The sequence below is a fragment of the Lonchura striata genome, chromosome 4, assembly GCF_050655825.1.
Source record: "Lonchura striata isolate lonStrDom1 chromosome 4, ASM5065582v1, whole genome shotgun sequence".
Taxonomy (NCBI): Eukaryota; Metazoa; Chordata; class Aves; order Passeriformes; family Estrildidae; genus Lonchura; species Lonchura striata.
In genome coordinates this window covers 59,962,250-60,034,338 of record NC_140706.1, presented here as the reverse complement: position 1 = coordinate 60,034,338, position 72,089 = coordinate 59,962,250, and the positions used below count along the sequence as shown (strand labels likewise).

Below are 72,089 nucleotides of genomic sequence, written 5' to 3'. Positions count from 1 at the left end.
GACATAGTCACTGACTTTTTTCCCCTGGACTTTTCAATATGTCCCATTCAGGAATCAGGACCAAAGACAATGTTATTTTAGCTCTTTTTGGAATATATTTACTCACTCCCAATGTGTTCTGTTCTTCTTAAAGTGACACGTGTTTACTCAGAAAGGAATATACCAATCACTAAAATGGTATATTTTCTGCTTTTATGTAAAGTGGTTTTTGGCAGCCTGAAAGAAAATTTTGAGACTAAAATCTGATCTCACAGTCTAAGTAATAGGTCCTGGCTTTAATGATTTACAAGCATAATTACATACCTACTCCCTTTGCTTCTAAGTTTTTAAACTAAGGGTCATCATGAGGGCAAGCTGTATCTTGCTGAAACATAGACAAGTGTGACTGAATTGTTAAATTTTTACCTTTTTTTTTTTGAATCCTCTTGATTTATTAAGGGAGAAGATAGCAGAATGAATGAAAGTGTAGATCAGAGCCAAGATTTTCATCTCTAGTATGGATCAGATCTGGATAGCAAGATGAATGTTTTGTGGTTGAATGACCGTCAGGGAGTAGCAAAAGAATTAAGTAGCTCAGTGTAATACACATGTAAGTAATTGGTTTAATGATTGGAAGCTTTAAGTGTTTTGACCACTAACATGGAGAGGTGCAAAAGCCTGTTTGAGAACATAGGATGTGGATAAAGAGGATGAGGGGTTACAACACATTATATATATTTATCTGTCAGTCATCATCATCAAGCATTCAGATTCTGTTGACACAGTAGTATTAAAGTTGTTTCAGCTTCAGTAATATAAGTTTGTTTTATATTTCAAGGGATTTAGCTAAAAATGGATAATGAAAACAGCTAAAAATTGATAATGAAAACATAATACGTATTTCAATTTACCATTTTAGTTTGATTACTACAGGTCAAACAGCTTTGTATTTTATTGTCTTGAACATGTAGAGTATATTATGGTGGGATACTTAATGGTTAAGGCAAACTAATATTTTTCAAATTGAAGGCTATCACAAAAAATTTTTATAATGTAAGTAGCATCAATAACTCTTGAATAGGCACAGATGTCACTTGCTTCATTTACCAGGATACTCAAGTTAAATAACAATTTGGCTGACTTTGAAGAAACTATTTCGTAAGTCTAAAGAACAAGTGTACAGTTTTCCTGGAGAAACTATAGATCTGATTTCAACATGTAAACAATATATTCTTCTTCTACCATTTATTTTACTAGCAGATTTTTCACTTGCTGTCTAACTGGAATCCCAATTTAAATACAGAATAATAAAAATATCAACCTCTGGTTTAATGGTGACACTAACTGTGAGCTGCTAAGTCTATTTTTTAGCCCATTAAGCCTTTATATAATTCAAATAGGCTTTATGCTAAATACTTTGGAAAGAATGAGAAAGTTTACAGGTTTTAATTCTCTTTGCACATCTACTTGAGCATTTTGTTTAGTCACAAAATAGAGTGCATTTGGTTGGTCCAAGTACCAGGCACATGAGTGCCAACTGGCCAATTTGTTTAGGACTGTGGGTCTTTCATCTACATACCTCATTTCTGACCACTCTTTTTTCCCGTTATCCAGTCCTCAGTGAGCTGCTGCACACACATTAATTGCACTGAGCAGACAAGTAGTCTTTTCTGTTTCTACCATAAATGCCACTCAATGAACCAGCCACTAGGTCATGCTCAAGTGCAATGGAATCTTGTTTTTCCCTCCCAAATATCTAGCATCACCTCTACCCTGACATCAGCTTCTTTGAGGCCAATGAAGTTCTTTCACAAATACTCCTATTGTGGTTGGTATAAAGAAACTGTATGTAAATGAAAATATATTAAAACTATAAACATTTACAGGAGCAGGAGGTAGAGGTAATTGTTGAATTTATCTCTTTTATCCCCCTAAAACTTCCCTCATACTTTTAAAATTGCTTATTTTATCACTATGGAATTAAACAATACTGTAAAAGCCCTCCTAAGATTCAGCCTTTCTGAAACCACCTAAGGGCTTGTATCACCAATACTTTCTCCTTCATGAGGACAGCAGAAATTGAAATATAAAATTCTTTGTCTTTCTTCATATACTTTCATAATTTTTTATCTTCAAACTTTGTTTAATTAAATATTTTTTTTAAGGAGTGTATTTAAGAGAAAAATTAAATAATAGTGTTGTCTGTGAAAACAGGTTAAAATGTTCATCTTCACACTTCTAGTGTCAATACAGATTTTAATTGGGAAAAAATAATCAAGAAAATAAGTTACTTAGTAACTTAATTCTGTGAAACAAATAGCAGAAGCTTCTGGGAGATCTTCATGCAGAAGAAATTGTGGATTTTTTGGGTACACTTTTTCAGTCACTACTATGAAAAGAGTCTTTTAGATGGATAAGATCATCAGACATAAAGCCATTAACTTCATGTGTGTTTTTTTAGCTTTTTCTACAGTCATTATGAAAATTAGAGAAGACTAATTTGCTTTTACATAAGATTCTTTTTGATAGAAGACTGTTAAATTAGCATAACGATGCCTTAGCATTTTAAACTTGTTTGAAGTATGTTGCACATCTGAAATGACTGAGAATCATTGGCTTGTACAGACATTACCTAACCCTGAAAAGTCTGTGTTTGTGGAATTTGATGAATATATGATGAATATACATTGAGTGCAGCACTCTTTCCACTGGCTTAATCAGTCCTATGGCATTACCTCACCTTGATGGTTCTTCCTCTAGCTGCTTCCCTTTGAGAAATCTTGCCCTCAGGCAATAGATCAATTGTGACAGCACCAATCTCTTCCAGTGACTGCTGTCTCGCTCTGTGGCTTGTACCACTCATTTTTGTGGCCTGTTTACACTGTGTGACTTGGGATGCAGTCTTGGGCCCAGTGAAAAGCTGCAAAGCCATTTAAACTGATGTTCTTTGTTTAAGGCATGGTACAGAACTCTAAATAAGTTTGTGAAAGAGGGAGCCAAGTAACAAGGACTATGGCAAATCAGGATTGGAAGCTAGGATTGGAATTTAGGTCTGCTGTATCATTACTTTAGGTGTTTTTTACTGTATCATCCTTTTTTTCTGAGTTCTGGCTGATCTTTATCAAACTGTTATTGACATGCTCCTGGGCCAATACATTGCAGCGTATCTGGAATTGAACCAAAGTACTTTAGAAAGCAAGGTGAGAAAACTGTTAGGTAAAATGAGGAGTTAGTCATATTTTTTTACTTAGGTTGTGGAAAATTAAGCTTCTTGTGGGTATTTATCTTCCAAAAATTCTGTGAAGGCCCTTCTGGTTGCTAGGAATTACTATGGAATGAATATTTGTCTGACTCACTATTTGGTTGAGGAATGGCTTCTCAGAGTTGCTACTCAAAGGGACATTTTACTGATCTGTATAGGAGGCTGCAGGGAAGTACTTTAAGAACATTTGAGACTCATGATTAAGGATGCTAGACACAGGACTACTGGGAAGGTGATGCTGAGGAAGAGATCAAAGTGCTTAAAAGCCAGCAGCTTCTGAGAAGGAGGATTAAACTGAGACTTGCAATAAAACTTTTCTCTGCCTGAGAGTTTTAAAAAGAGATCTGCTATGACATTAATTTAGTCAATACTTATTAGCTGTGAATTATAACCAAAAATTTATGAAATAACTCTAAAGTGAAAAACTGTGGCTAGAGACTGTTTCTTGAAAGAAGGTACAGAATAACTTCAAAACTCTTAAACCTAGCAAATATTCCATAAGCATTCTTTCTATTCTCAATTACACTGATTTAATTCTGCTTAAGCTGGGGTCAGGTCGAATCAAAATTTTGCCTGAAATTTAATCATAGTGTTATCTAGGATCTCAAACTGGGGTAGGATAAATCATAGTGTGTAAGTGACCATCTCTCTGAATCTAGTAGAAATATAGCTTTGCTTGTACATTTAGACCAATGTAGTTATTAGAGTTTGATGAGATGAATGCCATTCATGCTGCAATAACACATGTGTAATGGCTGTCAAAGGCTTGTTACCACTTATTGGATTACAGTAGACCAGACCGCACACCTTAGAGGCAGGATTTTTTGTGTTTTTTTGTATGCTTGGTACTAAATGCATGTATGGTATTTAGTAAATACTGTCTGAGTCTGATATCTCAGTAAACTGCTACTGTGTTACTAAAGCTTTTGGATTTTAGTGCAGTCAAATTTGGATTGGAAAAAACATATGCTTTTTTTGCTCTTTCTACAGCATTTCCTAGGGAAAATTGCTGTGAACACATCAAACTCAGTATTTAGTTAGTAATGCTATTATTTTAGGTGTCTTGCTTAATGTGCTTTTTCACATTCTAGCAGCATCAAGGTTAATTATGTTAATTTTTGCATTCAGTGCTGTCAAGCAACATGCAGTAGGTTGTCTAGAAATAACAAATGTGTAGAGGTAAATCTTCTCACCACCTTACAAGTAAAACAGGGTCCTCTAAATGCTTTGGCAATGAACATGAAAGAAAAAAATAGCTGATCCTGAAAATACCATTACCATTATTTATTTTGAAATTGACACTGCACAGTTTTCAGGCTAACACCCAGATTTAGCTGTGTATCTGAGATAATCCAACACATACACAAATCAGCCTAAAATGTCTTTTCCTTCATCTCTGTTATATCCATTTAATTTTTTGAAAAGGTGAAGAAAACATAGATTGAGAAAAAGAAATCAACTAAGGAATTTTGTTTATTATGATTGGACAGCTGCAGTTGGTCCACTAAGGATCACTTTATGTTTTATTTTGATTAAGGAGATACCAGTCTGCCAACCATAATTTGTACAATGCTGCTATTGCAGACGAAAACAGATGACCTTTTGCAGCTGACAGTGATACTAATTAAGGTGTCATTGCTGGGCAAAATTTTCCATTTGTGACATAATCAGTAATGGGATTTTTGTTTTTATTTCTGCATATTGGTATGTTGCCAATTTAATTAATTAGTCTTTGCTGAGATTTGTAGTATCCCCCATTAACACGTGTGAAGTTTAATTCTAGTCACATATTCAGTTAATCACATATTTAGTAAATGTTGATGAATAATTTTTACAGGCATTCAAACTTAACTATTTTGTTTAATCAGGGTTAAAATTTAATTTTTCACCACCTGACTTAATTGGAGAATGAATATTTGTCCAAACAACATTTGTTTCTCTTTTGATAGAAAAATAAGGGTTCTCTTTTTTTTTTTTTTTTTTTTTTTTTTCCAGATTTCCATCTTTATATTCTTGGATCTGTAGTCTTTGCCCATGTGGCTATGTACCTTTCCTAGCCTTTGCACTGTCATTTCTTCCTGTAGGAAGTCATAGACATCATACTAGTCTTCAGTTTGTTTCTCATTTTATGCCTGTTTTTTCATCTCAGAAGAGAGATACAGAACAAAATTATGCAGTCCTGCCAAAATCATGGCTACTGAATACAGTGTTTGCCCTTTTGACTGTGGTTCTACTACTGAGTTTGAGTATGAAAGAGAAAAGCAGAATGCCATTCTATAGCCATCATGTAGATTATGTCATGTCTCTGGATTATGCAAATTTTTCTCATACTGGGGAATACTTTCACGAGAATGCCCATATATCTATTGAATTAAAGAAAAAAGCAAGCAATACTCTACTGGGTTTCAAATAAGAAAGTAATATACTGGGCTTGATTTATAATGGCCATATCTGCTGTTCCAGCACCTCTTACCCTTTGCTGACTTTCTCCAAATAACAGGAGCATGTGAGATAGAAATGTTTAAATGCCCATTTTTTCTTTATTAAACAAATCTGAGCAGAAAAAAGAGCAGCACCTAGCCTCTCATGAAGGAGAAACAGGTAGCAACTTGAAGGATTCTGGTTCTGGAGTTTGCCTGGATGGAGTTCAGGTTTATTAATTTTTGGGCCATGCTCCAAAAAGCCATTTAAATGTACATTGAGCATATGAAAAGTAATTGTTTTGGGGGGGAAAAGAGACAGTAGGATATAATAGGCACAGTGTGAGACACTCTAATGGGCTTTACTAATTGTCAGCTCTAAGGAAATATTCTGTTGCTATAAAACAATTGTTGATAAAAAAGTCCCTAAAAGATTTACAGAACAGAGGTGTAGCATTGATGCAATTTCATATCCAGGCCAATTGAGAGATGAAGAAAAAATAATCTCAGAAATCAAGTTTCTGGATTGCTGCACTACCCTAAATTATTTCTCTAGGAAAGTATACTTTAAAATATTTAATATTTTTTAAGGCATCAATAAAGCCCAATCATTTGACTTTTACACCCCTACTGAATTTAATGGAAGTTTTGCCCTTTTTTCATTGGATTTAGAATTTACTCTTTCATCAATAATGATTTCTTTTTAAGTAAATTTTGATATACTTGTCAGTTTGTTTAGTTTTTAAGTTCCTGAGTTTAGCAAAATTCAAACTAAGAACTGTGAGGTTTGTATTACTGAACACTTAGAAAAGTAATAAAATTTCAAATTATTATATAAAAGAATAATAGCATGAGCTTCTGCTTCTATGTGTAGGATGCTAATTTTTTTCAAACTGCTAGACATATTCTTTACCTGAGATATTTCCAATCAAATATAAAATAGGGATGCATGTATTGGTGAATGAAACAGGAAAGAAATACATAACTTGCAAATCCCATAATACTTTTATTTCTAGAATGTCACACATCAGGCACTGGACTACATGGATTACAACAGTGGATTTCAACCAAAGGGATCAAAATTCAGAATTAAATCTACTACTAACTCCTGTTTTAATATTTCCTGTTGAAATTCCTGAGGTTCTCTCTTCAGCATTAGCCAAGGCCATTTAGTGAGGCACCAATTTAGGGGTGTGAGTAGCTCCACTGTGCCTCTAAAGTCAAGCCTATGTTTGCTTCCTGAAGAGAGCATGCTTCTAAGGCAATGCTGATGTACTTACATTTGGACAGTTTAGATGTAGTCTGATTTTGAGGTATTTGTACTATTAAACAGCCCTTTTCAATACAACCGTTTAAAGCATACAGTTTTTTCACATGGCTTGCCCTTATATTCCAATTTTAGGGATAATGAAATGGAGACACTGTCACTGTTGTCTCTGCAGAACTCTAGTGTAATGTCATTTTGCAAAGAAAAATACTGTCATGAGGAAATCTATTTTTATTTGTCTTGTGCTTACAATTCTTCAGGTTCTGGGACAACGCATCTCGCATCTCACTTGTACTTATTTTGTGAGATTATTTGCTGTGATGAAAAAACCCAGAGCTGACACAGCAATTTCAAATCAGTAACATGACAGAAGTTTTACAACAAATATGTGGGTCTAGGTTGCCAAAAAAAAGCACACAACCAAGAGAGAGCATGCAGTAGTGAGATTTTCAGCAGAGAGGGAAAGGCAGCTGTGGCTGGAAGCCTGCCAGGATGCTCTCTTCAAAGTACTGCATCTGTCCTTGCACAGACTGCTGTCCCTGGTTGCAGCAATTGCAGGGAGCATGACAGACACAGTAATCTATTTTAACTTTATGGTCACATTTGTGAAACCCATCAGTTTTCAGAAGTGGATGTGATTAAATAGACCAGGCCCTGCTTTTCTTTAGATGTTTGTGCAGTTCATTTCAAATAATTTCAGTAGGGCTGAGAGGCAAGATCTGTGACATAACACGAAAAATATTCTCACATTGCAGTCTTCCTTGCTTTTTTTTTAGGAACATGCTGATTTTCTCCAATCTTCTACTTAAAGTCTACTTGTGTAATTGAATTTTTGTATTTATTGAGTTTTGATGAAAGTATTTTGCAGTCTTCAGCTCTGTATCAAACTACTAGGAAAAAAAGGACATGTCTGGATCTATGCCTCATCAATCTAAAACAATTATTTCATCACTGAATACAATCTTTAGCACTCAATCTGCAGTACTGACTGCTTTGGACAAGAACTCTGATTTTTTTTCCACATAATTTTGAAGGAGGATCTGGTCAAAAACAGTATTTTAAAGGAAGGCATGCTAGCTGTGATTGAAAAGGCAATGGAAGTGAAATAACATGTCAATAAGGCACTGTTTACCAGAAATAATGTGTCATACACTGTTTTTGTGCGAGGAAAAAAAATCAAAAGATTGACCACCATAATTTTCATAAGTTTAATTGGAAACAAAGGGTTAAATTATCCATTACGAAGAGAATGACTGGATTTTTGGCTTTCAAGCAACACTTTGGTGATCTCTTCCTTTTCCTCTCTAATTATACCAGTATTAAATTCTTACTCTGTACTGTCTGGATGCTGTCCCAGATCATGTAGTAGAAAAGCCATGGTGTATCATGACAGGTTATTTCTTCATTGTGATGGCATTGTGATTGTCCAAACAGATTCCTTTCATTCAGATAAAGTAGTACTGACTGCCACAGAGCATTCACAATAGCAGTTTTCAAAACTAAGTTTGATCCAATGAAACAATGCAAAGAGAGTAAAAAAGGGCTTAAAGATACCTAGAGGGACTGAAATTCAGGTATTCAATTTGAGCGCTGTACAGTTCCCCTTTTAGGACCATATCTCAGCCAGCAAAACACTGATAACAACAGTGGTTGGTGGTCATCAGAAAAAACCCAAAAGCCTTTTAATGGACCCCTACCAACAACCCAGAGCAATGTACATACTGAAAATACCTACACTTCTAAAACCTCAAATATGAGGAAAACCCAGGAATGAAAAGAGTGTTCCAGCTAGTTCCTGATTGCCGTTAGATCTATTATCACTCATTATTGCCCACCCAGTCTTCGCTGTGCACTTGACAATTTCTTTTTAGTATTCATAGAACCACATGCAAGAGTCAAAGCCACAGATCACTAGGATATTTATTAGGAAATTAGACTCTTGAATAAGAAACATGATTTAAACAATATTCTAGCAATATATTATCTTGACCTCTGCATATACGTTTGCCAATTTTATGATGGAGCAACATTAAATTGAGTGGGTGGTGTAAGCTAGGAAGGACTATACACGCCAGAGGGAACAGATCCCATTAATGTTGCATTCCAGATATTTCTAATTTAAGGGTTTTTACAGGACAATAGTTTTGAAATAGTACACACAGTACTTGTTTACAGGAGTTATTGGACTTCACTGAAACATATGTTCAACTTTCCCTCTTTTTAAATATTTTTGTTTCTTCATCCCAGATTCTGTAAAGAGGCCTTAGATTGTGAAGTGAGTTATGCATAGGGCATGTTGGAAGAGCCACATAGGGTGTGTGGGAAGTCCTCCATCTGAGGCCTTTCAAAGGAGGCTCTTCCACAGGAGAGGTGTGGTGGGCTGTGGGAAACAGAGGATGGTGAAAGGGAGCTGGCAGACATATATTCACATGGAATATATTAAGCACATTCCAGTCGCTCCTCTGGGTTTCCCCAATAGCTTGAACCTCTGCATCTGACTCACTTGGTTTTATGACCTCTTATTGCTCCTCCTTTTGTGCTTTTGATATTCCTTCTCCTTCATCATGTCTTTGTCTCCCCACACAATTTGTTTATTTAATGTGCTTCATCTTTCTACTAGCTGAAAGCAATTTGCTTTCCATGCACTCTTCATACACCCTTCTCCTTTCCCCTTGCTCTCTGCTGTTCCCTCTACAGAATCTCAGCATGTTGGTGTGGTAATGGGTAACTGTGCAGCGCTTTAATATTAAATGCCTTACCACATGTGCCAGCTGGTTCTTGGCTTATCTTAGTGTGATTGTAAGTGTTATAAACTGTAATGGGCTTCCCTTTGACATTCTGAGTTGAAGATATTCCCAGATTCCTTCCCTGCATTTCTGTTGCTGTGATTTTCTCAGAGTTCTGAATAAATGGGTAATCCTGCTCCACATTGGAACTGTGAGATGCATTTCAGAACACCATGCATAATTATGTTCGTCATTCCACAACATTTGGCATGCTGCTGCTGGTGGCCTACTTGTTGACAAGTAACAGATTCTGTGACAGACCACACAATATACCATAAAATACTGAGTATCAACACTGGGCAATCTATCAAACAGGCTTAATAATACAAAGAGATTATTATTTGAGGAATACTAAGTGTTCTTAGGAGCCTACGCAGAGATGAAAGTGGTTTTGCAAACTCCACTAGACTAGCAAGGACTACTGCTTTAATAGAGAGGGTAAAAGAACTTCACTGTTAATATCTTGTCAAGGTAAGTAGGCAAAACCATAAATGAGGGGAGGAAGGATAAAAATGGTTGGTGTAGCAATGAACACATCAAGCAGGAAAACTCAGAAGAGAACTTACACTTTGATTTATGCTTTGTAGCCACTGTTGTGTGTTTGCTAAAGAAGACAGGGCCCAGGGAGGGAAATGTTTGGACTATATTCACTGTAGAAACAGTGTGGGAACTAAGCACTTCTTTTGTTAAACCTTTATTAAAGCAGGATAGAAATTAGTTGCAGTCTTTTAGCTAAGCTTCCATAAAACTAATGGTCTTAAAAGAAGCCCTTAAAAAGATACCATTTTTCAGTCATCTAGCTGACTTGAGAGCCAGCAAGACATTCATTTTGATCAAAACTTTATTTTCAAAGATTGTGTATTTTATAATAATTATGTGCTAAGAACAGCTTCTTACACTATGAACATTCACATGGCTCTTCTGAATAGAACATTTTACAAACTTGGCCATGGTGCTATATTTAGAGTTATGTCTAAATTATGCAACGGGTCCTCTACTGCCATTTTTAGACTGCTGTCTGTTCTCACACTTGTTTTAAGGTAAGCTTATAATATTCACAGGGCAGTCGATAACCTTTTTGTTAGATAGCATATGATTTTTGCCTTTGCAGGCAGTAAGTATTCAACAGAAATTTTTGACCTGATAGTTCAAGAAAAAATCCACAACACATCAAACCACAAGATATGGTGGAAGGCATGTGAATCTTAAGTTTGTGGATAAGGAGCTGAATAATTCATTTTTCAGTAGTCTCTGTGGTGGGAAGAGAAGTGTTAAGTATGGAAGAGGATTACCATTAAAAAACTGTGTCTGTCATTTAGTCTGAACTACAAATGTCCAAAATTATTTCATGCTGGACCATGCTCTGGCTCACTTCTAAATGGGCAGAAATGTACAAACTGATGGGGTACTAGCCCAAACTCTGGTCTTAGCAGCAGAATGGAAATAACCAACAGCTGAATTTCATCATTCACTGCCTTGTCATATTTTCCAAAGATTATTGAACAAGACTTCCAGCTCTGAAGAAGCAGGTTGGTCTGGCAGTTACATTCTTCAGTTTTGGTGAAAGCAACAGTCTTTTTTCAGGGAAAACTAGAGGAAAAAAGACAACTGCTTATGGCAGTTGGAAAAGAAGGAAAGAATGTCAAAGGTGAATGACTGAGGAAGAGAGAGAAGGAAAGAACTGAAAATGGGCAAGAAACAATACCAGAGGTTTTAGTTTATTCCAAATTTAAGATTTATTTAGAGGTGATCAAGAAAGAGATTATACCAGAGGGAATCTGAATTTTTCAATGTCTTTTTTCCAAATTGGGTGAAAATGATGAAGCACCAGTTTTCAGTTCTGTGCTGTACTACAATGGATTAGAGTTCTCAGTGAGAAGGCCTTTTCCAAATTTCAGTGTTTAGAAAAACACTATGTAATAAATTACTTGAAAAGTCAGCTCCTTAATTTAAAATATCACTTTCTTAATATGAAAAATTGAGAAAAGTGACACATTCTCATGGCATTTCTGCTATGGTTTTCAATTAATTTAAAGTAATATCTCCTAAGGGAGAAAACAGGGTCTGACTCATTTATGTGCACTTGCATGTTAGCCAAAATGTTGAGGTGTTACAAATTTTTCAAAGAATATTATTTATTTGATATTTTTAGAATATGTTTTATGCCAGCACGAATCTACGTTAATAAATCTTGGTCAGCTGGCATGCAAAAAAGTTCTGTGCTAACAATTACATTCACTCAGTATTATTAATGTGTGCTAGCTTTGAATAACAGAACTCCAGGATTTTTTGAATCAAATTCCAAAAGTATTTATTAGGATGCTGGCACTGTGAGGCAGGTGTGTGCTTGCTCTGACACATACATTTTAGAAGTCTGAAATCTGACTATTAAAATATTGCAACTTGACCATCTGGCTTTTAGTGTTTGTCTTAGGTTCTCATCTCATTTACAAATTAGCACTGGATGCCCGTTATGGTGGTGTAATGGTGTTTACCTTTTTCTTATCTGCTGTGAAAAGTGGAGCTGGATTTGTCCTTGCCATTTCCCTGGGCAGTCATCTGTTAAAAGAGAAAACAGAGTTCACCCATGAGAGGGAACATAATAAAAACCTATAACAAGGACAAATTTTGAGGCTGATGTTGCTGAAATATAATTCTTTTAACCACACATTTACACTGAAGCTTTGTAAAAATTAATCATCTAATTCAGGTTTCTTCCTATAATTAAATCTCGAGCTATGGAATTACTTTGTTTCTTATAAGGTTAAATTTTAGAACTTTTACTTCAGCAGCCAGTTAAGGGATTTACTTGCAAATATCCAGGATCTCAAAGATCTATACTTATATAAATAATTTCATAGGCAGAAAAGTATTATTTTAAAAACAGTTATCAAGTCAGCCCTACTAATAAAGGTTTAATCTTTTTAGCTTGATTCTTGAAGGTTTGCATTGACTTCTTTAAATGGCACAAATTAAACCAATACATGTCTAGCAACAAAAAGTACAATAGTGCCTAAGTCACAATAGGAGATGTAAATTATTTGTTTGCAAATCATGTAATACAAAGCCATCATTCTGGCTTTCTCAAAGTCATTGTCTCCTGAGGTTACTGGAGGTACATTAATAAAGATTAACAAGTATATATGAGAGAAGAAACTGTTAGGGCCAAATTCAATTTCCAGAAAAAGCACTCATGAGAAACAAGTTGGCAATTGATTGGTGTTTCATGTCAGTATTTCCCCATTGTTTCTTTCTATTTTCATTATTGGAAACCTACAGTAAAGATTTTTTTCTTTGGTAGGCATAGGATTTACTACTGCTGGTAAACAGGTTCAGTAACCCATAATTAAAATTATCTAAAAACGTTATTAGAAGTTTCAAGTATTTTAATAGTAAATAACATAAACAGGAGCTTTCAGTATGTATTTTTGAATTAGTACAGGAAAATGGTGCGGACCAAACCAGTTCTGAGTAGATCTCTGACATGAAGTTTGAGTCATTTTCTCAATGAAAACATGAGTATAACTTTGGTGTACTTTCCACAAAAGACAGCTTTCATGCTACTAGACCATAGTTTGTTTGAGTTTTTTTTTCTGTGTCCTAATAAGCTGGAGGCTTTTCCCAACATATAATAATTTTTTTTGGAAAGGACTGATTTGGTGTTCTAGTAGTTAGGGTGTTCTTCTGGTAGTTAGGGTGTTCTTCTGGGAAGTCTAAGTTATCAAGAATCACAGAATATGCTGAGTTGGAAGGGACCCACAAGAACCATCTGGTCCAACTCCCAGCCCTGAACAGAACACCCCAGGAGTCACACCCTGTGCCTGGGATCATTGTCCAAACACTTCTCAAAGTCTGTCAAGCTGGTGCTGTGACCACTTTCCTGGGGAGCCTGTTCCAGTGCCCAAACACTATTTTCTACTATCCAGCCTCAACCTCTCCAGCACAACTCCAGACCATTCTTTCAGGTCCTGTCAGTGGTCACCACAGAGAAGAGATGAGTGCCTGCCCTTGCTCTTCCCCTCATGAGGAAGTTGTATGTTCTCGCTTCAGATTAAATCAGTGGTTTGAATCTGTGTGTCCTGTATCCTGTCTTAGTGCAAATTTGAGGTTTTTGACCTTAGATTTGGCTGCAAAATTCTGCCTGGCCAGGATTGAACTTCCTGGTGAAAGCTCAGTATGTTTCCATGAGAAATTGTTGTTTAAGTGCATGGCATTCTCAATTAGAAAACCAAAATTTATGTGAGGAGAGGAGAAAGGAGAGGAGGCAAAAAGAAGTCTTCACTGATTCTATGTAATGTTAATCTTTCTGTGTGATTCTTTTGGGCATTTGCCTTAGTGAGGCATGCTGAGTTCTTCCCCATGGCAACTCCCTAGTCCTCTTAGAAGATTGCACCCCACCTTGTGTGCTGCTTCCAGGTGTGATGAGTCACAGAACACAACTTGGCCTGACTACACACCTAGGAGTGGAGAAAACTTTTAAATTTGTAGATCTCTAATTTTGCTTAAAAATATGGACCTCTCTGGCATGATTAAATGATTCCCATAAAATACTAGTGATGATAGTAGGGAACAAGGTAGCAGTTTAGTCTTTCAGGGCAACCTGGATTTATACCTTGAAATAGCTACCAACACTTGGCAGTAACATTTGACATTTTAGTTAAATTGCTCCTGACTCTCATCTTAGTGCCAAAAAATCTAGAGTGCTTTTCCAAATGGAGAGGAAATTTGCAGACTATATTCTTAAGGCTTTTTTCTCTTTTAAGATTGTAGGACAGGATCTTTTCACTTGTGGCCTCTTGATTACAAGCAATTGGACTTTGGCCATTTTGCTTTTTTTCTTCCTAGGATTGCCAGTGTTTTGCACACTGGCCTGGGTTGTTGCTGGAGGTTTGCACAGTAGGTTGTTTTTCTGCCTGATCCCTGTACACCAGGGTGGCCAAACTTTTTTGACGTGTTGGCTGCGCAGTGATTTACAGATTAAGGCTCTGGCCAGCAGCAGTGCCAGCAAGGCTGCTATTCTCTCTTGCTGACACATCGTGCTGCTTTCAGCCACAAACTCTTTGCTTACCCTTTTGGACTTGTTACACTCCTGATCCCACATTTCCCTTTGGTGCAGAACACTCCATTTGGCACAAAACATTTATTCTGTCTGTCGGGCTTTGCTCCTATCTCTGTCTCAAGTAGCCCATGAAAATGAGAGAGCAAACAGAAGCAGCTGTCTGTGGCCTACCTGTCTCAGAAAGGGGGCACAGAAGGGATCACATCTGCTGCAGCATGAAGTACAAACCTGGGCCAGATGTTAAGAATTGTTCTAAAAATGTTTGCCTTGCAGCATTGTTGTTTGCAAGTCTCTACAGAGATCTTGAAATATGCACCACACTAAGAAGGCTGGCATAGGATTTCTCAGACAAGTGTGAGTTCATGGATCCTCATCAGAGCTGAGTTCTGAGTCCTGAGTAACTGTGTCATTTAAAATGCAATATGGTAAGTTAAAGGTCATTCAGTAATGCATCCATAAAACTTCATCAGAACTGATAACTGCACCTAAAGGAAGAGAATCCATGGCCATAACTGCAAGTTCCCTGAAATCACCCTCACAGTGTGCAGCAGCAGCCAAAAAAAGCCACTGAGTTGCTGGCCTTATCAGAAACTATTGAGAACAGGACAGAGCCCTTGTGCTGAGTACTGTATGTACTTCTGACTTCTGTTTCAAAAGCAGATAGTGGAGGTGAAAAAGGTTCAATGGAGGGCGACGAAAAAGGTTCAATGGAGGGCGACTTAAAAGGTAATGAAGATGAAACACTCTGCCTCATGAAGAGCAACTGAAGTACTATGAAACAGAGATAGCTGGGAAGAATTATGATCAAAGTTTGCAAATACATGAAGGTGGTAGGTAAAATGAATGCAAAATGTTAATTAGCTCCTAATGTTGTACTTCTGCAATTGGAAGTCAATTGTTGAACCTAATAGGAGATCCATTTTAAATGGGTAATTCCTTTCTACGGGGCAGATAGCTAATTATTGTGTGCACTTTGTCAGAAGGCTGTGGAGACATTATAAATGGGTTCAAAAGGATTTAAAAGAATTGAACATCGAGACCATAAACAGACACTAAACAAAATAGACAGAGGCACTCTTTCATATCCCTAATCTGGAAATTTTGATTGTTGGAGAACGGGGATGACTCTGGATAAAGATCAGGCTTGTGTATTCTCCCCAGTCAGCATCTCCTGTTGCTATTTTTCAGGATCCCAGGCTAAGATGGACCACAGCTCTGACCCAGTACAACATTCACCACATTTTTTTTTAACATAATGGTAGTAGCCAATGATGGGAAACTTGCAGCAATGCATTACAAGTTGTAGGCACTAATTTTGGTTAAATTGTATATTTCCTAAATTGATTTAATGAATAAGCTAATTTGCTAACCAGAATGCTCCTTATATATCAAATAGCTGTCAATTATTGATATTATATTTATATTTGCTATAGAACACTAGGGATTTGCAGCCAAGAGGTCATTCCCATTGCCACTTTTAACTCCTGTTTTTGTTATGGATTGCTATGTTACTCTTAAGTACAGAGAAAAATGCTCACAGAATAACAGAATAGTTTTGGCTGTTCTTGTCATTCCAAAGTTGCAAAGGGAAAAAAAGTTTACTTATTTGAACTGCTAACCTTTTGCTCTGTAATTCTTGCATCAGAGTGTTTAATGAGTATTCTGCCTTCAGACATGTCAGAAATATCACTGAGATAGTCTCTTTGCAGATGATTGATATTTCCACTTCCAACTGAGATCAGAAAGTGTGGAGAAGTGTGATTTTTTGCTTGTTGGTTTCAGCTGACCAAAAACTCTTTGAAAGTTGGAAACAAAACCTGGTTTTCACTCAGCTTTGAGGTGAAAGAGTAATTGGCATTACACATATTTTGAAGCCCCAGTCCAGGTAATGCTAGGGTTTTAGCATTTTTCTTTTATCCAAACAAACTTGATAGTCTCCAGTAATGAAGAGCTTCAATAGCATTACATGATATACTAAGCAGCAGATCTGATGGTTTTGGTATGGTTTGTGGAATTTCTGTAAGAGAGCAATTTGAAAGATATTTTTACAGTTCAGCCAATAATTGCAGGCATGGAATCTTTATCTTTGATTGATAAAGTCCAGGTTACTTCACCTGTAAGCTTTCCATAGAGAACTTATGAACTAAATATCACAGTGAGAGTTTTGGGATGATGGAGCATGGAAATTATATTATTCAATCATCATTGCCTGATATCTTCTGAATATTGTTCTAAAACCTATGCACTGTGGTGTGAATATCTTTTCAAAAAGAATGTGCTGTGGAATTAATGCAATAGAATACTGCCACTGATCATCCTGCACATTCCTCACAGCACTGCTTTTCTAATAGTTCTGCTATTATTCTCTGACAATGATGTGCAAATGCCTGACAACTTCATTGCTAGAAAGCTTTTTTTTTTATTAATTTGAGCTCCATCATCCTATCTTCTAATTTATTGAGGTATTTATTCAGGAGAGGCAAAAGGGACAAGATGAACAGTAGGCAGTGAAGAGCCATTTCAGTCTAGTTGCTGGCACTGCATATTTTAAAAATTACTACAGGATCACTCCACTGTATACAAGAAATAAGTTTCTAATTTAATGCCCTCTGTATCTAAATTTTCAGTTTGAGGTTTCTGCTAGAGAAGAAGTTCCCAACAAGAAGCAAGTCAGCTTTTCTACTGTACTAATTTAAAAAAAGAGTTGAGGCTTTTGTGGGAAGCAATAATTTGAAAGTATTCAAAGAATAGTAGTTATTTAGTAGCATTAAAATAATGAAAAGCTGTATGATTCTTTTATTTCCTTCTAAAAGAAGCTTTTTCCCTTTTCCCCCCAATTATAAAAAATTGCGATTTCCTTCTTCGTTTGTTTTGCATAGGACAAGCTAGTGTTTAAAATATTTTCATTTAATTTTTATGCTAAGATCATTTTCAAAGAATGTTGGTGAGTTTAATCTCTCAGCTGGACTGTGTTCCACAGGTTTTCTCCCCTTTTCCTAGTATCCCAGCAGAGTGCTGATCTTCCTGGAGGTTATCCGCTGAAAGAGATTAAGGTAGTCTGCAGGGGTGGGAGATATTTCATCAGGATTTATTACTGTTCAAAGCCACCATAAGGTCTCCATTGAAGTCTTTAGTGTTAAAACGCATGAAAATTGCTGATACCATGGCAAGTTAAAAATATTGTAGGTGTTTTCCACACAAGAGAGACCACAAAGAACCAGCAGCTGAAAACTCGGCTAACTCACCTTTAGTCTTATGCCATGTTGAAGCTAGGTTATAATTTGTGTTGTGCAAGACAGAGATAAACTTTGGGTCTATGTACCTTCTGCTGCTGTTAGTGAGTGAGCTGGTTTCATTTTTCTCCATGTCTAAATAAAAGATAGCAAAGGGCTTAAGAAAATGTCCCAGTTATAAAATTTTGAGCTATGAAAGCTTAAAACAAAATACCAAAGAATTAGAAAGCACAGGGATGGGGTTTCTTAGCAAACATGCCACATAGAGCTGTTACATCAATCTCATCACTAAATATCTTTACTTTGCCTTTAGGGGTGTGGTCTATCTCCTTATGTTTTGTCCTGAACCTAGTAACCAGATGTAAAAGGTGTTGAAGCTTTTGTTAAACTACGCAGTAAAATACTCTGGAAAGGCCACAGTAGTGCTGAATTCCTTTAGATGTGAGCACCTTAGTTCCTCTCACTTCCAAAGGGAACAGTCCAAGGTAACTATATAAAATATACTTAGGAAGTTGCAGATAAGATACAAGACACCCAATGGATTTAAAGAAACAGGCCATTTCTCTTTTTGCCTTTTTTTAAAAAAAGATTCTGTAATGCCAGGCTGCACGTTCCTATGTGAGTATGGAGTAGTTTACTTTAAAGGGATTACAATGATAATTCCTACAGTTAAGAAATAACTACACACACGCAAATAACACGCAGAAATAACACATGCTACACACCCCCTTAATGCAGGTTTGTGGATGTTTTTTAGCTAATGAGCTAATATTGATTCCACACCTCTCACAGGAAAGGAAAAAGATTCACAGCATCAGGAGCCACTGCCAAGCCATGTATCACAATAGGTATCACTCTCTCTGCATCTCTACATACATTTGTCTCTACATCTTGGTTTTGTTTTTCCTGGTTAACTCAAATAATGCTTGTGACAGTGGGACTTCCCTCTGTCTCAAAGAGTGCTTCTTTTTAGATTTCAGGGTCCATTCTGTTGTTGCTGTGCAAAATACCAGTAAGATTCTTGCTTCAGGAATATACAGATAGCAAGATACTACCCCTGACTGCCACTGGGGAATGGTAGCATGTTATACCAGAGAGTCATCAGCAGTCATTTGGAAGGCTGACTGCTGATTCTAATTCAGAGGGGTTTGTCACCTCCTAGGCTGAATCTTCACCAGTCTGCCCTGCCAATTTGAAGAAACTGGCTGTTTTCCATGTGTCAGTTGGGAACCAAAGGGAATGCTGGCATGTATTTATTTGATTCAAACCAGTGAGACAGCACAAACATCCAATATGCATTCCATCTTTTTGATAGTAGGACCTTCTACTCCATTTTTCTGGGATTTTTGCTGATCTTTAATTTCAGAGAAAGTATTTTCCATATAAATTATGAGTGTTATTTATAGTGCTATAGTAAATATAGGGCCATTTCCTTATGTCTCACCTTTTAGGAGCAGAGAATTGGATCTTTTTCAGTTCTGTCTGTTGTTGGCAGATTCAAAAGTATGAACTCATTGAAACCAATTTTAGGAACAGGTGCAGAAACCTGCTACTTTCAAGACATTTTCAATTATGTTCTAATCAAGGATGTAGAAACTGAGGAAATCAGGTTGTAGGCTGTAATAAAGCAATAAGTCCAAAATATTTATATTACTTTTTAAAAGAGATTAGGTTCCACCTATCTTGCCATCTTACCCATAAAAAACCCAAGTAGTGTTAATATCAATCTTATAAAGTGAAGAGTATTCTTTCAAATATAAAAAAAACTAACACTGCCTTGTACACTAAATATGATTGTGAATGCTGTAATATTCCACACTAAATTTGAGCCAAACGATCTGTATATGTAGATGTATATGGTGACAGTGACACCAAACACATGCATAGTTATGTTTTCCAGTAGTTTCATGAATGCCACAAAGATAATATAAATTTGCTTAGGGGAGAGATACTCTTAATTTTGTTTTGTCTTTTAGAGAATGAACTATTACAAGAAACCATTGATCTGATGTTTAATTTATAGTTCTTGAAATATCCTGCTTGGCATCAGTTTTTTGTTGAAGAAATAGAAATTTATCAACAGATGCCCTAACTTTTTCTTTGTATTTATTCTCCTATGTCTGCTTGGTATAAACACATTCCAGAAGTGATGCCTAGGCATCACAGTTTGGTTGAACAATGGGATGCAATCCCTTTTACTTTAAGGAATCTTCAGCATTCCACTGAAGATTTTGTTCCTTTAACATGGAGAAGAAAATATTTTTTTATTAATGTTTACTATTTTTCTGCTGGAAATGCTTCTTTCAAAGTCAAATAAAGTCACATGTAAGCTAATGGATTCCTAAATTGGATTATTCTATCTGGTTGAAGTTTTGTCTTTATGACTCATGTTCTTTAAACTCATATGCTCTTGTCAAGACTAGAATAATTTGTGATTGCTTATATTTTTATAAACTATTTTATAAATGTACCCAGAGATTTAGAGCAGAATATTTTTTGAAAGTTCTTAAAGAGACCATGGGACATTTTCCAAGGATTGTTTCCATGTACCTTGCTTATTTGCATCAAAAAGATGATGGAATGAAGTGAACAAACTTTGAGACTATAAAATATACAAATTGAGGAAATTTTAATTTCACTGCAACAAAATTCCTGTAAATTTAGCAGAGCCAAGATCTCATTCTACTGTGCTTCCTGGAGGGCTGGGAAAACCATTTACTTTAGGACATTGGCAGAATAAACTTCTCCTAAATTCAGAGTCTTAAAAGCTTAGGGTTTCAAAGTTTCATTCTGGATCCTGCTTTTTCACAAGTTCAGAGGAGTATCTGAAGTTCTAATTTAAGGCCATGTCTGCTTATAATTTTTGCATTTATGGTAGTAACTGTAACACCATAAAGGACACTTTAAGGTCTTAGGAAAGAGGAATGGTAATAATTGCTGTCTTGTCTTTCATGGTAGTTAATGACAATGTAAAAGTTTCATCACTGATTGTAACACTGATGTATATTATGCTGAATCACTTAAAGTGAGGTTTGTTTCATAGTTTGAGGAGATTTTTGGCCAATAAAATTTTGTTAAAACATGCTTCAAAATTTAATATAAATGTGGATGTATGTAGAATTATACTTTAGATCTGAATGCTGTCTGGTGCAGTCCCCTGTTGTGAACAAGGGCAGCTTCTGTGTTGTGTCAGCTTGCTCCATGCCTTGCCTAGTAAAACTTGGAGTACTTCCAAGGATGGACATTTCACAGCCTCTCTAAGCAACTTGTTCCCTGCATAGTTGTCTTATTTTAATGTTTTTTTGACTTGTATTTTTCAACTTGTATTGTGATTAGGATTTCATTTTTTTAAATTTTACTCAACATTTCTGCAAATACCCTGACTGGCTGTTAGATAGGTGAACAGGAGAAACCCTAAGACTTGGCTTCACAAATTCAACTCTCAGCCTCTTCTGTTGTGTCATGTGCTCCAGACCAGTTTAGTGGTCTTCCTCCTGTCTCACCCAGTTTGTCAGTCTCGCTTTTACTGGGAGCCATGGCAATGTGATACCTCTATAAACTGTGCAATAAAAGAAAATTACCTTCTGCATTAATAACCTTTAAATTTGGGGGTTTAGTATTTAAATTGTTATACAAAGGAGAAGTTGTAAAATTTACTCTATAATTTAATTTTTGTATTCTCATTTAAGAAATAACTGAACTGAAGTGAATAACCATAAAAAGGTTGCTAATCCAGATGATGGCAGATCTGAATTAAGTCAGAAGCTCTGCTGCTAATTTTTTCATTCGATGACAAGTAAAGTTATTTATTTCCTTTTTGATCCCTAAAAAATCATCTCAGTGTCCTAATACTTATATTTAAGGAAATTCAAAAGCATTTATGTAAAATCTAGGGTTTCTATCTCTGTTATTTTCTAGGTTTCTTTTGGCAATTTGATTTCTCTTAGTACAAATTAAAAGAGGCTAGCTTTTACTTTCTTTCATAGCATTCAGATTTTTTTTTAAGTATACCTTCTCTGCTTTTTTAATTTGGAAAAAATTTCTCTTGATTTACCTTCCTGTGTACATTATTCAAGATGTGCTGCCCCCCCAAGCACTTTTACAGCAAACCACAAAACTCGGAGAAATTGAAGTTACTGCTCACCTGTAAAGCTTACCCAACCATTTTTCTACTTAAGACCTTCACTGCAGTCTCAAAGACATGAGATGCCATGCTAAAGAAGACCCCAGTACTCCTTGTTGGCTTTGGAAGGTTCATTTCAATAGAGGTTGGCTGTATTAAAGAGCCATTTACACTTTGTTGTCAAGGAGAACTTGCCAGGGGACCTAAAGGGTCATTAGCCTCCACTTAGCACCATGCAGTGTAGCAGATGCTTCATGACATGTAACAAGGAAAGGCTTTAAATGGAGTGTCAAGAAATCCCAGCCTCATCACTTAATTTTTTACTAATCTGTTCCTGTCTAGCAATTTTAGCCATTTTATTGATAGTTGAGCTTTTACTTATACATGCCAGTGGTGACAGTAGGAGGAAATTAAAGAAGTATTGCTGGGGACATTGCATATTTTACTTCTGCTTTTAGTAATTCATCCTACTACATGTAGTGAGTTGGCCCTTAGACAAGAAGTAAACCCAGAAATGTAAATTCCTTGAGCTTTTAAAATTCCATTTGACTCCTTAATTGTCAGTACAGACAGTTCAACCATTTATTTTTTTTTAATGCACATGGATTTCAAGGGTCAGCATAACTGTCAGCTTCCTTTGTGCACTATAGTTACTAATGTGTTGTGATCCACAAGTGGCAGATATGACCTGTTTTGCACATTTCAAGACCCTTCCTCAAAGACAACATCATGGAATAGAAGAATAGAAGAATGCAGAGAGTAGTACTTGGGGTACTTGCTACAGAACATGTTCCTTTGCAGGAATCTTTTGGCATTCCTTGTGTTTCAAATACATATAGTATGTGATCTGAGGAGATATTAAAAGCAGCACAGATTGCCTGAGGACATGGTAGGTAAAGTTCTAAACCCACCAAAAACCAACAGAAAGCAGCCCTAAAAATGAGGCTCTCGGGGCAGACAGAATGTGACCACCTCAGGGTTTACTTGATAAACAGGAAAATTTGTATGATAGTTTGTTTGAATTTAGCCACTCTTTTAACCATCATGGTGGCCCTACAACGTCATTTTCCTTCCTCTCTCTTATTTAGCTAACTGTCTTCAGTGCTCCATAAATCAGCTCAGTTAATCTAGGAGGTGAAGCTTTCCAAGTAAGAGCAGCCACACCCTGAAGGCATGACATGTGAGACAGAATGCCTTCTATTTTCAGAATTCTTCCTTTCATCCAAAGAAAATCCCTCAAAAAGTCATGCCTAGCCATCAGGACTGCCTGGATAAATGAGAATTTTTTATGTCATTTTGACACTAGGAAATACTGATCTCCATTCTGTGGTTATGAAGTGTCCGGTGATACTTGGTGTTCAGGATGAACAAATTGATTTCACTAGCAGCCTTTAGCTATGGAAAGCCTTTATCCAAAGGTGGACATCTCTGCCTATTTCTTATTTGCTCAATTTGAATGAGGTAGGTTTAATAGTATTTATTTATCTTTAGCCTGGAAACCTCTCACTGAGAAAAAGGTTTCTGAAAGGTTTCTCACAGAGGTTTCTGAATGGAAACCTCTCATAGAGAAAAAGGAACAATATAGTTAACCAAGGTTAAAATTCCCACTCAGGGATCACTTCTCTCAGAACCATTGGGGTTTTACTGAACAAGATTTGCAAGATTATGAATACATCTGTCTTGCTCTTTCTGCAGGGAAATATTTGCACAGGTATTGAGTAGTGAATATGTAGAAAGCCCAATGAAACCCATTTGTATTGGGTCAACTGCAAGCGTAGATACCAGAGAGTTTGTACAGATGCAGACCAATTCTACAGATAAGGCTTCCCTTCTCTTCTTGCTGTCTGTAAATCTCTGCCAAATCATCAGAGTCCACTTCGCCTAGGCAAAACTTCCACCTGGAAAAAAAATGTCATGGCTGGGAAAACTAAAATGTACAATATCTCAGAGTTCTTCTACTCAAGGTTCCCAGTAATTTTTTAGTGTGGATCAGAACAAAATATAGAAGTAGTACTACACAGTACTTCTTTACATATTTGCAGTCACATCAGGTGAGTTTCATGTGATTCACAATCACAGTGGGACCCTGCAATTTGCAGCTTTGCAGACAGAATGCTGCTGTTTTTACAGCATTTAGCTGTGGTTTGGTAGATAGAAATGATCCAGGGGTAGAACTGCATTACTAAGCAGAATTGTGACTTGTGAAATAGAAATCTGTGAGTTAATAGTGCTCATGAGCCAAGTTTTGGGATCTATCATGGTTTTATTTTTCAAAGTTCTTTTTTGAGAACGTGGGGACACTTGATGATTTCAAAATGAATTGTCTAAAATGACACTTGCAAAGTGTACTACTTGTTTAAGAGATGCATTGTATTCTCTTTCATTTTGATGTATATACATTTATATATCTTGAAATAGGAAACATATGAACATATAAAGTACCTTTGGACCTCTCCAAGGGAGGTTTCCTAATGTATGCTTTTAAAATAATGTATTTTTTCAAAATCAGGTAATTTTAAGGCAATTACACATTTCTCATAGAAAAGACCAGTAAAGTTACATCACTACCTTTCATCACTACCTATTTATCTTTGTCTCAGTGAAATTGCTTTGTTTTAAAAATAGGCAAAGAAGAAAAAAAGAACAACATGTTACCTGTTATTGGAATATACAGATACTCATAACCTCACTGGAAGATCCATTGTGTAATATTTTAGGAATGGGAAGTGAAATAGACATTCCATAGGGAAAATTGGAACTTTTAGGACATATTTGCAAGTCTTCCCACATAAATATGCCTTGATACCATCCTCACCCTGTTTTTTTTTATTCCAGTTCTGGAATTAAATTCTGTCCTGGGTTAAACAAGTATTTTTACTGCTTAATTCACTGGTGTCAAGACTCAGCTGTTATCACTTGTACCAAGACTCTTTTCCTCTGGAGTTGTTCTCTAATGGAAACAAGTGTTAACAATGATGTAGGACAGATCCAGTGATTCATGACAAGGTTCTGATGGAGGACAGTAACTTTTTGCAAATACAGTTATTTCATAATGAAAAGAAAAACTATATGTGAAAAAAATAGAGGAGCCATTCTTGTTATAGGAATATGTAACACAATTAGAAGGAAGAAATTGTGTTTGGTAGAGAAACAGCAATAAAGAGAAGAAAAATCCATAAGTCAAAAGGTAGTGGGATCTGCACAGGCTATGGAGCCATATCTAAAAACTGCCAGCAATAAAGTGCTTGAGAATAATACTGCAGCTGTTACCTGGGAAATGGTAAGAAATATGAGAAATGCAGAGATGGAAATGAAGCAGCTCAGAGCACAGCCAAGAACCATACTCGCAGTATCTGCCCAAACAAGGGAAATGTACAACACTAATCCATTAAAAGCTCCCATAATGATAATAATCCAAATTAGAGCAATGCTTTCTGACCTTTGGCATAAGCCCTGGAGCCCAGTAGATCTCACAATATGAAAACGAGCTTGAGCTGCAAACTGAGCATTCATGCTGTGAAGATGTGATTTTTCTGAACCATCTCCATTTCAGCTATTGGAGTAACATGCAGGAAGCAGACAATAGATCCCCTTAGAATAACATTTACCACTGAAGAAAAAGCAAAGACTAAGTAGATGTATTCTCAATTTTCCACCTCTAAAGCCTCCATAATAGAAGAAAAATGGGAAAAGCATGGCTGGTTCTCCATCCAGATGATAGAAAGTCTGCAGGCATGCCATCAGATGGCATATGTTTTCTTATTACCTTGGGTTTTAGCTTTAGTTTTGGTTTGATGATATTTTTATTTGTTTGGGTTTTTTTTTTTTCTGGAATGCACAAATAATTTTAAAACTGTTTTAAAGAAGAAGGGGGAGTACAGTTTGAGTTATTTAGTTTTTTCTTTTCTCTTTGCAAGAATGCCTATGGAATTCGGCATCTTAACTTAGCCTTTCCTGATGCGATCACAAACACAGTTAAGTTTTTATTAAAATGTTTTGAATCTTTCAAACATTATATTGATAACTGAAATGGAGCAAAGAGACAGTAGCATCTGGTTTTAATGAACATGGTCTGCTTATACTTGAAAGCAAAACCATGCAGGAAAAGACTGGAAATTCTTGTTCAGAGAATCAAAGTGCAATAGTGTTTTTCAATACCTGACATCTGTATGCATAGAATGACCTGGGTGACTTCACTCAACCAATTGTTCATATTTTTTAGATTAAAATGCCATATTTAGATCTGAAATATAGTCAGTGCTTTTTTTTCCCCCAGCCTATTGTGTACTTCTATCTTTCTATTTTTTTGTGTACTTACTAAAGCTCATTGCTTTGAGCTCTATCATACATTTTCAACTGATGACCTTCTTCAATACAGTACACATCAAACTATTTTTATTTAGAAGTGTGGGTTCCTGTTACTACATTGTAGAGTAAACAAACAAGGCAACCCTTTGTGGGGATATTTTTCTCCTATATGTGTTAACATGTGGAATAACAGAATTGCCTGGAACAACCTCCTAAACTGCAGGCCCATATAAAAGCCAGCCTTGTCAGGGGAAATGGTCAGGGCAGTGTCAAAAGAGATTCTGCAAGAGGCCTCCCTGCCTCTCTGCCTCCAACTCAAGTTTGTTAGCAGCGCTTCAGGCCAGGCTTTTCATGGACATACTGCAAACCATTAGGGCTTGAACTAGGGCTTGAACTTTTTTATCAGAGCAGTAGTAATAGAATGTACTAATTCAGCTTCCTGCATCTTTTCCTGGAACTCAGCTTACTTATGTGAGGTGGGTGAACATGTTTGGGAATGCAGCCTAGATATCTGTTCACATTTTGTAGTACAAGCTCTTCCCAGTCAAGATAGTGATGATTTAAAATAAATAATAATTTTTATAACCCAACCACCTCTATTGCTATCTTCACAGCTAAATCTTCTCTTGGATTCTGAGAAAAAAATCACTGAGGTTTGTAGCAGAACAATATAAGGCTGTGAATAACTACAGGAAAGATCTAGTGGACACTTTTCATACCACAGAGAAATTTAATGCATGGTAAATGCATTTAACTGTGACGAATACACCAGGTCCTTGAAATATAAATTCCATTTATTCTACTAATGTCATTCCACTTATTTTAGCATAGTATTGTTGTTATACTGGAATTTGAATTGAGAGTAAAAGTTTGGAAAATAATAAATGCTTTTGACTATAAGCACTTACCCATTGTCTGTATTTTGAAGTTTTTCACATAAAAGGCAGAGGATAAGTGCCCCAATTAGTTAGCAATACCCAAATTCCTACTGTTTTCAGCTCTTAAAGCTTTAGTAAAAGTGGCTTTCAGTTACCACTAATGGCTTCTTTGAATCCTTTTGTTTTAGTCCCAAAGCTGAGAAATCAATGAAGTTGGCCAGTTTGATTAAATAGTTTTCTAAAGTCAAACTATTGTAAAGTTAGCCTTTAAAAACAAATATGCTGCATCGCCTTTGACCATTTACAGTTTTTCTTTGGCTCCACCAAACATGTGGATGTCTAATCAAGGGATTATCAAGTAGACTAGAGAAATATAACAAAGTTCTGTGCTCTAGTAAATATTTGTATAGCACAAGCCTGGAGAAAATCCATGTTATATTTTACTGTTGATAATTTAATAACTCTGTGGCATGCCTGAAATTGTACAGTAAATGTCAAGATGTGTCAAATGAGGTATCCTGTAAGATTTAATAACCTCATACTTAAGATGATGTGCGTGCATGGGTAGGTAAGACTGTCAGTGGAAAATGTGTTTTGCAAGTAATATTTAGGGCACTTATTTGGATTTTGCCAGGAAATAAAGTGAGTAATGGCCTTCCAGCTGATAGTTAAAAACAATGACAATGTAAGTGACATACAGGATAACTCATGCAGAAATAGTCCAGTCTATCAAATGATCATGAGGGCAACCAACAGATTTCATAGAACAGTCAAAAGATCTGTGATTTCCTTCTGCAACAGAAAATAGCCCATACAGTAAACAATTGATAAAATGAAGTGAATGTGTGTTGCTTGTGTTTAAGGGATAGCATACAGCATGCTGTCTGCCACAGTAGTTTGTTTGCACTGAAATGAAGCAATAATGATTGAGGCACAGAGCATTTCCTGGGGATTAATGACCGTCTGAGAGGAGTTGATGGCCCAAGGAACATCCTGGCCATTAACCCCAGCCAGTCATTAATCCAAAGGAAATGCCCTACCCCAAGATCTTTATTACTCTTAGAAAATGAAAATTAAGAAAAACAAGCCAGTAAGGACCTAGGTATTTGTTCTGAAGGGTGAAGTTTCAAATCATTTAGTGCATGCAGAATTTGATCAAATGAATACCTCACCAGTTATTTAGCTGGAGTACTTGGTTCTTTCTAAAGCATCTTGGTATCATGTAGGCCTACAGAGGCAAACTACAGAAACATTACCTTTTTTTCACCTTTATTAATATTTCTCTCAGTATGGAAGGCAACTTATGTTTAAATGTAACGCGATTTAAGTAAGGTGATTGTGTACTTTAAGTAAGTATCTTTAAATAGTCTGTGAGTTTCTTAAATAAGTATATTTAAATTGTGTTCAGAATCTACAGTAAGTGCTGGCAGAACACCAACCAGACGTAGGCACTGATCTTGTTATATTTAAGCCCTTATTTTCTTAGTTTTGGAGGCAATGGACCATCTATACCTTTATAAGCAAAAGTAGTTGTAAATGTGACATTATACAAAAATATATTATTCAAAAAATGTATGTATTGGATTGCTTGAAGTAAATTGTAAGTTAACTTCTTGGATGTTTGTTGTTTCCTCTGTTTTTGTTTCCTGAGCTGGAGATCACTCCAGAAAATTAAAAAAAAAAAAAAAAAAAAAAAAAAAAAAGATATGTCTGTCCTTCAAATAGAAATTTATCTTAACAGTCTACCTCTAGCCACATCTAATAGGAGGAGAAGCTGGAATAGAAGTTTTAGTGATGCAACTTATTTTCATGTCATACACTAACCTGTACAGGCCAGAGATTTGTATACAGTTTTCAGGGAGTTTTGGGTATATGCTATAGCACAACTGAATAATGAAAGATTTTTTTTCTTGATTTCTTAAAAGGCAGATGGATGTTGTCCATACAGTTCAAAAAACAAATTGTTAATTTACAAATAAAAATCTCTATGTAGAAGAATCCTAAGAGTTTGATGAAATATGAGGAAAACAAATTGATGAAGATAAAGGTCCACAAAGAATTGGAGGCAAGATGTCTTTTTTTCTAAATTCCCTTGTAACTACAATACAATTTAAATTTGTTGTAAAGATATGTTGTGCTTTCTGTATGCCATTAATTTTATGTCAAAGTAATATGAATTATGCATTATTTTCAAAAGTGAATGTAAAACTATACTTAGCAGTAGCTGTGGGAGGGTGTCCTGGGGGACTACAGTGACTGGCTTACTGCCAGTCAAGCAGAAAACTGAAATCCTATTCTTGCATTTTCATCCATATAAGTATGTATATGTGGAACAGAAATCTAATAAAGAGCTCTTCATTCTAGCAGGCGAAGTTAGGAGTCAGCACAATTGATAGCTTAGCTACAAAAATTTTTACTTCAACTAAAATGTTATTTTGAGGAGAAAAGGTGAGTAATCTTTGGAGCAGTGCAAGAACAGGACAGTCACTCAACATCTTTGAATTACACTTTATTTCTCACTTCCATCCACTTATTTCTAGAAGATATGCTCTATTTTGAACCAGATTTATTTATTTAACCTCTGGAGAGTCCTTGACCAATGCTATTCATGAGATCAGACAGGATGATTGCAATGATTTTTGTGCCCTATGAACCTGCTCCTAGGTTGTTGTGCAATACTGAGAAAATTGCTTTTTCGTGATTCTTTAGTATCTCCATGTCAAAAAAAAAAAAACCCATATAATAATTATATTCTATTTTGAATTCTTCAAAGGGAACCAGGCATATAATTTAGGAATATTTTGATTAAATTACTTCTATTGTATATTTCATTGATACAAAGATTTAGTCTTTAGTCAAACAGTGCCAAGAAAATGTTAACTCATAAACTTCAATGATTATAGTGCTGAAGCTATGGAGAAAGGTTTTCTCATAAATACATTCTTCAGGTTAGTAGAATTTGCAGTGACTTTACTGGGATCAGGAATAAATGTTTAAATAAATATACTGTTGTACCTGAATATATTTGTCATCTCCTCTTAACATGGAAGAGAACATTCAAATCACTGTAAAGATACTAGGACTTGGTTGAAAACTAATGGAATTTTCCCTGTTTGGTGTAGAGGGTCTTTCAGTTAAACTCACTGGAATTTGGATCAAGATCCTGTTTTGGAATCTTTAGTCTTGTATGCATTTTAGAGGCATTTCCGAATTAGTAGAGATTAAACCAGAGTTCTTGGTTTTCCCTGCTTTATACTGACTACAAAAGAATTTACTTCTGTTTGGGTACTTGACATCCCCATTATTTCCTTCAGAACAAGAGCTGTTGTAGATGTAGAAAGCTACATAAATCAGGATTGTAATAAATATAGTTCAAATCAGCATGTTGTATAGTGAGTAGGAAAATAGTATAATCTTTCTAGCAAACGTAATTAAAAAATGAAAACTGCTTACTTATTAATTTGAAGAGGAAATAACTAGCTTCAATTTAAGTTCTTGCTCCTCTCTTCCTGAGGATGCTATTTATTAGAAAACACCTTCAAGTAGTGCTAAAACTGGGGAATGTGTAGTAAATGCTAGCTTGGCACTTGGAAATCTAAACAGGATATTCTATGTTTTTGAAAACAGGCAGATACAAAGGTACAAGCAATGTCATTCCACATCAAGAGCTGGAGTTCTCTATTCCAACCTGCCATTCTCATGGGCTTGTGGCACAGTAGGCTTTGAAAACTAATTTTATTTATAGAAAGAGAAAGGTCTTGGAAAGCACCAGAGCCACTGAGCATTTAGTTATTCAGTGGAGAGAGGTGAAGCCAAAGGTGTAAGTTGAATTCCTGCCATGAGATGTTTGAGAGGTGAGCACATGATTCTGTTAGAGCAGCAGAAGTCCCTCTCACAGCATAACTTCAAGAATAACAGAAGTTTCCGTAGGTTTCTTTGCTGTTTGGTTTGTTGTGGTTTTCTTAGTTTCGTTGGGGGTTCTTTTGTTATTGTTTTTTTTAAAATCCTCCAGTGGCCATGACAACCTCCAAAATAATTAAGCTGTCTATTACTAGTGCTCACACACTGGGCTTGCAAAGTACATAGTCCTTCTTCCATTATAGAGAACTCAAGCTTTTCCTCTACTATGATTAGTAGAGGCCATAATTTTCTCCGAGGGATAAAGGGACTTTAATACTTCCCTTGAGTCTTGACCACTACAAATTAATTCCTTGGAGCAAGTATGGACAGTGTTGTCAGACATAGGGTTGAAGCCTTCCCTCTAGCAGCAAGAAACCTAGGAGCTTACCAGTGCTAGAATCATTGTGGACTGACTAATTTTTTCACTTTCAAATTATTAATACTTTTCTTGAAGCATGAGACAAAAGTCCAGTTCCACACCTTTTCCTGTTTTGTTCTAGGCATAGAACAGAAACCTTCAAACCTTGATTTTCCCAAAACAGCTTCAGCACAATGATTGTAGCTGCTCTTCGTACATACACATCCATTTCTTTTCCAGCCTACAGTGATGACTTGCTCTACAAAGGATTTTAATCTTTTTAGGCAGGGTATAGTGGATTCTGCAAGTGCTAGACTAGAAATAAAAAGTAGTTGTAATCTAACCCTCACCATATCTTAAAAAAACATAAGCTGTCATTACTATTGCATTGTTTTTTGAAGCTGATCTCAAATGTCTACAAACTGGCCAGAGATCCTCAGGATCTGATGGTTAGGCAGGAATTAAGGTCTGATGAGCTGCTCTGCTCTGTGGTAACTGATGTGTTTAGAGGCAGGCATGAAGGCAGTATTGACGGCGCTCAGGACTCTTAAAAATGAAAACTGAGGTGCTTTTAGAGTTTGATTATATTTGGGAGAGCTGAATATATATGAATATATATTAACTGGGGAGCTGATTAGCCTTTTCATTATTATCTAAATTCTACTGAATTTGAAGTTATATTTCTGCACCTGACTGGGACTCTTCACTGAATAAAGATCAAATTCACACCTTGCAAAGTTACCATATGCAAAAATCCACTACTTTTGGTTTTCATTTTAACATCAAAGCACTGTAAAGAGCATCTTCACAGAGTTCACTGATGTTCTTTAACAGGGTGGTCTGTAAATAGTCTAAAGGTTTGCTTGCTGTATTAGAGTACACAGCTTGCATCACAAGCATGCAGTATATTTCTTTTCTTAATCAGGAATCCCAACATATTTTGAGAAAAGAAGGGAAATTTAAATTATCAGGTGCTAATTTTTGTCTCAGAATGAGAATCAGTTAGGCTGAGTTGTTCCTCACTGTACAGAACATACTGACCATCTTAAAGGTCATTTCCAACTTAAATGATTCTAGATTCTATGACCTGAAACAGTTTGCACTTTGTCTTCAAGGTAATTGAAGCGATTCTAAACCCATATTGCTGTTTTCAAAATATGTCTCATTTTTCAGTCATGCAGACAAGTGAATTGTAAACTAGAACAAAAAGTAACCAAACCAATGTGAAAACCTCATTTTCTGCATACAAGAAGGAAACTTGAAGCACAACCTTTGGAATACGTGTCTTCACTGTATGTGTAAGGGAAAGCTGGGTCTGTCTGGGGACCAGCAACTCCCACTCTGAGCTTTTGGCACCCTGAGAAAAAGAAGCGTTGGGTTAATTTTAGGTTAATGAGATAAAGATGCAAAAGACAGATAGATGCTCTTAAAATACATTCAAACTATTTATCAGGGCATAAAATAGTTGCACAATTCTGTTACGTTTCTCTCTCAAGTAAACTCTCTCTCTTATCATCAAATAAAACTTTTACAGGGACCAAGCTTGTAGCCATAAATGTGCTCCTGTGTTAAACGTAGCTACCCTTTAGAACAATCTCAAGATACTTCTGTATCTTGAGCTGTAAACCCTCATTTTTAATTTGTAATAGATGTTAGGAACAAGAGAGTATCTCTTTCTATATATATTAATTCATGTAACTTAATTCTGTGAGATGGCACACATTTACTCATGGGTTAAGTTTATAATTGCATTTCAAAGCAGTTCTCTTGAAACATTCTAAAACAGATTATGTTCTTAAAAACTCTGTTCTTTACTTTGCATGTTTTAGTACTACATCCCATTAAAGCTGTGTTTGAAGTTACTAGGATTTGTTAAAAATTTGATCATGCCTAAGCAGATAAGAGATTATATGCTTTATGTATATATTTGAAGGATTTGTTCCAGCTTGGATACAGTGTATTAATTGGCCACCTACAGTGAACAGCAGTGTTTAATATTTAGAACCCTTTTCCTCATTGTTTTCCAGGCAGAAGAGCATGTAAGTATTCTTTTAACTAAATTTGCTAACTTTCTGGAATACATTTAAACAATGTGTGCTACTTGTGTCATATTACATTAACTTCACTTCTACAGACAGGTTGTATACATATGTAATAAATAGCCCCTCAGGGATCAGATCTAGATTAACTGAGAAAAACGTACTCTGCTGTACGTTAAGTAATTTACAATACCTCAGTAAACATTAGAAAAGATCTGTTTGTCTCACCAGAACAGGTTAACAGTGCCTGCAGACTCAGTAATGATTGTAGAATGTTAAACTATCAAGTGGAAAGTTATAATCACTTTAAATAGTCTAATTTTTTCCCCTAAAACATCAGACTATCTGGAGTTTGATACCATGATGTCTGTAATAACACTGAATGTTTATGATACAGATTGAAAGTAGTAAAGAAAGACACCAGTTCTGCAAAGGATCTAAACAGAGTGACTTAAAACTGAGAGGGAGGCTTGAAGAGAAAACTTGTTTAAGTGGGTAATCTTTTATTTAAATATTATTCCTTTTAAATTAAATCGCAATATCTACAGTTAGAGATGAAACATGTTTTAGACATGCCAGTTTTATTTACTTATGACAAAATCCCTGTAGTCTTTCTACTTCTATCAGCTCAGTTCTGCCTGGTAATTATTTAAATAGAGGTGTGCTTTCATTGGCTTTGGTTTTTATTACTCCAGTTCCAGTATAATTAACAAAAAGTGTTCTAAGCAAGTGCATGAAGGTTACTTCAGCAAATTTCAGATGTCTAACATGGACATTCATTGCAACTCTAAAACTCACTTGTTATATCTGCCAGCTGTTGAAGAATGTAACATATATCTGTAGTACAGCAATAAGTAAAAATTGTCTTGTCTTAATGTTAAATCCATGCAGCTGCTGGCTGCATTGATTGGCTGTGTAGATGTAAGTTTTCCCTTAAAAAGGAGCACTTGCCACATAACACTCATGTAAGATTAGGATAAACCAACAACATAAGAAGTGCAATGATTTTTGAATTTAGCCTAGCTGCATTGTCTCTGATACACAGAGGGAGATAAAAAGTAGACTAAATTCCAAATGAGGAAGCATGTTTAGAATGCTGTCTTAATTGATCATTTAAAGACAATCATCTTAATTGTTTAATTACATTATTTAACTGCCTTAAACTCAGGCAAGAGGCCCACCAGCATAGAGAAATAACAAACTGTAGTAAGAGTGCTGGAGCAGAGGACCAAAAGCCAAGGATTCTGGAGAAGCCATTTAACACTGTTTGCTTGTCCTGAACTAGAAATAATAAATACTGCATTATATTCAATCGTTGGAGATCCTAAGACAAGCAACACTGCATTACAAATAATCATTATTATTTCATTATATATTAGCTTGGCAACAAAAACAACAGAATGCTTTTCTATGTGGGACAAAGGTAATTCAATGTGCACTATTTAGGAATGCCTTAGTGTTAATTGCATATAAAAATGTCAAAGCAACCGAAAAGCAGTTGATGCAAATGTTCATAAACATTGTGGCTGCTAAGTTAAAAACCAAGGTGTCATATTTACTTAGTCACTTAGTCTGATTCTACAGAAGCAGCTTGACTCATTGTACATGTACTGTTTGAGGAGAGAGAAAAAGTCTTTAAAAGGAGACTGTAAAAGTAAGCAGGACAAAGACTGAGAGAGGGACACAAATTTGAGGGAGGACTGGTGAGGTATAGTCCTGTAGAGTGGTATCAGCTGGGGTCAGAATCCCTGAGTGCACTTTGTTTCAGGTAGGCCTGACTCTCTCTGCTGTCCTGTTCCATTTGTCTGCAAAGAACAATGGAAAAACACAGTCATTTGGCTGTCAGCTGAGGACCTGACATAGTGACAAGTATATCAGGCTTTGAGAGAAACTCAAAAGTGGAGTTTGCTGGCATTTACCTACAAATGATGCTTTGCAGATATCCTCTTCAGCTGAAGGAATTCTATGCTTTCCTTGTTTACTTACTCCTTTCAATCCAGGGAATAACTGGAGTCCAAGTGTTGTGTAGTGCCAATAACTCAACATACAGGTTCATCTGTAATGAAATAGAGTGCCTTTATGAAAAGAAAGAAAACCAGAGGGAGAGAGAGAGAGGTGCTTTGTTACAAAAATATAATTGCTTAAAAATTAGTGACATTGATTTTTAAAGAATGCTGACTTGTATCTTATCATACCAAAAATGAGAAAGTGAATTAGAAACCTACCATGAACTCAAGAATTATGTAGACACAATCCCTGTTACTTTAAAGTGAGATATAAATCCAGAGATTTCTCATGCCATCATTTTGTAAATAATTACAGTTCTGCAGAATCTGTTGTATAAAGTTTACATGGGAGGTTCAGTGCACCCTTGCTCTTGTTTAGAACATTGGGAACCACCAGAGAGATGTTGACATATGGCTGCACTGTTTTAGTGCACGAGACATCGACTACATGGGAGCATAATAAACAGGAGCATAAAGACAGGTTTGTGCAAGCATTTTGGATTGACCTTTTTGGCAGCTGAAATCCATCTTGAGTACATGGTGCTGATGTGGACAGACATGTAAACCTCATCTTGTTACTGCAACTACTAGTTTTACAAATATATTCCAATGCTCAAAATGTACATCATTCTAAGTAAAGGGATTTTAAATGGGAGAGGGGTTGCTGCAGCAACAATTCATAGTATGACAGAGCAGAAACTTTCTCTTAAGTTTGTGGAACTATCCCCACAGATATATAAAGAGTTAGGTAAGTGTGTTTTGCACCAATAGAAATTCTTATCATTTCAGGGTGATGACTTATTTAATGTATTTTTTTCCCTAGCAAACTATTTGACTAACTGGTACAGTGTTTTAATTTTGACATTTGAAAAGAACAATCTATTGTCCTTTCAATAAGCAGCTATAGTGTAAACATTAGGAATATTTGTATAAATACCTTTTACTTTTGAACAACAGTGTTCTTAGATCAGAATGAATCCAATTGTAATGCATTTTTGAAGGAACATTTTTAAGGAAATTAACACTTTCTTTTGAAGCACACCTTTTGAAAACTATCTAACATAGCCAAATTTGGTTTTCTTTTAACAAGTCTTAATCTACTATTGCATACCAAAGTATGAGCCTCTTTGTATAGCCACAGTAGTGTTTGGATTCAAGACTAAAAGGTAATCATTCATTGCGATAATAAATTTTAAGGTTTAATCTAAACTGATGGGATGTAGGCAAATATCACCTCACAGTTTTAAATGCTCATTATGTCCTCAGTAGTTTCTTGTTAAATCAGTGGGAGCACTGTGCACATGCTGTGTGGATATTGCCCATCAGTTCTAAATAGTTATGCAATAATGAAAGAGCACACCTTTAACTTGTGAGCATACCTATAGTATTGTGAGTAGCATACTTCTAACACTTTTCCTAAATTTATCAACTCACCAGTTAGCAACATCCCAAAATCAGCAAAAGTAAGATGAAAAAAAGATCTTATTGTTGGAATTCTAAGGAGCAGTGAAGATGGAAAGCACCTTCAGAAGAAGGTGGCAAAAGAGTAATTACTCAATGAGGCACAATAGAGAAGCAAGAGATATTCCTTGGATATCACAAGCTGTCTTTAAAACAGAAGTGGCTGGTACTAGCACATCATAACCACACCCCTAGCTTTACCCTTTGGTTTTTGGGAGAGCTTTTCTGGAAAGAGGGGCTATATTTTGTGTGTGCTTGTACATGTTGGAAACAGTGATGAGGTAGTAGTCCAGAGCACTTGAAATTTAGCGTACACCTAGTCACATTTAATACAGAGTTATAGAGTGAGCGACATTTTTCTTATATTGAAGTGTTATTGCAGTGTAAACTGTTTTTCACAGTCTGTTGTTATAAATGCTCACTCTGTTAATCTCTTATTTAGAAGTACAGAAAACATGAACCTTTAATGACTGACTTATCTAAGTCATGCAACAAGTGCACTCTTTCACACTCTTCAGTACAATTAGTAACACTATGCTTTTGTCTACAATCTGTGGCCTGAAATTGCCACAGATTCAACCTTGAAATTTGACAGTTTCAGAGGTTTTTAAGTCAACATAATCACAGAATGGCTGAGGCTGGAAGGGGTCTCTGGAGGGCACCTGTTCCAAGCCAGGGCTCAAGCAGGGGCACCTGGAGCCAGTTAAGCAGGACCCTTACCAGACATCTTCTGAATATCTCCAAGGAAGAGACTCCACAGCCTGTCAGCCTGTGCCTGTTCTCAGTCACTCTCACAGTTAAACCTGAGGTTTTGGGGGAACTTCTTGTATTGTCCCTTCACTGGACACCAATATAAAGAGCCTTGATTCATCTTCTGTGCACCCTCCCACCAGGTATTTATATATACATTGATAAAACACATCTCCACACACCCTGAGCCTTCTCTTCTCCAAGCAGTGCAGCCCCAGCTCTCTCTGAGCCTTTACTGGCATGGGAGATGCTTGCAATTTTTAAAAATTGTGTTTTGTGGGTGGACTTGCACTTCATAAAGGTGTGACTTATGCTTTTGTGCTGTTCTTGGAATTTGCTCAGTGAAGGTGGAAGTTGCCTCTATGTGATCAGAAAAGCTTCTGACTCAGGATTTCTGTGGTTTGGGTTTTACTGTTGCTGTAATTGTACAAGACACCAGTGCAGAATAAGTAGTCAGGTTCTATTATTTCATTTAAACATCCTGAATGTTAGGTTCATTTGCAAAGGTAGAAATAATGGTATACAATGGAAATCAATGTGCTTTTTCTGGTTGTTGAGTATTGTAACCCTGTATAATTTTTTCATCCATACACCCGAGGCAGAGTCCTGGTGCTATGTTGTTGATAACACATATTATTTAAGGATTAAACCATTTCCCTATCTCCTTTTTTTATTCAGAAGGGGAAAAAATCCATGAACATTTCTGTGTCCTGGGAGTGGCAGTGTTGAACTCAATTGAAAGCTTTGAGCTTTGATTAGGACAGTAGGCAGAGGGGGAAGTGAGAGAAGATTGGCCTTTTGTCCCTCACCTGAATCTTTAAGTCTCCCTTCTCCTTGCCTTGAGAAAGCCTTTCTTCCCTTCCCTTGCACATATTGTATTACCCTACCCTGGGCTCATGCCAGATTCTGGAGAGAGAATTTGGCCTCACAATGTTTGCATTGTTTTTGTTCATTACGAGTGAGGGTACTTTGAAAGCAGCCACGTTTGAATCTGTAGCTGTCCTTGTATGAAGCAGGCCACTGAAATGCTCGGTGTTACTAATGTTCATACACATTTGGACAAAGCAAGTATATGGTTTATATGGTTTTAATTTTAAAATTATTGAAGTGGTATCCTTGGTTCTTGCTGCTAGTGGAGTCTAGTATTGCTCTCCTCACTTGAACAAATCTCCCAGTGAGATCAATACAAATTCTGCCTAAGGAAAAGGTAAAAAAATTGGCTTATAGAAGCCAAAAAGGAAATGTGCTTCATGCAACTTCTCTTGGTAACTTCAGCAGTTTGAAATCTCAAGTATTAGAGGTCTTTTGAGCACTCCAGTTTCAGAGAGAATACTCTGTATGAGCTCTAAGAATGTCCTTTGCTGGTGGGGAAAACACATGTATAAAGATGTTAAATGCTGGCTGTCGCACTGGAATGAGTGAAATCTTAAATTTTACACAGTTCTACATTTTTCCACTGAGGGATTTTTATTTATTGCTATTCTGGTTAAAGTGGTACTTAATCCATCAGTAAGAATTACATGATAAAATTGAAGCTGTGCCTTGGGTGACCTGTAAGAAACTGTATATCTTATTGTTAGGAATCTTTTGAGTCTTGGGATTTGATTTTTCACCTGCACATATATGAGATGTCTTTGGCAAAGGTCACATAAGTTTTAACCCACAATATTAAGTCACAAATGAAACGGATTTAAGTGGTCTTGCCCTACTCCCCTGTGAGTGCTTGCTCACATCTCAAAACCACCGTATAATTTGTCACAATTCAACATGATTATCTGTCTTTGCTCAGGAGGACTATAACAGCTAAAGAGTAAGTTATATTGCAGGTAAGGATATAGGATTACTGGTAGAGCTGATTGAAAGAGCTTTTTAAACTCTGGTCTAAGCCTACCTGACCCTAGCTTACTTGCTTTTATTTATTTCCTTTTTTTCTTTTTTTTCTTTTTTTTTTTGTTCTGTTGTCCTTCAGCTTTTTAGGTTTGTTTTCACATTCTTCTTCACTGGTGGGTTTTTTGTTTTTTGTTTTTTGTTTTTTTTTTTTTTTATTGTGCTTAAAAATACCCTAGATTGCACAAAAAATGCCAACCCAAAATAGGATAGGGAACAAAGGTTCAGCTGACAGTGTGTAAATAGACCCAGCAATCTCTGATTCAGCTGTCCTCCCTGCTCAGCGGAGTTCTTCAGCATATAGACAGTGAAGCATGTAAATGTTATTTTCTAAACACTGCATGTCCAAATGATCTAGATGGGATCATGGAACAGGACTTGGTTTGAAAAGCTGCTCTCCCAGCCACTCTCCCTGCCTGCCCCACCGCGGGGCTTTGAGAAGCAGGGCATGTTCAAGTTGCCAATCAAGCTCTTACGTAAAGTCCTGCTAAAGTTCAGTGCACTTTTTAAAGTATTTTGGGGGTTGGTACATTTTAAAGAAATACTCCTTCGCATAATGAGCTGTGCATATCTTCTCCATGTTCATTAGTTGCATGCTAATGGCTATGTTTAAATTCCTTCTTATCTTGTTTTCTGATTGATGGGAACTTGAACCAACCTCTAGACTTCCAGACCTTGCTCAGTTACTGTTGTTGAAATAAATCGTTTGATGGGAAAAGTATTGTGCACTATTCTGATTCCTTGTTCAGGCCTATATTATATATTATTTATCAACATATATTTTGATTTTTCTGGGAATCTGACTAGGTTCTATATTGTATGACAGCCTCTATTATTTAACAGACCAGCAGGATTTTTTACCTTCTGCTGTTGGATACATAGGATAAAGGAATTGCATGACACTCTTTTTATTTTCTCTGCTTTTCTTCTTTGCTGTAGCTGCTTGGGTTAAAAGACGAACAAACAAACAAATCTCTGTGGACTTCAAAGAGATCAAATTAAAAAAAAAAAAGGCAAATAATTTCTTAAAGCTAGGCTGTTTTGCTGTGTTTCTCTCCTGTTTTTCTTTTCTTCCTCCTTTTTTTTTAAATTCTGAAAAGAAATAGCAGGCTGTAGGCACTGCCTGTGGCTTGCTAGCCTTGCTTCTTGTGTGGTCTGTGCAGACTTTATGATTTATTCAGCTAATGGGAAAGGAGCATGACCCCCAGTGGCCACAGAAAGAGAGCTGCATGTGGGTTTAATGCTTTCACCACAAAAATGTCTGCTATGACTAAGCTGTGTGGCTGAAGTCACTGTCTGAATGGTGCTAAAAAGGAACTTAGGCATTAAGTGTGCACTATTTACTATAGATTGGCTCTTGGGATTAGGCCAAGGGTTTCTTACTCAGTTTCAAAGAATAGCATGGAAGCTGCTAGGAAAATTAGAGCTGTGCAATTTATTTTTACCAGTCTCCCCAGTGAGTGACCCAGTGAAGGATTTGCCTCGTAGCACTTTTTTTCATCAGTTACCAAAGAGCAATTTAAAATGTACTGGTTTGTTCGGGAGTTTTACGGGGCTTATTGTTTACATTTTCCCATCTCCTACTTTTCTTCATATTAACATGAATCTCTAACAATATTTTTCTTCATGTATTGCTTAGAACAGTAGAGGAAAACAGGTTTGGACAATATTGAGCATCATTGCTTGAGACCAGTTACAGTACTATCTTTGATTAAAAGGATGAAACTGTGGGCTAAATTAGGAATCTGCCCTTGTCTTTGCTCAAGAGAACTGCAGAACCACAAATTCCATTGGGAAGAAACTGAAATCTTCTGTTTTATTATGGCAACACTGCCACTAAATTGACTTGATTTTGTTGACTTTTGAGGGCAGGTTAAAATGCTCTATATCTGTTTTCCTACTGACAGCTAACTGTCTTCACGTGAATGTATTAAAAAATAAACCCACCACCACTACCTGTGTTGAGAGAAAAAATTGCAAAGTGCTTTGTCGTCTTTAAAAAGCATTTAGAAATTCTGCTTTCCCAGCACTAACATCCTTCTTCGTGCCATGTATGAAACCCAGTGGAGCATTAAAAATTAATCACTTTGCTAGTGGTTTTGTTTATTTGTTTTCTGAAAAATGTTCTTTGTTATCTGAAAATGGTGAGCAAACCTCTTAACAACTAAATTCAAAAGAATGAGGGAAAAAGAGCTAGGACCTGATATTCCAGATTCATTCTGTTCTTCCACAGCTTAATCTTGGTCAGCTCCAGCAACAGTAACTTCAGCATAGTGAAAAGAAAGACTTGTTGCTAATATTTAGTGAAGTTATTAAAACATCTAGAGAAAAAAAATTTTAAATCAAGTATAAAACGTATTATATTCTTTTAGTATCAAATATCTGACAGGGTAAAAGTGACTACTTTTTGTCACTAAGTTTCAGAAAATGGAAAAAATTAAAATTTAACAGATTTTATGTAAATAACAGTACTTTATGTGCATGCCTTTGCATTTTGTTTTGCAGTCTTGTAGATTTTGACTTGTAACCAAAATTTTAAAATCTAGATGACAAATATTAAGATCTTAAATTGTATTCCTGCACACAGACATCAGTTTCTATAAATGCTGAGAATCCACAAAACAGAAGCCACTTAAGTGAAAGAGTACTGAAAGTATTTTAAAATTTTAAAATTCAAGCCATTTTTACTTATAAATATTAATGGAGAAAAAATATCATGCAACATTTCTTTTTGAAGAAAGAATGTGGGCATCACTTGAAAGAGTATATACATAGGAAAATATGATGAATTCTTTGGTGAAAAATACTTAAGTGAAAAAGGCTAGCTATATTAATTTTTCATTTTTAAAAGAATATATTTTGGTTTTGCATTTTGAAACAATCATTCCTGTGTATTGTGGTTCTTTTGTTTTAATGAATTTCAAAAGTGTATCTTGTCAGATGAAACCCCAAAAATAACTTGTTCAACTGAAACAGTTTTTAAAAATCTTTTTTTCCCTTTAGACAAGAACTGAAAGAACTTATTCATAAAGTTCTGTTTCATAATCTTAAGGCACAGAGGTTTGAAATTTTTGCTTGACTCTGGTTGTAAGTTTATCCTTCCTGTTGAGTTTTCTGTGATGTCTGAAATAAGGGTCAAATTCTCAAGGTGGAAGACTTCCTGCTGTGCTTAGCTTAGTCCTGATTCTTGCACAACCAGGAAGAAAAAATGTGAAGAAATGAGCAGTGATGCTGTTATCTAAGCACAGCAATTTGTGAAAATGGAGTGAGGGGGTTCTGTAACAGAGGATTAGGCCTGGTTTTAAACTTATAAATGTTTGTATTTCCTGCCTAGAGTAGGGATCTGACTTCCTGCTGCCCTGTAACCCAAGAGTAGAATGATGTGGTGATTGCACCATGAGAGAATTTGAAAAGCCATTGCTCTGGGTTATACTGGCCATACTTGCGGGGTGCTGTACATTGTGGAGAATTTCCCCTCTGCAGGCTATGGGGGATGGTAAGGAGAACTGGAAAAGAGCAGTGGGAATAATAATCCTAAAAGTCTCCTTACCTACAGCGAGCAAACTGGTGTGTGTGGTGTGCAGCACAGATGCCTTGTCAGCAAGAAGCAGGGGAGAGGGACAGCGGGATGTGTCTGGTGTGCAGGTGTTTCAGCTGGTATTCACACTGGCTACTGGCAAACAGATTTTTTTTTTTCTCCTTTTTTTTTTTTTTTTTTTTTTTTCCCCTTTAATTTCTTTTTCTGGTGGAGGAGGAAGAGACAGTGGGAGGTAAAGAAAGAAGAGAGATCACCCACAGTCATTTCCCAGAATGGAAGAGGAGAAAAGCAACACATCAGCTCAACCCCTGTTTACACATATAACTGGCTCAACTTTCCTTCACAAGTATAAATCAAATGGTACAGACTTGGGATGTTATTCTCTCTCCTGTGAAGACAGCCTCTTCTTTTTTTTTTTTTTTGACTTATGAGGATTGTGTTAGTACTCCAGGAGCTCTGCACTGCAAGTTGTAAACTTGACTCTGGGCTTTTTTGACTGAAAGCAGCAGTTTTCTCTTCAGTAGGTTTCTTTTCCCCTGGAAAGTCACATAGTGACTTGTGTCACTAAGAACTGCTTCAGTGACATAAAGTGGTTACACATTCAGTAGCGTTAGACCCTTCCTTGGGAGCATCTTTTTCTGAGGAAAATATTTTCCAGATTATCATGACTGCACCTGCCTTCTGTGACTGAAGCGTGAAGGGCATGGAGAAGTCATTTGTACTCTGAAATTCTTGACAGTGATTTCTGAAGTGATTGACAGTTGGTAAAACCTAGAGTAGCTCTTGGGATATTTTCACCTAATCAAGCTAAAGACCAGAGAAGGTGTAGGTGATCTGCAAGCTTCACTGTTCTGTGCAATTTAGGCTTTTGATAATGACGTCCTAGTATAAATTACTGGGATCTGTCTGTACTCACATAAATATTACAGTTAAAAGGCATTTCTCATAATTTCTTCCTTTTTTGTTTTGTTTTGATTTTTTTTGTTGTTGGTGGTGGTTTTTTGCTTTTTTTTCCTTTCCCCTCATGTAAATATAGTGGTCAGGAATCAGGTTTTTCATCTATATTGGCCATGTGCCATTTAGTCCTACATATATTCTCTACCAGTAGCAGGTTTCAGATGCCTTGAAGGGGAGTATATAGCAATGTAAATTGTTATTACTGTTATTGTATTTGCTACAGTACAGTATTCCTACCAGATGCTGCTTGGGGGTTGCATCTCTCCTCATTTGAGTTATGTATTATACTCAAAACTTGTCAACCATTTTTCAGTTTTGTCAAGGCTGTGTTGGAACCATCACTTAGAGTAGAGCAAATCATAATGTGCTTCTTCAGTTTGTTCCACTTTGACTCCCATTCTATCAGCATCGTTTCCCATTGAGCTTGGTCTTGCTCTTGAGTCAAAGGGCAGAGTTTTCCCATGATTCTCTGTTAGCTAGTCATAAGATCTGAATGATTTTGATCATTTAGTTTATGGGAACATTGACTTCCATGTCACTGAAAGCTAAGCTAAGATACCTTTTCTTGCTGGAATTTCTGATACAGTTTAGAGTGGCTATTATGGTTAAGTTGTTATAATAGCAGCCAGGGCTCTAGCCTGTTTCTTCATCCTTGAGGCTTGCTTTCCTTCTCCATGGAACTGCTCTGTTAATATTATATAGCATTTTGGTGAACAGGTTTGCTGTAGCACAGATTATTATATGCATCTTCTTGGATCAAACTAGAATTAATAATATGTAACATATAAGTCACTGATGTCATTGTTTTGGAGAATGCCCTCTAAACAATTGGGAGTTTTGCTCTTCACCAGTCAATATTCTGACATATTTACTCATGGATGTTATTGTCTATCCTATAATGTGGTATTCACATGCCCTCTGAACAGAGAGAGACTTAGCTTTCTCAGGATTTCTCCTGAGAGAAGCTGTGAGAGAAGCAGAGAAAAGAGAAAATAATTTTATCTCATTTGCTACTCTTGTGTTTGTGTCCATGTAGAATGTAGTATGGAGATTGTTTATCTAAGGTAAACAAGACTTGATTGGATTCTAGTGGTAGTTTTAGATTCATTGACCAATTAGATCTACATGTATGTCAGGACTCTCAGGAGAGAGTCACAAGTTTTCTAGTTCAGTAGTTAGTGACAGTTCTTGTTAGTGAAATGAAGTTATAGTATAATATAGTAAAATAAAATAAATAATTAGCCTTCTAAAATCATTAAAGTCCTACACACTCATCCCAAGTTGGGGATCCCAACACCGATACTATATTTTTTGGATTGATGTCGGTCTTCAGGAGACAAGTGATTTGGGTTTGATTTTTGATTCTCTCGTAGAATATTCTTGAGAGTGTCACATTCTGGTTGATGTTTAATTTCTTCTTATTGGAATGTGTGTATGAATATTCCCTAAACAGACAAGTGATCTGTGCAGCCTAATTACTTCCCACTTCCCAAACAATTTTAGATCTTTAGATGAAAGTCAGTATGAAGGCTAGTCTATGGATTTTTCACGTAATTTAGAATTAGTTATTCCAAATCTAGAATCAGTTGTTTTCTTTGGGAAATGCTAGATGCACACCCTGACACTATAATTTCCTCACATAATTTGATGCTTCTTGTTTTGCTTTGCCTTTTTAATATATTTTCTATTTGTTACCTTCATCTTTGATTTTGTATATAGACATTTATTCCCCATGGCAATTTGCCAGATGTATTCTATAGTCTCACAACAGGATGATCACTTCATTTCTCCTATCTGTCCTTTTTAGACTATTCTGCAATAAATAAGACTAAAACTCTGTGAGAAGTAGTTACAAATAGCCTTGTGTTCTGAGAATTCATCTTAAAGCTACTTAGGCCTTACTCTAAGAATACCTCAGCTGGGATGGAGTTTCAAAGCTCAGAACATGGTCTATGGAGTGAATCTTCCTAATCAATACCCTTTTTCTTTGCCAGAAGGTGCTCCTGTATCTTTCACTCCTGCCCAGGAATTTATTCTCCCTTCCATCAAGTCTAGCAGGTTGTGCTGCTGCCTGAGTGTCAGCTCATCCAGCATGACTCCTTTCTCAGTGGGGGAAGACAGGATTTTTCCATTGGAGCAGCTCACTGAACTGATTCAGCCAGGCACCTCGGGATCTTTGCTTCCAAGTGGAACTGGAGAGAGAGGGAGAGAGCATTCAGCTCACAGGCTGGGGGTAGGGAGAGCAGGATTTCCCCTTTTAGCAGCCACCTGCAGCTAGACCAGATTATGTATAATGTCAAGCCACATTCTTAAACAACTCATAGTGTTTCTGATCTAGTGAGACCGGAGTGTTTGATGTGCTTAGTGGAGATTTGACTTTTCAAATAGGTCTGGCAGCAAGTACTAAGAAGCAGGTGTCCTCCAGATTGGTGTATGACTTACATAGCCAAAAGAAGACTTCACAGAAGGGCAGCTACTAGAAAAAAAACAATCATAAAACAAATAAGACACCATTAGTTTAAATGGGCAAAAGTCCACAAAGGAAAGGACCTGGCAGCTGACACCAGTATTATTACTGGCTGAAAAGAGATTTGAACTTTTTGGCAACAACAAATGTTACAGAATTGGATTTGAACAGGTGAAATTTATTATAACCTTAGGACACAAACAGTCACAGAAGATCAGTATGGGTGTTCAAATAATGAGGACTATTTGCAGCAATAGGTAAAGAAGAGAGTCACAGTATATAAAATTGTCATTGCAAAAAAGTATGGGGAAGAAGTGAGGTTTTTCTAAGAATATGAGTCCCAGAAAATCAGTGAAAATTGGGTGCCTTCTTTTCTCTTCTGAAAAGCCTCTAGCCAAACTCCCTTAAATGACTCTACTGAGGATCTTTCTCAGATCTTCTAAATGCAAACCTGTTCAAAGGACAGGAAAGTCACATATTTCAGGGCCTTCAGGAAGGTGGAGGAGGACAATTACCAAAGCAGTAAAGATTTTAAGGAAGAGAGAAATTTATGTTGTGCTCAGTAAATACAAACCTTGAGTTTACAGCATTGATGGTGAACTGTCGACTGAGACTTCTTACTCTGTTTAAAATTAAAGAAAACAATGGCATGTTTTTTAAGAGCAGGATTTCAGTGATTTTTCTTTTTTCCTATGCTTCAGTACAATGTGTCAAGCATAAACTGTGGTTCTGCTCATCCTTTTGTTCAAAATGCAATGCATCAATTCAGTTTCTGCATACAGTATTGTATGCATTGCATTTGATGTTTTATCAAATAATCTTTGTTCCCAATCCTAACAAAAATACTTTACAATTATTGTGTATGGTAATATAAATTCATATATCAGCTAGAGTAAGTTATTAGACTAAATATATTATATTTTAGCTGGGCATAATTTAGTTTCTGTTCTTAAGAAAATACAGTGTGCAGCTGTTCTTTAGTCTGCTTTATATGTTGAAATGTGTACTGATACATATTCTTGTCTTATTTTTTTTCTGCCCTAGGACAGCACTGGGGATAAATTACTCTATCTGAATGGACCATTTCCTATTAAAATACTTAAATAAACATAGGAGAGACTAGCATATATTCAGGCACCTACGTACTCCTATTTACATAGGCTTAGTCACTCAGAGTTTGTAATTTTTTTTTCTTTTCCTTTTTGAGTGGAAGAAATATTATAATATATAGTCTGCTTATGAAATAGTGGTGTGGGGTTTTTTGGGATTTTTTTCAGTTTGCGGGATTGAATTGTTCAGGGTTGGGAGGGTTGGATGTTTTTGTCCTTGTGGGTCTGTTTGGTTTTTTTTTACTGTGGGATGCTCAAACACTGGCACAGATTGCCCAGTGAGGTTGTGGAATCTCTGCCCTTGGATATACTTAAAAACCCAACTAGACATGGTCCTGGGCAACCTGCTCTAGGTGATCCTGCTTGAGCAGGAAGTCTTCCAGAGATCCCTTCCAACCTCAGGAATTCTGTGGCTTTTAACTGGAGACTTACTTGTATGTGGTTTTTTTTTAGCTGGGTGTTTTTTCTAGCACAGAGAGAAAAATAAGTCAAGCAGGGTAGGGTTTTATAAAGAGGTTTAAAAACTGAGAAATGTCAGAAAGAAATGCAAGTTAACAATGTGCATCCTACCAAGCTGATGGTTGAGGAGCAGTGAGAGCTTGGAAGGGCAAAAGCACATCTGGCAAATCTGGTCTTTCCCAGAGTGGTGAAAAGGTATAAAAGCTCTTCATAATGAAGAAAGTATGAAGCAGCAATATTTTTGGTTAGTTTTTTATTTAGCTTTCTCTGTGTTTTTAGATTTTTCAAGGGCATTTCTTTCAACAACATCTGGTTTTCTCAGTTGTACCAAAGAGCGAATCTTGTTTTTCTGAAAAGCTGGAAATGCTACTTACTGTACGTGGATTACTGATCTTTCCAAAGCTGCTCACAGCTGACACGCACAGATTTGTCAAGTGAGTCATAAAGCCCAGTCAGCTGTATCTTTTGCTTGTTCCTAGCTGAGATTTAGTGGGTACTCACTTTGTAGACTTTGAAAGCTGGCCAAGAGCTTTGACAAAAAACAACCTGAATGTTGCTGCTAAAAAAAAAATAAAAAAAATAAAAAAGCAATATTAGAAAGTTGCTTTTTCATAATGTAAACTGTGTTTTCTGTTGCAAGCAGGTGAAATTATGTTGTCAGGAAAGCCCTTACACTAATACATGGTGAGATTTGTGATGAATAGAAGATTGTCTTTTGAAATAGCATTGCATTGGCATGACAAAGTCTTTAATTTTTTTATTCTTTAGAATTAGTAGAAATTGCATTGGAGGAAGACTTATAATCCTCTCTTAAGGAATCTGTGGGTCATGCTAGATTGAGTTATATCCGACAACCTGACTCCTCTTTCTCCTTTTCATGTCTGTAACTGTGCTACCACGGATTTAGTTGGAAGCCTCTTTAAAGATGTGTGTTTTCTTCCATGGTAGAGTAGGGAGTTGGGCAAGCCAGTTAAAGAACAGTTCATATACCTGCCAGGGGTATGAATTTCTTCTCCTCTCAGTATATTTTGTTTCTTTAGAGCAACTGAATGGACTCTGTATTGCTTGCTAGTGGAGATGAACTTAGTCTCTATAGTCTCTATATAAGTTTCTTAATGCTAACAGTCTTTTTGAAAGGCTACAGTTCAGATATTCTCAAGTTTTGAAAGCTTTTATTCTATGTTTTTATCATTCACTGTTTTTTTTCTCTTTTGTTTGAGCTCCGAATTTACTTGTAAATATTTTACACTTTGAAAAATTATCGAGGATTAGAAGGTAAATGCTTAGGAACTTCATTCTGCAGTTGACAGAGTTTTGTTTCTTTAAACTATTAAATTATCGCGGGCCTGATTATTTCTTAGAGAAGTAATCCATGTTTTTAAAATGTTGGGAATCTACTGATTTTTTTAAAAAAGTCCCTAAACAAGCAAAGTTCATAAAACTAGTTGATCTCCATGGGAATTATGCTACAGACAAAATTTTAGATATGAGATATTTTAGATGTTATGCCTCTGGTACACCAGTGCACTGAAAATCTTTGTTGTTTTTTGAAAGTAACTGTTTAATAACTGTCTGGATGTCACCTACACATACCAGTAGTTTCTGGATGCCAAATACTTTTTCAGAATAAAAATGCAGGAGATGGCCAAAGGTTCAAGGTCAAGTGCAAAGTAGGACAGGAGAGGGAGGACATCATTTTCAAGTGCCTCTTGGTAAAATAACCAGAGAAGACAGTAAGCCATTCATAAGGATTAAGGCTAATGGGTGAAAGTAAATTGTTTTAATTAGGTTTCTGAGTTTTAATCCAAAACAAAACTTGCAAGAGGCATACTGTAGATATCAGCATTTGATCCTACCCTATTAAATACATTTTCAGCATCTCAAGAAAAAGCAGCAATGGGATCGTCATCATCTCTCACCTCTCTTAATATCTGTAGCACTCTTCTTAAATTATCAGCTGCCTCCCTGCCTGGCATGAAACTGCCTTGATCTTGATTTACAATGGTGGTAATGCTTTTGTTTAGTCTCGTGGTTAGCCATTTAGTAAATATTTTTAAGACTACATTTTACAAAGATACAGAATATAGTCCCTACATTTACTGAGACTTTATCAGGTTTCAGAACTCACAGATTCTCCTTCACTTTTCATTGATAGTGGTATTGCACCTTTACCTGGTTGTGTGTGAGGCATTTTTGAGGCACTGTTTTAGGTTAATGTAGGGTTTCTGACATATGTTGCCTACTGTCATTTCCAGACTCCAATTGCTGTGCCATTTAATTCAATATATACAAGTACAGTTACATATTCCTTTCAATTTGGCACACATATGGCAGCAGATAGCAGTACCCCAGTGGAGCTTAGAGAGAGACAGGGAATAGCCATAAAATTCAGAAGAGTAGCAAGAGAAACACATAATTCTTTAAACACTTTCTATAGTGGTCCTAAATATGATATTGGCAAAGAATAGAATTTATCTTTCCCTTGTGGTATTGCCAAGGAGCTCTTCATGAACCGAAAAAACATTTGAATGGTGTGGTCAGGGACATGAATTTAGCACTTTTCCATACCTGGGGTTGTCCAATAGCTAAAAAGTAACAGAAGCTTTCCTCAAGTGTGCAGTCTTTGGAACTCCAGGAAGAAAATAAGGATGTATTTATCTGTTTATCTTCTTTTCCTGTATGTCATTATTCAATGGCACTTGGATTAGTTTTGTATGCAGACCAACACCAAATGTGCATGTCCTCAAGTATGATAAAAATTCAGCTGAAGAAACTTAAATTAAGTAGTGAAAATTCTGAAGATTTTCAGTAGCACTTTTTAATGGAAGAACCATTGCTTCTTGTAGGTCAAGTTATCTTGGTTTGAAAGACAGCTGTCTGCTAAGGAAGGCAGGAGCCTCCCTAGGAATGAAAAACGTGAACCCCCTCCCTCCCAATTGTTATAATTTTGAAATTAAGGGGCTCTCAGGCAAAGACATGAGGACAGGAATGACAGTTCTTTACCAGGGTGTATACCAAAGCAAACAAACAACAGCAGCACAGCTCTAACCCCACCCAGAACAGGAACCAGGCCTGCCCCCTCTGCTGCAGTTCCGGGCACGGCCAGCAGGGGTGCCGCTGGCTCCTGGCCGGGCAGGGCGGGTGCGGTGACGCCCCTGCGCCTGCGGGGGGCGCTGCGACGCTCGGGGAGCGCGCGGGGATGGGGATGGGCCCAGGAGGAGAGGGAGGGAAGGGAGGCTTTGCTCCACAAACCCCGGGGGCAGCCGATCCCAGCGCCCCAGCAGGACACTGAGGGGCGCCAAGCTGGGCTGGCAGGGTCTCTCAGCAGGCAGGGGATGAGGGCCTACAGTGCAGTGAGAATTTGGAGCGGTGCTGAAGAAGCAGCGGGGGCGAGGCAGCGGCAGCCCAGCTTCCAGCAAGGCAGAGAGGGGCGAGCTCAGCATCCCAGGCAGATGGGGACAGGTCCCTCTTTTAGTGAGGTGGGTGTTAATAAGGTCCCAGTTCAGTGGCTGCTCTTGCAAGCAGAGGCTCATCACAAGGCAGAAGAAGCAGCAAATTCTTTTTCCAAGCAGCAGCTCCAACCATCCTCCTCATCCTCCGAAGACGAGAGGGAGCAAGAGCCAGTTCTCACAATATCTCTGCCCCTCAGAGAAAAACCCTCAGAAAACAGAACTGCAACCAGATGCCCTCCTCCCCTGAGCTTGATCACTTCTTTTGTTTTCTTAAGTACCCAGTTGTTAATGTTTCCTAGCAACTTATGGGAAAAATTTCTATAAGTAAAAAGGAACTGAAGGAAAGAAACCTAACCCCCAACAATAGTGGATGCAAAAAGTGATGGTCAGACTTGTTTTGAACTCTACATTAATGAAATCCAGTTTTTAACTGTCCTGGAAAGTTCTGTGATATTTTGTTGCATAATCAATAGCCTATGCATCTGAAATGTTTATATAATTTAGCAGCATTTTACAGCTTAAGGCCTTTAATAGAACTCATCACTTGTAATACATCTCACTGTCTGGGTGGGACATAACGAGCTAAGTGTTCATCCACCAAACAAGAGAAACATGAAATGTTTTTTAAGTTCAGAGAAACACTAATAAAAATTGTGGATGTAGTCTTTTAACCTTTATCAAGACTATAATTTAAAATTAGGATACCCCAAAATAGGGTGATTTAAAGCTTAGCAAACACATTCTTACTGAAAGTACCCCTCACGACTTATCCCTAGGGATGATCCTGCAGTTACTGGTTTTGAAAGAGTTAAACCCTTGACCTCTGAGAAAACATTTGCCTTTAGAGTAATTCCTTATCTTTCAGCAGTATTCAGGGAAACTGGGTGAGAGAACATACTATAATATTGAATAAGAAGGAGCTAAGGGAAAGTTTCCTTCATTTTCTTGCTTTCCTTGCCAGCCTGCATTGCAGTTCCAACCTTCTTTCCCTGGCAGGAAGGAGAAAAGAAGAAAAAAAGCAGTGGATTCCTCAGCATAACTTCCTCTGTTCCTTGAAGTTTAGCCACTGGTCTAATCTCTGAAAGTTTTTCCTGGCTTGCATTGACTTGCTGCTCAGACAATGAGCACTTTTTTAACCTGTCAGGAGCTGAATTGCCTGGCCTGCCATGGGGCTGACAGTGAGCCGCTGTTTCTGAGACTACTCTGTTTCTGAGATGCAGTGCTGACACAAATCTGTACAAGGGCTGATTTTGTGAGTGCCCCAATGGAATCCCCTTCAACCGCTGTCTAGTTAGTAAGGTTCAGTGAATACTCAAGGGGAGACTCCTTGGCAATGGATCTTGCCTTTTGCAGGACTTCTGTGTTGCAATTTTATTATAGGATGGCTCTGTTGGACTGTGTGCTCTTTAAAAACAAAAAAAATCACTCAGCTTGAAGTTAAAGTTCTGTTTATGTTTCTGCAGGGTTTAAAGTTGTTCCTTATCTGTTGCCTATGCTCTTTATCATTCATAGGTCTGAAGGAGATGGAAAAGACCTGCTGGGTTCCAGGGAGGGAGGCAGGCGAGCCAGAAGCAGAGACAAAGGTAGGTTTGGTCCTCAAGAACAAATGACACAGTGAAGAATGACATTTCCTTACTATACTGTTTTCCCACAATAAATGTGCCCCCTACTGCAGTGTCTTCAACCATAAATGCATGTATATATACATATATACATACATACACACACATACACACATACACACACACACACGTGTATATATATATATATATATACACACACACCCCTGTAAATACAGGCTTCATGGCTGCTGAAAGTCTGAAACCTTAAGGACTGAAACTGTATTGATGTGGTTTCAGAGGTTGAATGTCACACACCTGTAGCTGCACTCAGGAGATTTCACACTGCCACACCAAAACACACATAATTCACTGCTGCTTTGACAGCTGTCAGCACACCCAGAGCACACCCAGACTGCTCCAAGCAGTGTCACATAGGGACTGCCCCTGCACCAGGCACTGAGCGGGGTGTCCAAAGTGACCTGCATGATAATTCTGTGCATTATTTGCTTTGCATTAAGCTTGGTGGCTCCAATTAGCATCTGGATCTTGTTGTGTTTAGCGTTTTTTCCAAACACACAGGCAAATCCATGCTCTAAATTTTATCTAACAGTATTTAGGTTTTCTTCTCATGTTTATTTGTACTTTTTTGTGAGCTTGCATGAGGCTTTTCAGCTCTCATTTGGTCTGTCAGGGATAATATTTTATCATATCTACAGTAGGACTGAAAAGATCACTTTTCCAAAAGGTGGGGCTGTTAGATATTTTCCTCACCCTTACTGTTTGATTACCTATCTCCCTGCTAACTAGTGGTTTCTTTAAATGCCATGCTGTAAAGGAAGGTTGGGCTTCTAAGTCTATTTTAACTTTTATCCTTGATAGCTTTCATTTCCTAATATGTGGTAACTTGCAGTATTGGGTCCATCCTGTAGAATTTACACAAAAAGCTCTATGAGATTTGCTGGGCACAATTGTGAAAACTGTTCAGTATATCCTGTTTTCTAAATGTCAGCTTTTTTTCTTTTTTTTCTCTTTCATAGTGGGTGGGCTGACTAAACAGAGACTTTTTTACATGGTACTTTGCTGTTTTCTAAACAGAGCAGCTATGTATGCTATCTAGTTTATATACAGCTTCTTTTTTTTCCTTTTTTTTTTTTTTGAAGCAGGGTACCCTTATAAATATGTCGGATTTAAAAGAAGCTAGTCCTACAGAAAGTGCTTTGTTTCTTGTATCTAAAACTTCTCTTGATTTTTTTTTTCTTCGTATTTTATTTGTTGATTTGCTGTGTGCCACTTTCTGTGTGTTTTTAAATAATTATGCATAGGTCCTACAATACAATAAGGCCAATGTTTGCAAGAGTTTTGTTCTGACATATAGCATGGAATGGAGCTAATCAAAATCTAAGTGTGGCCTTTGCACTCACTGCAGCTTCTAAAATACATAATCAACATTATTTTGGGCCTTACGACAGCATTTGGCTTTAAAGCATTAAAAAAAGACCATTCCAAATTCAGAAAACTAGAACAAAGAGGTATTCTAGAATAAATAATTACTATTCTTAAAATATATCAGCACAGACATACATCTCTGATAACTCTGCCACTTTTGGGCTTGCTGGAAAGGCAAAGGAAGTCACACTTTTGCTGCAGTTAATGTCTCTAAAGGGACCACATACAAAATGATTATCCTAAATAAGCTGCATAGCTGCTGCCTGGATAATCCAGCAGGCAGTGTATCAGATCAAGTTTGAGGTACTGCGTGGCAGAATTTATAGTGGAATTAAAGGCTCTTCTGAGCAAAACTGGTTCCCAGCTGGGGCAGCCCTCATAAGCACTAGGAAAGTCACCTGAAAGTTGTCGCCACTGGGGATGTTAATCAACCTTTTTTCACTCTCAATCTGAAAATAGATTTCTCTGGACCTGTCTGGACCGGGTCTGTGTATACTAAGAACTGATAAAGTGTGTGCTGAACTCTCTTCCTACAGGTCTGCTGATGTAGCTCTATCTTTATTTCCATGCTACTCTTCTTCTTTGAGTTTCTTCTGGCTTGGTTTCCTTTTCTTGATTATTTCTTGCATTTTTTAGTATTCTGTCCATTCCTGACAGGACCGAACTCTTTCAAGACTTCATCTGTGCCTCTACTCACATAAAGGTTCTTGAGTATGGTACTTGATTTGATAATGCCTGTTGAGTGACATCTTAGAGTTGAAGGCAGTGATAACCAAGCAGCTAACCAATTAAAAATTCAACTGAGGTTTCCTCTGGAAATGATTACTTAGTGCTGCATCAGCTTTCTGTTTTGTTGCACAGTACGTTGCTATTTCTGTGTTTTAGAAAGTATTTTATGAGTATGTGAGAGGTTTAATCTACTCTTAGATTAAACCTTGATCCTATTACAATGTGAATGTTCTGGCCTTGATCCCAAGTAACAACTAACATTAGGAGCATAAAGAGTTTCTGTGGGTTAATGGCACAAGTCTCATATTGAATGTTCTGTTTCTTGATGGAAAAGTGTTTATCCATAAAGACGCTTTGGAGAGAAATTTTGTATTCAGTATGATTCAGTTTGATCAGTCATTTTTGTTGGGGAGGTGATCTTTGATGCCTTATTTGGTTATTTGCACTACCACAGAATTATTCCTGGGGAGCGATTGAATTTTAAAGGGGAGCAAAAGGCAGCTTGTTACATTTGCTTCCCAGGTTCCACTGCCCACAAAACAGCATCACTCCGTGGGGAAGTAGGAGGTTCTAACATTCCTTGGGATGTGTGGGAAATGGCGTGTGTGTTTATATGGCCGTGGTTTCACCTTACACAAGGACCACCAGGTTTTAATGACACACTTGGCCACAGGAGGTTCAAGCCACTGACCGCTGTGTTTATTCCAATGAGCCAGCCCGTTGGCACTGGGAAGTCTTTTACCCCAGTTTACACCACAACATAAAAAGAAGACAACACATTTCTTGTCTATAGTCACATTTTCCAATATTGGCACTGGAGATTCCTAGGGAATATTTTTTTTAACTTTTTTTTCCCCCCATGTGCTACCAAATACCATGTAGGGTGTTTTGTCAGAAGGGTGTAGAACAGCATCAGTGTGCAAAAAATAAATTTAGGCAGCACATCTTTAAAGAAGCTTCTAGAGTGTGAGGTGAAAACAGTCCACCTCCCCATGATGTCCTGTTTCTAATGAATACTTTGTTCCACATCAGATTCTTGCCTTTCAAAGTAAATAAGGCTGGATGCTGGAATTTTCTTCAGAAACCTCGTGTTTGTGGGGGAGGGAATGGGAACAAAACTTTTAATGGAACTCAATTATTAATTTTAAAATATTTTCCATTAATTCTTTTTCAAATCCATTCTTAGAATAACTTGGGAGAGAGAGGAAAGTCAGATGTCCCAGCAATTTCAGGCAGATTCTTCTATTTATGAAGAATGTATGTCCCCTCTGGTATTGATGAATAATGAATACCTATTGATGTATTGATGCAATATTGATAACTGACAAAATTTTGATGTAAAGGAGGGATTAGGTGGAGGTAAATTATGTAGGACTAGTAATGAAATGGTGTGTTATTAAAGGGTTGTAGAAAATGTTCTTATGGAATTGGCTTAAGTCTGGATATGTCTTGTACTAGAATTATAAAGCTTAATCTGTTCTTGATTAAGTCAACTAACTGAAATATCTAGTTGGAGGCATATGTATATTTGTTATTGAAGTCAACCCTGAAAACTTGTTGTGGGATTGGTGAAAGCCTGGTTGTCTTTGGTTTGGACCTTTTAACCATGCTTACCACAAGCTACCTAAAATATAAAGAGCCTCCTTTTTACTCAGGCCTTTTCTGATGTTAAAAAATATGGACTGTTTGGCAGGATGACATGATGGAAGTGCCCTCCTACTCTCCTATATTGCAGAGTAATGGCAAGTTTCATTTAAATCCTTCACAAGCTGTTATTCATAATTACTTGTTTTAAAAGGTTTGAAAGGTTTTCCTTTCCAGAGTCTGGTTGTTTTAGACATTTCCACAGTGGTGAGGCTTTAGTTTTTATAGTGTGTTGTCGAATTTGCTTCTCTTCACTATCATTCTTCCTCACTCATGTTTCAACCACTAGGAATACATTTTGCCTACATATTGTATGTATTTATTTTCTCTTTCTCACTATATCACCAACAATGATTGCAATATGGGCTGCACACAAAAACATAGAAGCATTCACTGAAGTTTTTCTACTGACAAGAAACTTTTTTTTTTTTTTTTACTTTTAGCATCTCTTTCCTATCTGCAATTCTGGTAGAAAAATGAGAGAGCTTAGGAAGTCTGCACCTACAATCTCCAGTCCCTGGTTGCATTTAATAATGAGATATTTCTTGACAAGTGCAGTGAGGATTAATTACCATTTGGTATATTGGACTTGTAAAGTATAAAGGCCCTAATTCAACACTATTTAAGCATGTGACCAGCTCCAAGCACATCTGCTTTACTTCCATAGGAATCAATGGAATTCAACCATGTGCCTAAAGTTAAACCTGTACTAAATCACTTTTCTGAGTACAAACAAACTGTAATTTAGAGCTTATAGAAGCTATTTCTTTTCCCCTGAGTTCTACAGAGCAATTTCTAATCAGACTGAAAATAAAAAGCTCTCTCTTTTTCAGAAGTAATGTTCCATTTTCCTTTCAAAGTAGTTTTAGATTATTTTGATCAATATGCTAACTTTAATGCTCATGTTTTCTCATAAGAAATTTCTTCTATCTATTAAAAAAATCATAACTATTTGAAAAGCAATAGAGTGAGTCATAAAGCTTGTCTAAAGCCATCACAGATTCTCATTTGTGTTCAAGGAAGTACTTCAGGTCATACTAAAAAATGAGCAAAGGGAGATTGTCATAAAAGTGCCTTTTTGTGATTCATGTTCAGAGAGACTGGCATTTAAATAAGGTATTCTACTAAATAAGTAATCTGATCAATGATTAAATAAAAATGCACATCTTTAATTTTTATTAACTCCTGCTCTTCTGTCCAGGAAGACTTTGAGAAATGAATCATTAATCCAGGTTATCAGTGATATTCAGCATGTACTCAATTCTTTAAATATTTGTATTTCATGAATAGCTGTCATGCAGAACTCTGGACAATTACTCAGAAGAGATAACAGCAATACTTGGCAGACTAATGGCAGTAGGATTCTTGCTCAATAAAAAACGTTGTAAGATCAGTGCTGTTCTCAGATACCTGTTTTGGTGACAGCAAAGGTGGGAAATTTTAGAAAGGAGACAGTCAAGTCTAACAGAAACTTCTCTGAGTGAGCTGCATCCTGTCTTTCTATGAAGCAGCAGTAACTATTTTACCAAGAACAGGCAAAATCTTCTGAGCCTAATTCCACTATCTAGGAAGTGTAAAGATTTGGTCAGCAGTTGGAATCTCTATCCCAGGACTTTGCAGGCTTCAGTAAATGCCTACAAATAGCAGAAATTTCTGCAACAGCAAACAAAGCATTTCTTTTCTCCAGATGTTAGTTCATCCCAACAAAATAGGAAATCTGGAAATGATCAATCTTCTTTGTGAGAACTCTAGTAAACACATAGCAGCTTCATTTCCAGATGGTGAAATCCATGTGCACCAGGCTTTCCACCAAGTTCTCAGATTCACCTGAATGAGGCTCTGTGTGTGCTCAATCTGTGGCTTTCCTGCTCCTGTACACATCCCCCCTTCCCTTCTGTGTCTGTTCAAAGAAGGTCTTACTTGCAATCAGGCATACTCAACATGTGGACTCATTGGCTGTCATCTTGTCTCATGTTTTACCTGTAACATTATGCACATGATGAATTATGGCTTAACCAGTTAGCTCTGTTGTGCAGGCCAGACAGTGACATCTAATTCTAGGAGTCATTTCTAACCCCAAAATCGCTTTGTCCCTCCTGCTTTTTCCAGTCATTAATTCTTAAACATCTGCAGTGGTTACCTGCGCAATGACTTACAGAATAACCGAGGAGGATAGGAATAGTGGATTATGGATTTGCTCTTCTTTGGCATAGCCCCAAAAAATCCATAAGGACAGGGAAATATGACAGAAGTTGAGGGACCAAAGGGGATTTGGAACCACTTCTAAAAAGGATGTTCCATCTTTTACCTATGCTCTGAAAGTTGACTACATTAGATAAGGTGCTTAATTAGAAACTAAATTAAGTAGCATTTAAGTAGTATGTTTTAAATATCATCTGAAGTCTACTACCAGTAATAGCATTCATTTAAAATTCTTCATTTGCATTAACTATTACTTAGTTTAATGTCTTTGAAAAAAATAAATTGCATTTTAAAGTACTTTTTCATTCCTGCTGTGTGGCATAAACTGCCCAATGAGATTGTTCCTGCCCAGGAGAATTATCAGTCTGTATAGACAAGCTACAAAGAGCATGTGAAGGCGCTGTCTAAAATGAGAAACTGGAGTGAGTTTAGCAGGTTAATTAGCTAGCACATTTTAATAAAATCTGGTTTTAGTCATCTTTCAATGACCAAAATTTACAAATAGATTAGTATTTATAGACAGTCTGTGATATAGTTACTATTTTGTGCGAAGTGGTGACTTTTATTTTTCTTAGAGTTGCAATTTACTATCATTGCAGTATGGGTACTTTCAGCTAGTACTGACATATTTGTCTGTATTGTAAATTATATGTAATACTGATTTTTGCAGCTGACGTTTTTGTAAGAGCATATATTTTGTGTTTACATTTGAGCTATAATCCTTTGACTAATGGGAATATGCTAGAAAAAGTGTGACAATTATAGCACAGCTGCTCAATTCTGTACAGTATGTTTAATTTACTAAAGAGGTGATCAATATACATCAAGAAAACCAAATTAAATGGATTTTCTCAGTACTTCTATTGCAGTGGTTAGAGGAGTTTAACAGATGCACTTATTATTTAGGAATGCTGTCTAGTATACTGAAGAGGTTATTGAGAGATGAACAGTTAAATTCTGAAGTACCTGAGTGACTTAAAAAAACTCCATGTGTAACCTTGGTTCTTTAGTGCAACAGAAAGACTTGGGAGTCTGGATTCTGTTGGTTTTTAAGGAGTCCTCTGGTCATAAATGCCCATGGGGTTTTTTTTAAATAGAGACTCTAAAGAAGAATTTACTAATGGCTTCCAGAAGAAGAAGATGACACTAAATTTCAGTTGTGATGGTTTTTTCCAGTTTAGAATTCTTCTGACACAGCTGTTCACAACTTACTGGGAAAGTTTTCTTGTCCTCTGGGTTAAGGAGTTGTCTTCTTCCAAATGTAGTTTTGATGAAAAGTCTTAACTCGAGTTGAAATAGCTCTTCAAATAGCCATACCCAAATCTGTGAAGTATTTTGGATGTGATTATCAAGGCCTTTCATTTGTCTATATTCAACAGAAAGCCAGTGAACAAAGAAGCATAGTCAGTGCGGTTTCAATTCTGTTTTTACTATGTTCTAGCACAGCAGTTTCAGTGACAATAGCTTAGATCAGTGCCTGAGAATTTTGCCCTCTTGCCATGCATTTTCTCTTCAGAGCAGTCCTTACCCTGAAGATCCTGTAACAAAAAAGAGGATCATATAATGCACAGAGGAGAAAATGGGGATCAAAGGATTTTCCAAAGACCATAAACAAGTGAGGGAAGATATTCTGTCCTTCACAGAGGTGGTTTTCCAACAGCAAAGTTTAAGTGCATCACTGAGCAGCCAACAGAGGAATTTCTAACACTGGACATTTTTCAACTACATCCATTTTTCAGACTAACACATGATGAAATCATTACTCCCTGTGGATCAATGGGTATACTGCCACTGATTTAAGTGGAACCAAGATTTCTATCTAGAAGTGTTAGTCTCATCCCAGCTTTAAAAACAGAAGTGTCTGCTTTAACAAAAAGTTGGGTTCCTTAATCAAAAATTCTTCTTTCCTTTCTGCACATTAGGACAACTGATTGATTTTTACAGAAGCGGTAACTGCAGCCAGCCAGTTGCACTGATAGGGAACTCAGGTTTTAATGGCCTGAAGCCTCTTGATAAACAAGCCTCAGTCAGAAAGCTGCAGAATCATGAAGGATCAGTGCAACTTTCCAGTAAGGTTATACTTTCACTTGTAGTTTATTTTCTGCTTGGTGGAACACAACAGTAAGTCTAGGGCAAGGTTGGAGTTTGTTGGTTTGTTTGGTTTTTTTAAGTAAAAAATATAACAAGTCAATAATATCGTGGAATGAGTAATGCTTTTCTTCAATACCTCTGTCAAATGAAATGAGTGATACTTTACTGGCAGTTTAGATGAGTAACTGCTAGGGCAGGATCTGTGTCCTGTGCTTTAAAAATAAACTTCTTTGCTCTGAGTCAACATCTGTTTTGCCTTGGCCTTCATTTAGCAGCAGGAGACCATTATCCTGTGATGACTTTCTATTCCACTGACATCTCATCTGGTGCACCGATATTCTTAGTATTTTACTCCCCTGCTGTGCCCCTTCCCCTCAGCCACACACACACAAACACTCTTTATCTCAAGCCTGTAGAATGCTGTGTTCTGCTGTTTCCATGAATAGGAGATTGCACATAATGTAATCAATCAGTTGCTTCTACCACTAAGGAGAAGTATGTCCTTCCAATTAACTTCTTACATCCCACTAACACAAGCAACAGTTTTGGATAGGTGCCTAAAATCAGGAACATTTATCTAACTGCCCTGACATTCAGAATCTAAAGTGGGGGACTAGACCATCCAAGAAGGCAGTCTTGCAAAAGTTCTGGGCTTTCAGATCTGGTCTGGTTATTGCAAGGGTTAAGAAAATGGAAAATAATTATGGAATAAACCAAATAAATTTTTACAAAGACTTTGCTTGTTTTGGTTTTGGGGCAAATATTTGCAATCAAACTAGTTTCCCCAGACTTACATGAGATAAATTATTATTCAGAGTCACTAAATCTTTTAAGTTTATTGTTTTGGGACAGTTAATTCCTAATGCTATGTCCTTTAGTGTAAGAGAATACATCAAAGAAGGAATTTCTTCACTTGATGCAGCAGGGGTTTTTCCTTCAGAAAGGGAAAGAGAAGAATATAAAATCAAAATGTAGCAATGCTTGTATTGGAGCACTCCAGAGGTCTATTTAACCCAACATGTCAACAAGAAGATGCTAGAGGTTGTGTGATTCTACAGCTTTCCTGCTTTTACAATGGTGCAAGGACTGGATGAACCCTGGGGGCAGGGCAGGGAGGGAAATTGCTGTTATGGTTTGCAGAGCTTCTGGAAGCACTCAGTGCCTAATGGGGTGAGAAGTTTCCTCCTCCTGTGTCTTTTCCCCTGTCTCCTAACAGTCATGCATGTCCACACATGCACTAATGTAATGGAGGACCATTATGTGATGGGACCAAGGGCATGCTTTTCTTTAAGTTGGTTTTTAGGATATAGCCAGAAAACCCTCAGGATGAGTCAGACAAATTCATCCTATTTCCCTGTATGTCCTTATGAAGTGCCTGCAGTGAGTACCAAAGCCAAAACCTATCCTTCAGTATTATTATTTTAAATCTAAGTAGGACTAAAAGAGGATGTGTTATATGATGGGTTTGCAGACGTGGTTTGAACCTGTCACCAGCAGCAAATTACATCTCTAACATTAAAATAATACCTCCTCAGTACTGTTTATTATACCTGAGTGCAAGCTGATTGTGATGGACCATGATTGTCAACTGATGCAAGGAAGCAAGACAAAGATGGCTTTGTCCAGTTTTCCTTTTTTCTGTGAGAAGTTTAAGTTAATGTGTCTGTATGTGGCCAACTGAAAACCTCCTCCATTTACTTTTCTAAATGTGAAATTATGATTTGTACATCTTCTTTTCTATCCTACAGTCTTAAAGGAATGACTGTGGGAACTTGGAAGATAAAGCTGCTATTGCTGCCTACTGCTTCAGATTATGTAGTGCACACTGCAGAACCGCTGTGTGTATTTTTCTTGTTCATGGGTTGTTTCACTGCCTCATACCTAAACAACTAGAATGAACTGGCATTCAGGGTTAGTAACTTATTCTAGGTGAAGTTAACTTAAAGACTTTACAGTAATTTGGACTAGTTTCCTTTGAAATGTTTTTTTCCTAGTTCAGATTTTTGACTGTATTGTAGATTCCTTCTTTTCATCTATTGCCAATTGTATTTTATGCTTTTGCAAAGGCAATTAAGATGGGAAAGGGGGAAAAAAGTACAGACTTTAGTACAGACTTTCTCACAATATGTCCTGGATTTGTTTGAAGTGTTTTCAGAAATGGGATTTTCATCTTGCACTTGAGTAACTTGTAGTTCAGGATGTTTGCAGTCATGCCATGGTGCGTATCCTCCCACATTAAGTGACCATATCAGGAGGAAGATCATCCTATATTATCCCCTTTTATGCTCTGCCTTGGAGTAGGTGTACATGGTATCTCTTGAGATACAGGAAAGACTGTTGAAAAGTGCTGATTTGTGTTTGAAGACAACCAAGACAATTGAATCAAAGATCATGTTAGAACTCCATGTGGAATGCCCTAATTTTTGAATAATTTAGAGAACATCCCAATCAAAGTATTATTTCTGTTAGTTCTCACTTTTTCACCATGATTAGAAAACAGTAATATGACAGTGGGAAAAAGGTACTCAAATTTTGGACTATTTCCATATTGTCTTGCAGTTCATTGCCATGTTGAAGAAGACATTTTCTGAGCTTAACCTACATGTTTCAGAGAGGTGAGCTCCTTGAATTCATCTTGGGATGAGGTTCTAATACTTAGTGCTCAGTCATCTGATTCATAGGGCTCCTAGCTTTGGACCTCTACAGAAGTTTTTCCATGCAAGTACAGTTTCAAATATTGGTAAACTACATGTGGCAAGTATTTGATTCAGGATACAGCAAAAAAATTGCACAGGAGTAGATCTAATTTGTTTGAGAAGCAACTTTCTACCCTCAAATATTCATATGTTAGCATATTTCATTAAATACATGAGTTTATACTGTTCTTACAAAAAGGTAAGGTTGAATATAATTTTTGATATATTCATTATCCACAGACTTGTCTAATCTTTCCCTTTCTTGAATTCTCTGAGAATGTAATTATTTCTAATTAAATAGTGTTGCTTTTTAAGGAGGAGAACATCTTTAAAAGCTCCAGCAAGCTCTTTTTCTTTAAACTTGGAATGGGACAATTGGTAGAAAATGTTAAAAATGCCGAATCTGTGAATCCTTAAATTTAAAATATGTCTGCATAGAAAAGGTAAGGACCACACAGTTCAGGGGATCAGGCTTGTAAGGTTCAGGGCCCCATAGCCGTAGGATGCCTTGTCAGATGTTCAATACCTCTGTTAATGACCTCTGTTTGACCTTGATTTTGGGAATGAGAAAAACTTTGGCAAGATAATAAAGCATTGGATACCCATGAGTGTTCTTTGAGTGCTCCAATAAGGCTACATTGCTTTCCCAACAGGTAGTAAGCCTGCAAGTGTGGAAGGTGAAAAAGTCATCAATATTCACAGACTTGTAGTCTTTCCTGACATGCTTTATAAACATAGTTATTGCATCTTATCCATTATATAACTGTAACTTCCATTCACAGACTTTAAAGGTATTATTGTGTGTTTAATTCTATGTAATAGTTTCAAAAATATTAATGGAGAAATTTTCTTCTCTCTGCAAATGCAAGTAATTTTCATTATTTAGAGTGTGAATGGTGAGGTAAACCAAATACCACCTAAAGCACTTTGTGGTTTTATTCAAATGGCTGTTTGTAAATACTTCTTGCAAAGGGTTTCTTTACCCTGTATTTGCTCAGCATTAGTCCTTGAAAAAAAAATCTTGCGTGATCAATGAAGACATTCAGTAGAAAATTGATCTGCTGAAGTACTTCTCTCAGAATGAAATTTGTTTATATGACATGCTTCTTTAAACTCTTTTTTTCTTAAAATCTTGCAAACCTCATATGCAACCTATTCGTACAGCTTCTCTGCTATCTTCCACGCTTTTATTTATCTGCCTAGTTCCCTTTCTCTGCCCATTTTTGCCTTCATGTTTTTTTTCCATGCTGCTGGTTGAACACAGGGTATCAGCTAATTCAGTTGCTATGCCTTAGCTCAGTTGACTACGTAACATGCATCAAAAAACGTATTTTCCCAATATTTTCCAGTGTAGATTCTTTTCCAATGTTGACAGTATGCTAAAGGATGTGTGTAAGCAACAGCTCTGTTGGGACATTTAATGGCCTGTCTGGCTACAGCTCTGTCACACACACAGACACACTCACACACGGCCAGCAATCACTCACAGAAGTTTTAGTCTTCTTCAGCAGTCGTCCTTTGATGGGTCTGGAATGCAAAGGATTCATTTCTAGTCCACACAAGATATATTGCAGAGTATATAGATGTACGGAAATCGGAGCTTAGCTGTTTTTTGGGACTGCCAAAGTTTCACTGTAAACACAACTTCAAACAGAGCTGCTTTCTCTAGACTTAGGTTTATTCTGAAATTCGCAGCTTGTTTTCATTGTGAGTGTGCTTGTGGGAAAAGTCTGTTATACTGTAGATAATTTGCACGGCTGCCCAGAAATCACTGCTGTACAGCTTGGTACAAGAAGGCTGTTTGGGCAACACAGGCTGTTCTCTCTGGATTTTATTTGAATATGTTGGCACTGGAATGGAGCCTGGAAGGTAAACTTGATGGTTGGTGTTATAAAGGCCTGTTCCTGCATTTGCTGAGGTTGCAGCTGAGTAACTGTAGTAGTCTATAAACTATTGAAACTTTCAGCAGTTCCAGCTCCTGGACCCCTGAGTTTGCTACCCTAAAAGTTCTTCCCAGTGTAGGAAGAGCAGCATTCTTCTGGAGCCTGAGCTGCCATGTTAGCTTAAAGCCACCCAGATTTGTGGGAGTCTTGCCTCTGCCCCTCAGCGTCACGAATCTTTGCTCAGAATGCCTTTCTCTGACCTAAATGTCTCTCTTGTTTGTCACACTGTGTTTTTAATTGAGACTCAGGTAAAACAGTCAGCAGCTTGAATTATTTGACTTTTTTGCAGAAAGGGTAAGCCCAGACAGCAGGCTGAAGATAGTTTTGGATTGATATGCCAAATACACCTGTATTCCAGGGAGCTCAGAATCTTCTTATTGATCAACAACCATCATTAATCTTGATAGAACCTCTAATGGACATAATAATACTTGAATTTTGTCCAATCCTATTATTCAGATAGCTGCCTACTGTCAGACAGTACTGTGTTATCCTAGAATTAACAGATAAATCTTCTCCATGCGCTAATGCCTAAGTAGCTGGAGTTTTAACCGAACAGTTAATGTGAAAAGTCTTGTGATGTTAATTGGGGCAGAAAATGAAATATTTCTACTTGGTAGAAAAGAACAAATATCCCAATTTAAGATGTGGACAAATTTCTGAACTTGCCAGCATCTTAAAAGGAAATGCATATGGTCATCTTTACTGTTGTATCTAAGCTTGCACTGTGCAAGTTGTCAAAACTGTTTTTCTCAGCATAGTTTTTAAAGGGGGGGAAATTATAATTACCAAGAAAGATTTTGCCTCACACTGTATTAATTTATCTGAGCAGCTTACACATGCATTGGATGATCTGCTGTTCTTTTAAAAAGAATCTGTGGTTCTAAAAATGATCCTTCTTGCTCAACCATGGATTTGAATTCCTTGCCCAAATATGCATGTGAATGTCAGAACCTAAAGTGCACTCATGTAGCATGTAATTTTCTGTTGATGAGCAGTGACAACTCCACAGTCAAAATCCATATATGCAATTTTTTTTACTATACACTTTTAATGTACATTTGTAAAGATTTTTAAACTGAATTCTTTTTAATGAAACAAGAAAACATTTTGCTTTTAAGCTAAGTAATCTTCAGAACTGGAGGTGCTGATAGAGCAATTATGTTTATTCTTCCAGTTTCACAATTTCTGTCTCATAAACATTGTTTTGCATTATTGGGCTCCACATTTCCCCTTCTCATCTGATGTTTTACAAATATTTTTCTAATTGCTTGAGACAGTGTGGTCCAATAAAATTACATCGACTTTCTGCTGAACTTGTTTGTCTGATCTGCTGCCAAAAGTAGTAGGCAGCTAGGCAGAACACTTGGTCTCACTTTCTGTCACTCCCCTCCTCTAAGGCAATGCTTTCAGTCAGCCCTCTACCCTTAAAAGAACATGCATGTGAAGACTTAGGGTTGTGAACTATGCATTTTACACTTCTAAGCCATTCAAATGCTTCAGCAGGGCACTACATCCTAGCAGATTTTTGGGACTGAAACAGAATCTCTTTCTCTCTCTGTAGATTGTTATGTGATGAAGTTAATAGAGATAAATCATACATTATTATATTTTAAAGCAGAAGTACTTGTTTTGGCTCTGTGCCCATTTATGCTCCATCATAGCAGCTATCTCAGCCTCTATTCAGTATTTCTTCATCTGATAAAGGACAAATTACAGCTTGAAATGTCCAGAAAGTGAGGTATTGTACTGCCTTATCACCCTAAGAGCCCAAATAAAGAAGGTACAATGGGATATAACAGCTGACATACATAGCTGTAAAGCATTCTATATTTTTACAGTGACAGGGATAGTCAGAGGAGAAGTGCAATCCTGTGGTTCTGAGTGTCTGAAAAAGCTAACAGAACAATGAACTATTATTATTGTATCTTGATAACTGAGTGCCTTACAATGAGGGATGAATTATAACTAGCTGTGAACTGAAAATAGACCCTTCCCTTTCGTTGTCATGAACATGTTGCTGTTTATGATCAGTTTGGCAGTCACTTTCTTCATGACATTACAACTCTTCTGTTTCATTTTTTTTACTCTCATATAATGAGATGTGTCTGTAATTTCTTTCTTTACAGTACATATCAACGGATATATCAGTATAAATCAACAGCATAAATCAACAGATTTGTTGGGTTTTCTTTTCAAAGGACAATATTCACATCAAACACTTCATTCCAGGTGCATTTTTGAGCGGTTGCTTACCTTGTGCCACATTTTGTGTGACAGAATATAATCAGGTCTGAGATGCCTTAAAATAACTGGCTGCTTTATATTTGGAATAACTTTTTAAAGTACCTTGAAGTAGAAAAACAAAGCAAATAGTGCTGGTTTGCCACAGTGGAACAGATATGGTATGTGATCAGTTAGCTGCAGCCCTCAGATAAACACAGACAGATGAGCTAGCAAGCATCAACAGAAACCACATTATTGTCCCACTTAGACTTCTGGCCTCATGTTTGTTAAGTGATCTCTAGAGTCTGAAAAGCAAACCAAAAATTTTCAAGTACAGAGAGCTGAATTTGACATTATTTGATATTAGGCATCTATGGTTCTTTTAATCTTTAGCATCAGTCATTTTTTAGTTGTCTTTCTCTCCACTTAGTTAATAAATACATCGGCCGTATAATGGATGGTATTTATCAGTGCAACCTCATTTAATTTTTTAAGAGCTGCATAAAGCATAAACATAATATCTCTGGCTTGAGCAAAATTACTTGACATTCTTAGTAACATAAGAATAGCTAATAGTAATTTCAGAGAGAGTTTGTTGAAGCCTCCAGATGTCAGGGGCATTGGAAGTGTAAAGTATTATTACAGATGTTTCTCATAATAATAATACATCTGATAGCAGGGCAGCAAAAGGAATTAAGGGCCAAGTACTTCAGTCATTAACTGAGCTGAACTCCCACTAAGGTCTATGTGAGTTTTGTTCAAATAAGGATTACAGAATTCAAATGTAAGTAATTATTTCCAACACGGAATGATTTACACTGCTTTTCCACCCTTGTCTTTCTAGAATCTTGAAAACAGAGTCAGAGTATATTGACTCACTGTACACAGAAGGAAAGCTTGCCAGTGTGGTGCTTGGTAGCACAAGGAAAGTTTGACTCAGCCACAGATACACAAAATCAAGCGGGGTGACTTATGTCTACAGAGCAACCAGAAGTGTGCCTGCGGCAGAGAGAGCCATACCCACAGCCCCACGGGGTTACAGAGCCCTGAGCTGCAGTCCTGGCTGCTGCCTTCGCAGTGCTGCTCACAAGGTGCCTGAGCTCAGCAGTGCCTATGGCACCACCGCCACACCTGTCCTTAGAGACACCCCAAAGAACTGATGGGGCAGGAACTGCCGTGCCGGCTGATGGAGGGATTTTCACTGAGAGCTTTCTTTTTAGGCTGCGAGCTCTAAGTTGTTTGTTTGGGTTTTTTAAAAACTGTTTATAAAATAAGTAGCTTTAAATAGCCTGTGTGCTTGTGGGAAACCGCCACCAATAAGTGCTTTGTTGCAAAGAGCAGGTAATGTAGCAGTGCTAAACACATTCAAATGCAGTTTGGTTCTACAGTATGGACAACTTTGACCTTGTTCAAATTATGTCCCTGAAATTCTGATAAAATGCAGATGGTTAGAATTGATCTGAAACTCTTAAAGTACGATTAGGTACATATTCACCGTAGAACTTGTGGGTGTGCCATCTTTCTTGAGCAATCAAATCCTGCAAAAGCCTGTTTTTTCTTCTACTGCACAAGTAGAAAGTTGTTGTGCATGTGGTACACAAGTCTTCTGAAGTTCTGGTGTGCAAGATGATAGGTGGAACATTGTTTTTGGCAACCCTCAACTTTTTGAAAGCCTCCATATTGCTCCACATCTGTGTCTGGGACACAAAATTGTAGTTGTTTAGTGCTGGTATATCTGTTTATACACATGGAGAACAAAAAGAGGACTGGCATAAACAAAATGTCATATACATTCAAATTTTGATTACAATAAAATAATCATTCTGACATCATCACAAAAACCGAGCGCCAAAAATAGTAATCTGCCAGCTCATGAAGGGCAAGCCTCAGATTTCTGTGGTTTGGTTCATTTAAGCACTAAGAAATTTAAGCATGTTCACAAAACTTCTCAGATTGAGGCTCTGTTCCTACTTCTTCACTGAGTGCTAGAGGCTTAAATCATCATGTTCCTTTCTGTCCCCCTGTAGCTCCAGCCCAGGTATCCTGTGTAGGATTCACCTTGGTTAACTGGACATCAGCAGTATTAGACCACTATAAGAACTAGTAATTAAACTTCCTAAAATCAGTAAAAAAAAATGGGGCATTTTGTAACCCTGATTCCTCAAGCCTGTGCAGTCTTGGAATGAGACGTCTCATGCCTTAATAGTACTGATTTTCTCCCCAGGCTTAGGAGGGATTCTTGAACTGTCTCACATGTGACAATCTCTAAGTCCCACTCATCTGCTGTCTGTCTTTTAATACTCTCAGATTCAGCAGCCCAATAGTTGACTTTCTCTCAATTTTGCCTTGAAATTATTATTGTTATGGTGGTGATGGTCGGCAACAGTTGAGCAATTTGATTTTTAACATTACTGCTGGAATATTTTTTTTTTCACTAATGTTCTAATAAATATGTAATGACATTTTGAATTTTTATTCTTTTCCACTCTAACTACTCCATGCCCTGTCATGTCATTCAGAGTAAAAAATAAATTGCCTAGCGTTGTGATATTGGGGTTTTGACAGATATATAAATAAATATATTGTTTTGTATATTCAGATATTTATTATATCAGATATTAATATGCTTTACTAGTTAAATAGATGAAGATTTTTGCCTGATCCACTAGAAGGCATTTTTTGCTAAAATAGTAGGATTTGTACTGTTTCTTTTTGGAGGAAATATGCCCAAAAGCAAGCCAGCAGAGACTCAAAAATTTACTGGAATGGTGATGTAAGTTGGGGGATTCTTAACGATCAAAACTTTGAAGTACGTTTAAGCAAGACTCAATTCCCCAATAATGTTATGATATAAGTCAGATGACAAAACCAAAGATATGTACTTGGTTGTTTCATGAGCAGTGCTGAAAGAAGCTGTCATTAGTTCAGGAATGGCAAAATTACCCAGAACACACAATCCAAGCAGAACTTGCCATGTCTTAATTACTTCATGGGTTTTGCTAAATTAACTCAACAATGTAAATGTGGAATGTGAAGCTAGAATATTGACAGCTGTGGTGTTTGATAATATTTGTGAAAAGAAAGCGCTGATATTTAGGGAAGATTTGATATGGGAGAGCAGAACTAGCACTCTTCACTGAAGAAACATCTGGAAATTTCATCGACTTTAATGAGAAATTCTGGCAACCCTAAAGAAACCACCAACCATAGGTATAATAGAAAACTCAGTGGAAATTTTGGTTCCTCAGCTTCTAGCAGGTGAAGGATCATAATTTGTCAGAGAACTATATGGAGTAAAAAATGAAGAATTCTAATTGTGGATCTTGAGTGATCTAACATATTTGCAGCATATGTTCATTTTACTAATTTTCAGATTATTTTCATGTTTCAAATGTTCATGCTGAGAGGTAGCTTGTGTCTTACTAAAAAAATATACTCATAAAATGAAAATTGCCAGCAAAGTGAAACTTCCTTGAAGGAAGATAGAGGACCATGTGTAGGAATTTGGATGACAGAGTCATTTACAGTCATTAAAAGAAAGAAATCATATTTTATCAAAACACTTTAAAACAGATTTTGTTAAAAACTGCACAATACACTAATTTCATTTAGATTTCCATATGTAGCATCTGTAAGGTAGGTAGTTTAGCTGGGTGCTAATGTTTCTTAAGTGAGAGCAATGCCCTCAGAATTATAATAATTATAATATTTAAGAATAAGTTAATTTTTTGAGAATTAATATTTTCTAAAGTAAAAATCGGCTTTTCAGTGAAATATGAAGAGTCTTACAAAGAGCTTTTCAGTTTTTAAGATTTTACCAATAATTTCAGGAGAACAGCTCATTCAGAAAAT

At 36.9% G+C, this 72,089-nt stretch overlaps 2 long non-coding RNA genes across 3 annotated transcripts; one reads left to right on the top strand and one right to left on the bottom strand.

Moving 5' to 3' along the window:
* Window positions 1-33,192: 33,192 nt before the first annotated feature.
* LOC146767652 (uncharacterized) lies at window positions 33,193-37,642 on the bottom strand. 2 transcript variants are annotated; one of them, XR_014955196.1, is made up of 3 exons: window positions 36,730-37,642; window positions 35,532-35,668; window positions 33,193-35,417 (listed from the first exon to the last, which is right to left on the bottom strand). It is a non-coding gene; the product is annotated as an uncharacterized LOC146767652 (long non-coding RNA). The 2 variants fall into 2 exon arrangements; XR_014955197.1 differs by having other exon boundaries at window positions 37,053-37,642.
* A 16-nt stretch (window positions 37,643-37,658) lies between these two features.
* LOC146767651 (uncharacterized) lies at window positions 37,659-71,837 on the top strand. Its single transcript, XR_014955198.1, has 3 exons — window positions 37,659-37,972; window positions 53,211-53,281; window positions 69,082-71,837. It is a non-coding gene; the product is annotated as an uncharacterized LOC146767651 (long non-coding RNA).
* Window positions 71,838-72,089: the final 252 nt, after the last annotated feature.